This window comes from Aotus nancymaae, unplaced genomic scaffold (assembly GCF_030222135.1).
Source record: "Aotus nancymaae isolate 86718 unplaced genomic scaffold, 86718_ANA_hifiasm-v0.15.2.pri h1tg000004l, whole genome shotgun sequence".
Taxonomy (NCBI): Eukaryota; Metazoa; Chordata; class Mammalia; order Primates; family Aotidae; genus Aotus; species Aotus nancymaae.
Window position 1 is genome coordinate 64,914,927 of NW_026988415.1, and position 72,089 is coordinate 64,987,015.

General features: G+C 36.6%; 1 protein-coding gene across 3 annotated transcripts; it reads right to left on the reverse strand.

Annotated features, from left to right (window-relative positions):
- Positions 1-23,512: 23,512 nt before the first annotated feature.
- P2RY10 (P2Y receptor family member 10) lies at positions 23,513-44,894 on the reverse strand. 3 transcript variants are annotated; one of them, XM_012455742.3, is made up of 3 exons: positions 44,770-44,894; positions 44,483-44,547; positions 23,513-31,516 (listed from the first exon to the last, which is right to left on the reverse strand). In XM_012455742.3, exon 3 carries the CDS (start codon positions 31,501-31,503, stop codon positions 30,481-30,483), a length of 1,023 nt encoding a protein of 340 aa, XP_012311165.1. In that variant the 5' UTR covers positions 31,504-31,516; positions 44,483-44,547; positions 44,770-44,894; the 3' UTR covers positions 23,513-30,480. The 3 variants fall into 3 exon arrangements, with proteins under 3 accessions (XP_012311165.1, XP_012311164.1, XP_012311166.1); XM_012455741.3 differs by lacking the exon at positions 44,483-44,547; XM_012455743.3 differs by lacking the exons at positions 44,483-44,547; positions 44,770-44,894 and adding an exon at positions 40,670-41,672.
- Positions 44,895-72,089: the final 27,195 nt, after the last annotated feature.

Sequence of the window (72,089 nt, forward strand, 5' to 3'; positions counted from 1 at the left end):
ACAAAAGTTAGCTGGATGTGGTGGCAGATGCCAGTAATCCCAGCTACTCAGGAGGCTGAGGCAGAGAATTGCTTGAACCCAGGAGGCAAAGGTTGCAATGAGTTGAGATCATGCCACTGCACTCCAGCCTGAGAAACAGGGCAAGACTCTGTCTCAAAAAGAAAAAAAAAAAAATCATAGGACCAGTAAAAGAGCACTTAGCAAAAGAGCAAACATTTAGATAATAACACCTCTACCTAGTCAAATGCAAAGAAAATACTATTGCTTCCAACTCTGCCATTGCTAGCACAAAACAAGTGAGGATCCTAGATTTACTCCCATACCAGAGTAAAACAAGAAGCTTTAACTTTTATTTTCACATGCCCCCACTGGAATTGTTTAAGAGAAGGGTGGAGTCAAGACTTCTATCCCTACTGAGTGGAAATAAGCTTCTTCCCACGTGTAGTGTCAGTGGAAACCGTATGTGGAGCCCGGACTTCCACTAAGCCTTGATGGTAATAAGGCACTCTGACCCTTCTTGCTGGGGTGGAATCAGAAGGGGACTAGTGGAGAGATAGGATTTTCACTAATAGTAATGAGGATATCGTCCCTCATAGTGTCAATGGAGGCCACATGGAAGCAGGAACAAGGCGCTCATCATCTCCAAGTGTCAATGGTGGTAGACTGGGAAACCTAATCTTCCAGTGCATCTTTCATTACTAAGACAGTATTTCCCTCCTAATGCTAGAGCTACATTAGAGGAGGACTATTTTTAGAGTGCAGTTAGATATGATCCAGTGTCTCATAAGATAATTCATAAAGTGCTCATGTTTCAATTAAAAAGTATTCATTATATCCATAGCCAAATAAATTACAACAGGACTGGAAAAATAAACTACAAGAGAAATAAATATTGAGGTATATTATTGTTAAAATAATTTGGCAATGATTTTAAACTAGCCATCATAAAAATATCTCAATGAGTAATTATAAACACACTTGAAAAAAATAAAATGTATGAACAAAGAAATTGTTACAGAAAAAAAATACATACAAAGAATGTCAACATAAAAATAGTAGAATTAAAAATGCAACAACCAAAATACAAATCTCAATGAATGGCATCAACAGCAGAAACAGATGACAAAAAAAAATTAGTAAACATGAAGATAAAACAATAAAAAGTATACAACATAAAAAATCAAAAGAAAAAACTGAATAAACTAAACAGATACTCATGTACCTACAGTGAAATATATAACATTCATGTCTTTAGAATGTCATAAATAAATCAAAGTGGAATTTTAAAAGTGGTAAAATAACCCACAGAGAGATTGAAAAAAAAATAAAGAACAGAGGAAAACAACAGAAAACAAGAAGTGAAATGAAAGTATTAAGCCCTATCACATTAGCAAATTTGTTGACATAAATAATCTAAGTAATCAAATTAAAACACAAAGATTGGCTGGGTGTGGTAGCTCACACCTATAATCCCAGCACCTTGGGAGGCTGAGGTGGGTGGATCACAAAGTCAAGAGATTGAGACCATTTTGGCCAACATGTTGAAACCGCATCCCCCATCTCTACTAAAATTACAAAAATTACCTAGGTGTAGTGGCATGTGCTTATAGTTCCAGCTAATCAGGAGGCTAAGGAAGGAGAATCGCTTGAATGCAGGAGGTGGATGTTGCAGTGAGTTGAGACTGTGCCATTGCACTCCAGCCTGGTAACAGAGTGATACTCCATTAAAAAAAAAAAAAAAATTGGGCAAGGTATATTCTTTAAAGATGTGATTTAACTTAACTATATCTTGTATACAAAAAAACTCTCCTCTCTTCAAATGTAATGATACAGATTGGCTGAAAATAGTAAAAAAAAAAGCATGGAAAAAAGATATACTGTAAACATTAATGAAAAGAAAGAAAGAGAGATTGACTTTTGATATGGAATAAAGAGTGCACTGTAAATTCTCCTCAATAAAACAGCTATTTAACTGAAAAAAAAATCTAAATCTAAATGTTTACTTAAAGTATGTAGAAATTGCCTTAAGGCCACAGAGAATATACAGACTCATTCACTCAAGAAAATCTATTAAATCTTATAATTATATAAAATATAAACCATTTAAACAGCAAGCATAAAGGAACTAACTACTACTCTTAGTAATATCAGAAAATGTATACTTTAAGTCAAAACTTTTACTAAAGATGATGACAATTCATAATGATAAATGTGTAAATCTATCAGAAACATGTTACAATTATACACATATATGTATTTATGACCACAGCCTTAATCACATGAAACAATTTGGAAAACTAAAGAGAAAAATTCACAATCCACAGTCATATATGGAGACTTCAAGTCCCACCTTTCAATAATAGAGAGAATTAACAAGGATATGGAGGAGTTAGAGAACACGAAACTACAGTAGTTCTCCCTCATCTGCAATTCCACTTTCCACATTTTCAGCTACCTGTGGTCAACTGTGGGCTGAAAATACTATGTGAAAATTTTAAAAAAGAAACAATTCATAAATTTTAAATTGTATGCCATTCAAAGCAATGAGATAAAATCTCATACAAAGGAGCTCTGACCTTCCCAGGATGTGAATTCCTTTTTCCATCATATCCACACTGTATATGCTACCTACCTGTATTAGTTTCTTCTCACACTTCTATAAAATAAAATACCTGAGACTGGGTAATTTATGAAAAAAAGAAATTTAATTTATTCACAGTTCCACAGGCTGTACAGGTAGCATGGTGGAGAAGCCTCAGAAAACGTACAATCATGGCAGAAGCATAAAGGGGAAGCAAGCATGTCTTCACATGGTTGCACGAGAGAGCAAAAGGTAAAGTATTATACACTTTTAAACAACCAGATCTCATTAGAACTCACTCACTATTACAAGAAAGGCAAGGTGGAGATTTGACCCCATGATCTAATCACTTCCCACTAGATCCCTTCCCTTGTGGATAATGGTCTTCTTCTCACAAATATAGTAGGCAGTACCTCCATGAAGACTCTGTGTGAGGGCCCCAACCCCAGATTTTCCCTCTGCAATGCCCTAGCAGAGATTCTTCATGAGGGCTCTCCCCCTACAGCAGGCTACTGCCTGGACATCCAGGTGTTTTCATACATCCTCTAAAATATAAGTGGAGGCTTCCAAACCTCAACTTTTGCCTTTTGAACACCTGCAGGCCCAAATGTATGAAGAAGCCACCAAGGCTTCAGGTTTTGCACTCTCTGAAGCAACAGGCCAAGCTGTACCTAGGTCCCTTTTAGCTATGGCCGGTGCTGGAGTGGCTGGGATCCAGGGTGCCATATCTCAAGGTTGCAAAGAGCAACAAGGTTCTGGACCTTGCCCATGAAACCATTTTTCATTTCTCCTAGGCCCCCAGCCCTTTGATGAAAGGGGCTTCCAGGAAGGTCTCTGAAATGCCCTTGAGGCATTTTCCCCATTGTCTTGGATATTAACATTGAGCTCTTCTTTACTTATGCAAATTTCTGCAGCCTTAAACTTCTCCTCTCAATTTTTTTTTCTTTTATGCCCCATAGTCAGGCACACAATTTCCAAAGTTTTAAGTTATGCTTCCTTTCATTTATTTATGTATATATTTTAGAGAGTGCAGTGGTGCAATCCCAGCTCACTGCAACCTCTGCCTCCAGGGTTCAAGCAATTCTAGTGCCTCAGCCTACTGACTAGCTGGGATTACAGGTGTGCACCACCATTACCAGCTTTTATTTTATTTTATTTTATTTATTTATTTATTTATTTTAGTAGAGATGGGTTTTCACGATGTTGGCCAGGCTGGTCTCAAACTCTTGGCCTCAAGTGATCTGCCTGTCTTGACCTCCCAAAATGAGATTACAGGTGTGAGCCACTGTGGTTGGCCTCTGCTTTCATTTTAAACATAAGTTCTAGTTTCAGATTATTTCTTTGTTTGTGTAAATGATTTAGGCTTTTATAAGTAGCCAGGCCACATATGAATGCTTTATTGCTTAGATATGTCTTTCACCAGATAATCTAAATAATCTCTCTCAAGTCCAAAGTTCCACAGATCTCTAAAGCAGGAGCACAATGCCTCTAGTCTCTTTGTTAAAGAGCAGCAACTGTGATCTTTATACCACTTCCCAATTGGTTTCTTATCTCCATCTGAGACCTTCTTAGCCTGGACTTCAATCTCCAAATCACTATCAGCACTTTTGTCACAACCATTCAAGAAGTATCTAGGAAGTCCCAAACTTTTCTTCATTATCCACTCTTCATCTGAGCCCTCCAAACTGTTTCAACCTCTGCCCATTACCAAGTTCCAAAGTTGCTTCCACATTTTTATATATCTTAAGAGCAATACTGCTTTTATCTGGTACCAGTTTTCTGTATTAGTGCTTTCTCACACTGCTATAAAAAACTATGTAAGGCTGGATAACTTATTTTCTTGTTTTTTATTTTTTTTTAAAGACAGGGTTTCACCATGTTGGCCAGGCTGGTCTTGAACTCCTAACCTCAGGTGACCCACCCGCCTCGTCCTCCCAAAGTGCTGAGATTACAGGCATGAGCCACCACACCCGGCAGGGCTGGATAACTTATAAAGAAAAGAGGTTTAATTGACTCACAATTCCACAGGCTGTACAGGATGCATGGCTAAGGAGGCCTCAGGAACATGCAATCATGGAGGAAAGGTGAAGGGGAAGCAAGCATGTCCTCACATGGTGACAGGAGAGAGAGTGTGTATGCTACACACTTTTGAATAAGCATATCTCATAAGAACTAACTATCACCAAAACAGAAATGTAGAAATTTGCCTCCATGATCTAATCACCTGAAACCAAGTCTTTTCCCCGACATTGGATATTACAATTCAACATGAGATGTGGTTAGGGGGCAGAGCAAAATCGTGTCACTACCCATTAGTCATTGACATCACTTGCTCCTGACATCCAATCATTAACACCATTATGGCTAGATGACCCAGAGTCTCTAGAAGCACAAGATTCTCTTTTTGATATGCCATCAGAAGGTCAAGAGAAGCCTAGTGCTATGTCACAATGCCTACATCATTCACCTTGCTTCATCTTATCAAATTTTATCATTTCACATCATTATAAGAAAAATGTAAGTACATTATAGTGTTTAAAGAGAGAGACACCACATTTATGTAACTTTTAAACTACATTTTGTTGTTTTATTTTAATTTCTTATTGTGCCTAATGTATAAATTCAACTTTATTATAGGTATGTATATATAGAAAAAACAAAGCACATCTAGGGTTTGATATTAACAATGGTTTTAGGCATCCACTGATGACTTTAGAAAATACCTTTGTGGACAAAGTAGGAATGCTATGTAACTATAGGTACCTTGAGAACATTAGACACAATGAAAGCAAAATATACATTCTTCTTACATGCATATGAAACATACTCCAAGATAGAACATATGTTAAACAAGCCTGCAAACATATGAAAGTATTAATATAATACAAAGTCTCTTCTCATAAGAAAAGGGAATAAAATTTAAAAGCAAGAATAAGTCATGTGGGAAGTTCACAAATGTGGAAATTTTAAAAGATGCTCTTGAATTAATAATGAATCAAAAATAAATCTCAAAGGAAATTATAAAATACCTCAAGATAAATAAAAATATAAACAAAAGATATCAAAATTTGTTGGAGAAAATAAATGGAAAAAAATTATTTATGTAAATACCTATATTAAAAATAAAAAAAAATCTGAAATCAATGACCTAACTTTCCACCATTAGAAATTAATAAAAGGAAAAACAAACTAAATCAATAGTAAGAAGAAAAAAGGAAATAATAAAAAAATTAGACATAAATAAATGAAGTAGTAAATAGTACAGTCTACATTTCATTGTGATTTGCTATTTTGTGCTTTATGGTTCTCAAATTTTTTTACAAATTGAGGTTTTATGGCAATCCTGCATTAGACAAGTATATCAGCATAATTTTTCCAACAACATATGCTCACTTACAATCTTTATATCACATTTTGGTAATGTTCATGATATTTTAAACTTTTATTATTATTACTACTATTATTATATCTGTAATGGTAATCTCTGATCCATTTTCTTTGATGTCACTATTGTAATTGGTTTATAATGACACGAACTGCACCCATATAAGACTGCAAACTTAATCAATAAATGTTTTTGCTCTGACTGCTCCACCAGCCAACCATTCCCTTATAGGAAATCTCTCTCCTCTGACCTCCCTATTCCATGAGGCGTAACAATATTAAAATTAGGCCAATTAATAAACTTAAAATGGACTGTAGTTGTTCAGGAGAAAGAAAGAATCACACCTCTCTCACTTTAAATACAAAGCTAAGGATAATTAAGCTTAGTGAGAAAGCCATGTTCCAAAGTCAAGATAGGCTTGAAACCAAGTCTCTTGTGACAAACATTTAGCCAAGTTGTAGATGCAAAAGAAAACTTATTGAAGGAAATTAAACATACTATTCTAGTAAACACACAAATTATAAAAATGCAAAACAGACAGCCTTTGGCAATAAAAAAGAGTGAAATAATGTCATTCACAGCACCAAGCCTAGAATGAGAAGTCGTTATGTGAAATCAGCCAGACACAAAAAGACAAATACCTCAGGTTCTCACTCATATGTAAGAGCTAAAACAGTTGATCTTATAGGGGTAGAGGGTAGAATAGTAGATATCAGAGTCAGGGAATGGTGTGTTTGTAAGTGGGAGATGAAGAGAGGTTGGTTAACAGGTACAAACTTACAGTTAGATAAAAGAAAAAATTCTAATGTTCCATAGTACAGTAGGATGACTATATAGTATGACCAATATGTTGTTTATTTCAAAATAGCTACAAGAGAGGACTTGGAATTTTTCCAACACATAGAAATGTTAAGTACTTGAGGAAATGGATACCCCAGATGCCCTGACTTGATTATTGCATACTCTATAGTATGTAACAAAATAGCATTATGCATACCCCATGAATATGTACAAATATTATGTATCAATAAAAAATAACAGAACAAAACTCCAAGAAATAAAAAGCACGTAAAGTAAAAACAAAAAGTATTAGTCCAAAAATTTATGTAGATAATTTGTTGTAGCATTGCTTTAATTTAACAAATTAGAAATAACCAAGACATCAAAGAGAAAATAAATAGATTATGGCATACTAAAAATATCATACTAAGGAGCTATAAAAAATTAGAGACAGACTTTGAAAAATTTATATAATATATTGAAAGAAAATGCAAGTTTAGAGTTCATGTAATTACATATGTATAGGGCTATATGTATAGGCACACACATTTTCTGAAAAAATAAAATATCTGTATAAATATGTTTATTTGAACATAAGAAGTAGTCTGGAAAATACACCCCAACACATAAACAATAATTGTTCTTCAGATCTGGTGTTAGAGAGGAAAATTTTGTACTTCTTTAGACAACTTTTTCAAGAGGTACAATATTTTTTCAAAATCTTTTAAACTCGTGAAAAAGCTCACTCTCACTCATTATAAAAGCAATACAATTTTTAAAATATACTTTAAGTTCTGGGATACATGTGCAGAACATGCAGGTTTGTTACATAGGTATACGCATTCCATGGTGGTTTGCTGCACCCATCAACCCGTCATCTACATTAGGTATTTCTTCTAATGGTCTCCCTCCCCTAGCCCCCCACCCCCTGACAGGCCCCAGTGTGTGATGTTCCCTCCCTGTGTCTATATGTTCTTATTGTGCAACTCCCACTTATAAGTGAGAAGATGTGGTGTTTGGTTTTCTGTTCCTGTGTTAGTTTGCTGAGAATGATGTAGAGAAAGTTTTAGTTGTCTGGAGAGGAAAATCAAACCAGACATAACATTCCCTTAAGCCAAAGATTAATCAAGAGCAAGACCTAACTTTTCTGAATTCTATGAAGGCTGAGAAAAATGGGAAAACTTTAAGAGATAAGTCAGAATCTAGCAGAAGTTGGTTCACGAGGTTTAAGAAAGTAGTTGTCTTCATAACATATAAGTGCAAGGTAAAACAGCAAGTGCTGATGTAGAGGGTGCAGCAAATTATCCAGAAGATTCTGCTAAGACAATTGATGAAGGTTGCTAAACCGATTTTCAGTGGAGACAAAATAATCTTCTACTAGAAGAAGATGTCATCTAAGACTTTTATAGCTAAAGAGGAGAAGTCAATGTCTGGCTTTAAACCTTCACAGGACAGGCAGGCTCTTTGTTAGAAGCGAATACAATTTGTGACTTTAAGTTGAAGCCAGTGTGTACATTTGACATTTCAAACATCCCAGGGCCCTTAAAAAGTATGCTGTTTTTATTCCACTTATGCTCTATCAATGAAACAAACTCTGGAAAATAGCACATCTGTTTATAGCATGTTTTGCTGAATCTTTTAAGCCCACTGTTGTGACCTCCTGCACAGAAAAGAGAAAAAAAAAAACACACTCCTTTCAAAATATTACTGCTCATAGGCACCCAAGAGCTCTGTACAAGGAGATTAATATTTTTTCATGCCTATTAGCACAATATCCATTCTACAGTTTATAAATCAATGTGTAATTTCTATTCTAAAATTTTATTATTTAAGAAATACATTTTGTAAGGCTATAGCTGCAATAGACAGTGATTCCTTTGATACATTTGGGCAAAGAAAATTAATTTTTTCTAGAAAGAATTAACCATTTTAGATGTCATGAAGAACATTTGTGATTAATGGGCAGAGTTCAAAATGTCAACATTAAAAGGAGTTTGTGGCTGGGCATGGTGACTCATGCCTGTAATCCCAGAACTTTGGGAGGCTGAGGTAGGTGGATCACTTGAGGTCAGGAGTCTGAGACCAACCTGGTGAACATGATGAAACCCCATCTCTACTAAACATACAAAAAATATATAGCTAGGTGTAGTGGCACATGCCTGTAATCCCAGCTACTTAGTAGGCTGAGGCAAGAGAATCACTTGAACACGGGAAGTGGAGGTTGCAGTGAGCTGATATCATGCCATTGTGGTCCAGCCTAGGGGACAGAGTGAGACTTCATCTCAAAAAAAAAAAAAAAAGAAAGAAAAAGAAAAAAGATTTGAGAGAAGCTGGCTTCAATCCTTATGAAAGACTCTGATGGATTCAAGACTTCAATTGTGGTTGAATTAGCACCTTCAACTGAAACATCTAGGTTCTCACATTGGGAATAACTAGGCAAACAACTTGACTCACTAAAAATAAAGTGAGGGAGGGACAGCCCACTCAAAAGTGGCATGGAACCAAAGGAATCCCCATGCCCCAGCCAAGGGAAGTGAAGAGTGATTGTGCAGCCTTTCCTGGGAAACCATGCATCTCCCATGGATCTTTGCAACTGGTGGATTAGGAGTTCCTTTTGTGAGCCTATGACACGAGGGCCTTGGGTATGATGCACAGAGCTGTGTGGAATCTTAACAGATCACTGGCTTCGAATCCCAGCCATCCAATGACAGTGGCTTGGAGTGTGCCTGAAATGGGACCAAGTTCCCAGGGGAAGGAAGAGCCACCATCTCTGCAGTTTGGCACACTGAGTCGTTCCAGCCTGCCAGCTGTGTATATTACAAATGTTCTGGATGAGGAAAGATCCCCCAGAACACAGCACAGTTGCCTTGCCAGGTTGTGTCCAGACTGCTTCTTTAAGTGGGACCTCCCTGTAGGGGGTCCAGCCACTCCAGCAAGGGCTTTACAGACAGAACTCCAATCACTCCCTAAGACAGAGCTCCCGGGGGTAGAGGGGCAGGGGTGGCCACCATCTATGCAGTTTGATAGACTCAGCCATTCCAGCCTTCCAGTTGTGGAAAACACAGATAGTCTGGATGAGGAAGGGTCCCCCACAATGCAGCACAGCTGCCTTGCCAGGTTGTGGAGTTGTGGTCAGACTGCTTATTTAAGTGAGACCCCAATTCATTCCTCCTTACTGGGCAAGACATTCCTGCAAGGGCTTCAGCTGCTCCAGCCAAAAAGCTGCAGAGAGAGCTCTGATCTATCCCTAGGATAAAACTTTTCAGAAGAGGGGTGGCCACCACCTCTGCAGTTCAATTTACTCAGCTGCTTCAGCCTGCCAGCTTTAGAGAATACAGGCAGTTCGGATGAGGTAGCATCTTTCAATACAGCACACCTGTTCTACCAAAGAGCAGTCAGACTGCTTCTTTTGGTGGGTGTCTGATCCCATTCCTCCTGACTGTGTGAGATCTCTCAATGGGGGTGTTCAGCCACCTCCTACAGGTGAGTGTGCAGGTCAGCAACAGGTCAGCACCCCCCTGGGATAAAGCTTTCAAAGCAAAAAGCTGGCTGCCATCTTTGCTATTTTGCAGCTTTCTGGTGATACCTCCAAGTATGGGAGAAGCAGCTTTCTGGTGATACCTCCAAGTATGGGAGAAGCAGAGGCAACTGGGTTTTAGAGTGGACCCCTAACAAACCACAGCAGTCCTATGGTACAGTGACCTGACTTAAAAAGGAAAACAGAAAACAATAAAAACAATAGCAAAAACAAAAACAAGACCCCACAAAAACCTCCATTTAAAAGTCTTCATTCAGCAAACCCCCAAATCAAAGGTAGATAAGCCCACAAACATGACAGGAATCAATGCAAAAATGCTGAAAACTTAAAAAGCCAGAGTGCCTCTTCTCTTACAGGTAACTACAGCACCTCTCCAAGTAAGGCCTCAGAACTAGGCTGATGCTGAGATGGCTGAATTGACAGAATTAGGCTTCAAAAGTTGGGTAATAGCAAACTTTGCTGAACTAAAGCATGTTGTAACCCAATGCAAAGAAGTTAAAATTATAATAAAATAAGACTGGAGTTGATAGCTAGAATAGACAGTTTAGAGAGGAATATAACTAACAAGATGGAGCTAGAAAACATGACACAAGAACTTTATAGTGCAAACACAAGCATTAATAGTAGAATAGACCAAGTGAAGGAAAGAATATCAGAGCTTGAAGATTATCTTTCTAAAATAAGACAGACAAGTGTAGAGGAAAAAAAAGTAATGAACAAAACCTCCAAGAAATATGGTATTATGTAAAGAGACAGAACCTATGACTGATTGGGGTACCTGAAAGAGACAGGAGAATGACACCAAGTTAGAAAACATACTTCCGGATATCATCCAGAACTTCCCCCACCTAGCAAGACAATTAAACATTCAAATTCAGGAAATCCAGAGACTTCAGTAAGATACTCCTTGAGAAGAACAACCCCAAGACACAAAATCATCAGATCCTCCAAGGTCAAAATGAAAAAAAAAAATTAGTTAAAGGAAACCAGAGAGAAACGCCAGATCAACTACAAAGAGAAACCCATCAGACTGATGGTGGATCTCTCAGTGGAAACCACACAAGCCAGAAGAGATTGGGGGTCGATATTTAACATTCTTAAAGAAAATAACTTCCAATCCAGAATTTTATATCTGACCAAACTAAGATTTATAAGCAAAGGAGAAATAAGATCCTTTTCAGACAACCAAATGCTGAAGGAATTTGTCACCACCAGGTCTGCCTTGCAAGACCTTCTGAGGGAAGCATGAACTATGAAAAGGAACAATAATTACCAGCTACTACAAAAACACAGTGAAGAACACAGACTGGGACACTATGAAGCAACTACATAAAGAAGTCTGCAAAATAACCAGCTACCATTCACTTTTTTTTTATTGTACTTTAGGTTCTGAGATACATGTGCAGATCATGCAGGACTGTTGCAAAGGTACATACATGGCAAGGCTATTTGCTGCCTCCATCACCCCGTCACCTATATCTGGCATTTCTCCCTATGTTATCCCTCCCCAACCTCCCCACCCCTTGCTGTCCCTACCCTAGCCCCACAACAGTCCCCAGTGTGTGATGCTCCCCTCCCTGTGTCCATGTGTTCTCATTGTTCAATACATGCCTATAAGTGAGAACATGTGGTGTTTGATTTTCTGTTCTTGTGTCAGTTTGCTGAGAATTATGGTTTCCAGATTCATCCATGTCCCTACAAAGGACTCAAACTCATCATTTTTTAATGGCTGCATAGTATTCCATAGTGTATATGTGCCACATTTTCCTTGTCAAGTCTATCAATGATGGGCATTTGGGTTGGTTCCAGGTCTTTGATATTGTAAACAGTGCCACAATGAACATACATGTGCATGCGTCTTTAGAATAGAACAATTTATATTCCTTTGGGTTTATACCCAGTAATGGGATTGCTGGGTCAAATGGAATTTCTGTTTCTAGGTCGTTGAGGAATTGCCACACTGTCTTCCACAATGGTTGAACTAATTTACACTCCCATCAACAGTGGAAAAGTGTTCCTATTTCTCCACATCCTCTCCAGCATCTGTTGACTCCAGATTTTTTAATGATTGCCATTCTAACGGGCATGAGGCGATATCTCAATGTGGTTTTGATTTGCATTTCTCTAATGACCAGAGATGATGAGCATTTTTTCATGTGTTTGTTGGCCTCATATGTGTCTTCTTTTGAAAAGTGTCTGTTCATATCCTTTGCCCACTTTTCAAAGGGTTTGTTTCTTCTCTTCTTGTAAATCTGTAGATTCTGGATATTAGCCCTTTGTCAGATGGATTGATTGCAAAAATTTTTTCCCATTCTTTTGGTTGCCAGATCACTCTAATGACTGTTTCTTTTGCTGTACAGAAGCTCTGGAGTTTAATTAGGTCCCATTTGTCTATTTTTGCTTTTGTTGCCAAGGCTTTTGGTGTTTTAGTCATGAAGTCCTTGCCTATGCCTATGTCCTGAATGGTTTTGCCTAGGTTTTTGTCTAGGATTTCTATCGTGTTAGGTCTTATATTTAAGGCTTTAATCCATCTGGAGTTAATTTTAGTGTAAGGTGTCAGGAAGGGGTCCAGTTTCTGCTTTCTGCACATGGCTAGCCAGTTTTCCCAACACCATTTATTAAACAGGGAATTCTTTCCCTATTGCTTGTTTTTGTCAGGTTTGTCAAAGATCCAGTGGTTGTAGATGTTTGGTGTTGCCTCTGAGGCCTCTGTTCTGTTCCATTCATCAATATCTCTGTTTTGATACAAGTACCGTGCTGTTTTGATTACTGTGCCATGTGGTATAGTTTGAAGTCAGGTAGCATGATCCTCCAGCTTTGCTCGTTTTGCTTAGGAATGTCTTGGCTATGTGGGCTTTCTTTGGTTCCATATGTTTAATCAAAATTTTAGCCATTCAATGGCTTACTATTCCTCTTAAAATAAAACTGAAGCTTTTTAATCATAGCTGCAAGAAAATCCATAATCTAGCTCATACTTACCTCTCCAAATTTATGGTACACCACTTTTCTATACCTCACTATTATCGGTGATCATGTTCTTTTCATGTTACATGGACATGTCAGCTCAATTATCTCCTCAGAGTCTTTGTACATGCTGTCTCTTCTGCCAAACAGCTTTTGCCAAGTCTTTGCTGACTGGCATCATCACATTATTCAGCACTCAACATAAATGTCACTTCAACAAATCTCTCATTTACCACCTACTCTTAAGTTAGTTGCCTGTAAATATTTTATTTTGCATAGCTCCATTTATTTCCTTTATCACACTCTATATAATTAATAACTAGCTTTTTCTCTCCTGTTTTTATTTTATGAGGGGAGAAACTGTTTTGTCTTCATCACCTCTATATACCCAGTGTAAGGAAAGCACCTAGTAATAGTAAGTGTTCAATAGAGATCCATTTAATTAATAAGTAAATATTTAACTTTTAAAAAATATATATTTTATATTGTGAATTTATTGTATTTGTAAAGTAATTTTAATGGCTCTACAACATTATATCAGATAGATATGATATATTTTATGTATTAATTCTTTTGATATTTGTCATTTACACTGCTTACAATTGTTTGCACTAAAATAAACCTTTATTTGGAAGTCAGTTTTTTCAAATGTAACTTACTAACGTATTCCTCAAGGTGCAATTACTAAGTTAATGTGAGTGAACATCTTTAAAGTTCTTGATATATTTTCTAAATTGCTTTCCTGAAAAGGAGTTATCTTTTCTCCTTGCATTAACCTATTAATAATACTAGTCTTCAAGCATCGTCAGCACACAAAACCACTTCTACATATTATTCACAGAAGGCTGAACTTTGGGAAGGTGGGACATTCAGAATTCCCACTGCTAGTCATTCCTTTGTCACATAGTCTCCAAAAACTCTATTTTAAATGTATACATATCCTGAAGAGTAATCCGTGATGCCCTCAGGAGGCATGAACACATTAATAAAAATCATTTTATTATATTGAAGAGCTTGGATCCAAACCCTGATGGAATGAGGCATAAACTGGTTAAGTTTTGATAAGCACATATATAGGGTAGAATGTAGGATAGAAAATATATAGATCTTAATGAATTGCTTCAAAGGTGGAGATTGTCTTATTTCACATTATGCCCTCAGAGACCTAGAAAAGTGAATTTTATTCATTGCAAGTATAGAGTGAATAATGAAACAAATTAGAGCCCTTTCTTACTCATTATTTAATTTTCATGACAGTCTTGAGAGGAATATATTGGTAGCTTTTCTTAATATATGAGAAAACTGAGGCTCAGAAAGTCCCAGGGAAATAACGTAAAATAACTGGCTTGAGGTCAAACCACTGGTAAGTGTTAATAGCGGGACCTGAAGCCTGTCTGTTTGGCTTGAAAGTCAAGCATGTATTTCACTATCATGATTATTTGAGTGAGTGAAGAAAAGAATGACAGGACAGAGACTGTCATAACAGCAGAGGAAAGAAACAAAGCCTCTGTCCACTCATACTAGGGAAATAAAACAAACTCTAAAGCAGGTAGAAGCCAAGAAAAAGTAAGGGAAAACTAAGACTGGCTTCTTCCCATAGTCTCTCTCATTTTTTACATCACTTACAAACATATTCTTATTCTGACATGCCTTCCTTATGGTTTGTATGTGTTTTCAATCATAGGGAGAACTTGGTCACCCTCATTTGGTTTGTGGTTGGAAGGAATGTGTGTCCAGGACATCTTTAGATATATGTCAAAAATCCAAGTATAGCCACACTGGGTATCCAGAACTTGTGACTCATTGCTGTGGCAATGAGAAAGCAACTCAGTATTACTTATTTAAGTATGTTTGATTTTCCAAAGAAAAACATAGGCTAAACACACTTCATGTGTTTTGAATAGCAAGAAGAAATTTGCTTTCTAATGCAGTGAAATGAGGACCTGTATTTCTTGGTGACTCATTAATTATATGATGAAAGTCTTTAAAGCTATCTTTCTAAAAGACACAGATCTTAGTTTTAAAAATATACTAGATGTCCCCAAAATACAGCATTGACTCATGTTTTAAACTTTGTTTAAATTTCGTCTGTCTGTCTGTCTCTCTCTCTCTTTCTATATATATGTGTAAAACATATATATGCACATACACACCACACACATATGTGTATATATATGTATAAAACATATATATATGCACATATATGTTATATATATATCAGATACACACACATATATATATGTGTGTCTGATATATATATGTGTGTGTGTGTATATATATATATAAAAAACAGTTTTTTTGGCCTGGACAGAGACTGTCTATAGAGACTGTTAGCAAATATTTCTTCTTACTGAAATTTTGATGAGACTGATCATGTACTTTGAAAACTAAAAATTACCTTCTACGGGTCAAGTATACATAGGTTGCCAAGTGTCTGAAGACATTCTAAAGGTCATTTATTCTGGAACCTAATGGTAGAATCCATCTTTGGATTCCATTGCTGATAAAATGATGAAAATCATATGACACATTTGTGCTTTCTGTCCTCTTTGACCACTTGATAATAACTAGTAAGGGGCAGCCAGATAATTCTTGTTGCTTTATTAATCCATCTCTCACAGATTGACAAGTGTTTGGATTTTCCCCCTTAAAGTTAGTTTTATTTTCAATTTGGGAATGAGAAAAGAAGGATTGATATTGCAGGTTAATTTATATGTGAGAAAACATTATGTTGAGTAGTTTTTATGTTCTTAAATTTACACTAAAATCATGCTTCAATAGATTATGCTGCAAATTTACTGCTTACATATGGTAATATTAAGAAATTAATGCATTGCTGAATTAGGTTTGCCAGCATTTTATTTAGCATTTTTAACTCTATATTTATACATTGCATTATTTCTGGTGTTTTGCAATAAGAATAAAAGCTGCATTACAAAGTAAATTAAAAGTTTACTTTCATTTCTGGATTTAATTAGTAATGATATAGAATTGAAATTATGTGCTAATTGAATTTTTTAAATAATATATTAGGTTTAGTCTTTACTGGAAATTCATTTAATACTTTTTCAAAAATTTTCTTGTGCATGTTAATGACATTACAACAGAAAAAAAATAATTTCACATATCAATATTAACTTTGAACATAAACATCCTACACACCCCACTTAAAAGATAAACACTCCACTGAAAAGGCACATTTGCAACATGGAATACTATGCAGTCATAAAAAAAGGATGAGTTCATGTCCTTTGCAGGGACATGGATGAAGCTGTAATCCATCATTCTCAGCAAACTAACATGACAACAGAAAACCAAACACCACATGTTCTCACTCTTAAGTGGGAGTTGGACAATGAGAACACATGGAAACAGGGAGGGGAACATCACACACTGGGTTCTGTCAGGGAGTGAGGGGCTAGGGGAGGGACAGCATTAGGAGAAATACCTAATGTAGATTATCGGTTGATAGGTGTAGCAAACCATCATGACATGTGTATACCTATGTAACAAAACTTCACATTCTTCAGATGTATCCCAGAACTTAAAGTACTATATGTGTGTGTGTGTGTGTGTGTGTGTGTGTGTGTGTATTTCTAAAAGTCACAGAATGGCAAACTGGATAGAAAAATAAGACCCATATCTCTGCTGTCTTCAAGAAACCCATCTCACATGTAACAACACACATATACTCAAGATAAAGAGATGGATAAATATATATTCTTTATATATATATACACATATATATAACATATATATATACACATATATATAACATATATATACATGTATATATAACAGATTTTAAATCTGTACCAGTAAAATAGCACAAAGAAGGGAATTGCATAATAATAAAATGTTTAGTTCTACAAGAAGGTTTAACTATTCTAAATATATATGTACCCGATATTGCATCACACATATTTTTAAAACAATTACTACTAGAACTTAGAAAAGACATAGAAAGCCACACAATAATAGTGGGGTACTTTTTGACACCACACCAATAGTTTTGGACAGATTATGAAGGTAGAAATCTAACCAAAAAAATTCTAGACTTAAATATGAAACTTGACCAATTGAACCTAATAGACATCCACAGAACACTGCATCCAACAATCACAGTGAATACATTCCTCACATCTGCACATGAAAAAAACCTACAATTGGCCACATATTTGTCATACAATTCTCAAAAAATTCAACAAATTTAAAATCATACCAAGCATCTCCTCTGACCACAGTGAAAAAAAAAAACTAAAAATTGATACCAAGAGGAACTATCAAAACCATACAAACACATGGAAACTAAACAACTTTTTCCAGAATGATTTTGGGGTAAACAATAAAATTAAGGTAGAAATTTTGAAAAAAAAAATACAAATAGAGAAACAACATATGCAACGTTCTGGGATATAGCAAAAGTAATAATAAGAGGAATGTTTATAAGGTTAAACATTTACATCAAGAGGATAAAATGATCTCAAGTAAATAATCAAATGTTATGCCCAAAGGAACTATAAAAAAGGAAAGAAAAACTATACTCAAAGGTAGTTGAAGAAAAGAGATAACCAAAATTAGGGCAGAATCAAATAAAATTGAGACAACAAAAAACACACAAAGAATCAATTAAATCAAAAGTTTATTCTTTGAATAAATAAAGAAAATAGACCACTACGTATATTAACTGAGAACAAAAGTGAAGATCCAAGTAAGTACAATTAAATTCACACGAATGTTTATTGCAGCACAGTTTACAATAGCAAAGACCTGGAACCAACCCAAATGCCCATTGATGATAGACTGGACAGGGAAAATGTGGCACATATAAACCGTGGAATATTATGCAGCCATCAAAAACGATGAGTTCGCGTCCTTTGTAGGGACATGGATGAACCTGGAAACCATCATTCTCAGCAAACTGACACAAGAACACAAAATCAAACACCACATGTTCTCACTCATAGGCGGGTGTTGAATAATGAGAACACATGGACACAGGGAGGGGAGCACTATACACTGGGGTCTGTTTGGGGGAAATAGGGGAGGGACAGCGGGGGGTGGGGAGTTGGGGAGAGAGAGCATGGGGAGAAATGCCACATATAGGTGAAGGGGAGGAAGGCAGCAAATCACACTGCCACATATGCACCTATGCAACAATCTTGCATGTTCTTCACATGTACCCCAAAACCGAAAATGCAATAAAAAAAAATTAATAAAAAAAAAAGAAAAGGACCTTAAAGAAAACTAATAATTGGAGAGAGCTATGAGAAGACAAAAGAGATACCAAGTTTATATAATATTGTTGGGTGGTTACATATATACCAAAAGAGGAGTGGAAAAATTAGCAAACCCCTGGGAGAAGCAGTACATCCTCGTTGGTAAAGGAAATGCAACAAGAATGAACCTGGACATTGGCTGTGCCAGAAAATAAGGAAGCTCTCAAACGCTAAAAAAGGTCATATTACACACCCAGGAGCCAACCTGAAGGGATTCTTGCTAGTTTAAGATGAGAGAATCTTGCACATCTAAAAGAAAAATGACTGCAATTTAATTGCAACCCATCCAGTATGTAAGAATCAATGAGTTTATGAAAACACTGTAAAGCAATACAAATCTCATTGTTCATAGTTGGTGATTGCTTTGCCCCATCTCATACTCTGAAAATTGATTTTTAAAAGAGAGTAAGTTGAGAGATAAACATTTTATCTGGTCCTTTTCTTTAGGACTACCTTTCAGGGTAACCAGAATATTTGTAATGGCAGGTTTTTCATTATATAAGAATTATAGCATATATATGCACAAGGAATGGTAGAATTATAGAATTAGACAACCAATTTATAAAACCTAATGAAGTCACAAATCTAGGAAATGATCATCATTTACTGTTAAAACTTTTAGTTAAAGGTTTAAGAGAATGTTAGAATGAAAGGACTGGGCTGACAGCACCTGAAGCCATTGTTCAGTTTAGCTAACTGAAATGTACTATAGGAAGTATACAGGCAGGCATTCTTTTTGGAAAACTGTAGTTAAGTCTCTGGGATAAAAGAACCAGCTAACAGTGGCCAGGTGCAGTGGCTCACATCTGTAATCCCAGCACTTTGGGAGGCCAAGGCGGGTGAAGCACTAGGTCAGGAGTTCTAGACCAGCCTGGCCAACATGGTGAAACCCCATCTCTACTAAAAATACAAAAAAATTAGCTAGGCGTGGTAACGGGTACCTATAATCCCAGCTACTCGGGAGGGTGAGGTAGGGGAATTGCTTGAACCCGGGAGGCAGAGGTTGCAGCGAGCCGAGATCTAGCCACTGTACTCCAGCCCTGGCAACAGTGTGAGACTCGGTCTCAAAAAAAAACAAAAAAAGAACCAGATAAGAGGAAGTAAATAAAGAACTTAAACACCACAAGAAAACAATTAGCCATATCACTTTTAACCCTTCATAATTCATTAGTTTGGAGTATATCTCTTATAAGTAGTATGTCACTTTATTTTGAAACTCAATTTTAGTATCCTTTTTTCTATTAGTAGGTTTACTTGTCATCTTACTTTATTGTTTATATTATTCTTTACTTTTTTCTCTCTAGATTTATTGTACTTACTAATTCTGAATATAGGTGTCTTGCTTTTATTTTTCCATTGGGGTAAAATATTTGTAACATATTTTTTAAAGTATTTTCAAGGGACATTTTGTAGTATGTTTTAGTAAACTGAAATACAGATGCCTGACAATTTCAAAAAAAAATGATAAATGTAATAACTACAAGTGATTCCACAAAAATGAAAAAGAACCCCAGAGACTACTATGAACACCTCTGTGCAAACTAAAAAATCTATAGGAAATAAAACAGTTTCTGTAAACACACAATTTCCTATCATTGAACCAGGAAGGAATTGTAACCCTAAATAGACCAGTAAAAACTTGAAAAATGAAATTAATAATAATAATAAAAATAAAACCTGACAACCAAAATAATCCCTGGACTAGACATATTCAAGTTTAAATCTACCAGATGTACAAAGACCTGGTACCAATCTTACTGAAACTATTCTAAAAGCTAAAGGAGGAAGAATTCATCCCCAACTCATTCTATAAACAAGTATCATCCTGGTATCAAAACCTGGCAAGAATCCACACACATAAAAATAAAACTACAAACCAATATTTCTGATAAACATAGACACAAAAATCCTAAAAAAAAATACTAGCAAACCAAATCCAGAAGTGCAATAAACAGCTAATTGATATGGTTTGAATCTGTGTCCCCATACAAATTTCACACTGAATGGTAATCCACAATGTTGAAAGTGGGGCCTGGTGGGAGCAGATTATATCATGGGGGCAGATATTTCACGAATGGTTTCTCATCATCGCTTTTGTGCCATCCTTGCATTAGTGAGTAAATTCTCACTAGGTCTGATTATTAAAAAATATGTGGAACTCTGCCTGTCTCTTGCTCATGTTTTTGCTATGTGATGTGCCTGCTCCTACTTCACTTTCCACCATAAGTAAAAGCTCCCTGAGGCCTCCCTAGAAGCCAAATTATGTTGGTGCCATGCTTGTACATCATGAAGAACCATGAGCCAATTTTACTTCTTTTAATTATAAATTACCAAGTCTCAGATATTTCTTTGTAGCAATGAAAGAATGGGCTATTACAGAAATGTGGTACTAGGAATAAAATATTGCTATATTGCTACAAATATATCTGAAAATGTGTAAACAGCTTTGGAATTTGGTAACAGACAGAGGTCAAAAGAGTGTAGATAGCTCAGAAGAAGACAGGAGGATGAGGGAAAGCTTAGAACATCTGCAATACGGGGTAAAGTGTTGTGACCAAAATACTAATAGTGATATGGACAAAAAAGTCCAGATTGCAAAAGTCTCAAATAAAAATGGAAAACTTATTGGAAACTGGAAAAAATGTCACTTTTGTCATTCTTTAGTAAAGAATTTGGCTGCATTGTACCTCTACCCTAGGGAACTATAAAACTTTGAGATTGAGAATGATAATTTATTGTATCTGGTGGAAGAAATATCTGAGCAGCAAAGCATTCGAGAGTTAGCCTGGCTGCTTCTAACAGTCTATGCTCATATGCAGGAACAAATAAATGACTTAAATTTGGTCTTACATTTAAAAAGAAAGAAAAGCATAAGAATTTGAATAATTTGTACTTTGGCCATGTGATAGAGAAGGAAAATGCTTTCTTGGGAAAGAAATTCAAGCAGGCTGTGGAGCTAGCTCTCCACATTTATTTTATTTATCCAATAGAGAAATTTGCATAACAAAAAGGAAGCCAAGTGCTAATATCCAAGACAATGGGGAAAAGGACTTGAAGGCATATCAGAGACCTTTGCAGCAGCCTTTCCCATCACATGCCCTGAGGTCCAAGAGGAAAGATTGCCTTCATAGGCAACACTCAGGGTCTGGCTGCCCTGCACAGTGTCAAGACACTGTTCTTCACATCCCAACCATTCTGGCTCCAGCATCAGCTAGATGGGGCCCAGATACACTTTGGGCTGTAGCTCCAGGGGACAAAGACTGACATAAGCATTGGAGGTTACCATGTGATGTTAAACCTGTTGATGAATAGAGTGCAAGAGTGGATGAGTCTTGGGAATCTAAGTCTTGGCAATCTACTGGCAGCTTGCAACTTCAGCATGGAAAAGTTGCAGTGATTCAACAATTGTGTGAGCAGCCTCCAGGGTTGAACCCTGGAAAGCCACAGGTACAGAGATGCCCAAGGCCTTATAAGCCCACTGCTTGCATCAATGTGTCCTTAATGTGGGAAATGAAGTCAAAATGAGATTATTTTGGAGCTTTAATATTTAATGAGTGCTCTGCTGGATTTAGGACTTGCCTGGGGCATTTAGCCCCTTTCTTTTGACATTTTTCCTTTTAGAAGGGGAGTATTTTTTCAATATCTGTACCCTATCTTGCCTTGGAAGTAACTAATTTGTTTTTGATATTACGGGTTCATAGGTGGAAGAGACTGGCCTTGTCTCAGATGAGACATTGGATTTTGAACTTTCGAGCTAATGCTAGAATGACTAAGACTTTGGGAAACTATTGAAAAGGCATGATTATATTTTGCAATGTGAAAATAACTTGATATTTAGAGGGGCAGGGATGGAATTATATGATTTGTATTTGCATCTCCACACAATTTCATTTTGAATTGCAATCCTCAGTGTTGAAGGTGAGGCCTGGTGGGAGGTGATTGAATCATGGGGGTAATTTCTCATGGTTTGACACCATTGCCTTTGGTGTTGTTCTCACAATAGTGAGTGAGTTTTAGTGAGACCTGATCATTTAAAAGTGTGTGGTACCTGCCCCCTTCCCCTCTCTTGCTCCTGCTCTGGCCATGTGATGTGCCTGCTTCCTCTTTGCCTTCTGCCATGATTATAAGTTTTCTGAGGCCTTCCCAGAAGTTGAGAAGATGCCAGCATCACGATTCCTCTGTGACCTGCAGACCTGTGAGCAAAGTAAACCTCTTTTCCTTATAAATTACCTGGTCTCAGGTATTTCTTTATATTAATAGCAATGCAAAAATGGTTTAATATAGTAATTTACCACGAGCAAGAAGGCTTTATTCCTGGATGCAAGGATGGTTCCACATAGGCAGGTCAATAATTGTGAATCATCACATAAACAGAATTAAAAACAAAAGCTGTAAAATCTTTTCAATAGATACAGAAAAACATTTAATAAAATCTATAATCCTTTATGTTAAAAACATTTTAAAAACTAAACATCAAAGGAAGATACCTCAAAAGAATAAGAGCCATCTATGACAAACCCACAACCAACATCATAGTGAATGGGCAAAGTTGGAAGCATTGTTTCAAGGAAATGAAATAAGACAAGGCTGTCCATTCTCACCACTCTTATTGAATATAGTACTGGAATTCCTACTGAGAGAAATCAGCCAAAAAGAAGAAATAAAAGGCATCCAAATTGGAAAAGAGGAAGTCAAATTACTTCTCTTCACTAATGATATGATTCTATGCCCAGAAAATCCTAATAATTTTGCCAAAAGTCTCTTAGACCTGATAAATGACTTCAGTAAAGTTTTGAGGTTAATAAACCAACGTACAAAAATCATTATCATTTTTATTCACTAATACCTTTGAAGCTGAGAAGCAAATCAAGAAGGTAAACCCATTTGTAATTGCCAAATAATAATAAAATAGCTAGGAATACATTTAACCAAGAAGGTGAATGATCATTACAAAGACAACTACAAAACACTACTGAAAGAAATCATAAAGGACACAAACAAATGAAAAAACATTTAATGCTCATTAATTGGAAAAATTAATATCACTAAAATATCCTAAAGCAATCTGTACAGTCAATACTATTCCTAGCAAATTACAGGCATCATTTTTTACGCAATTAGAAAAAAAATCTAAGGTTAATATGTAAACAATCAAGAACCCACGTAGCCAAACAGTCCTAGGCAAAAAGAACAAAACCAGAGGCATCACATTTCCCAATTTTAAACTACTCTACAAGGTGACAGAAAACAAAACAGCATGGTATTGGTACAAAAAAAGACACATAGACTGATGAAACCAAATAGAGAACCCAGCATTAAATACACACACCTACACCAACTGATCTTTGGCAAAGTTGACACAAACAAACACTAGTGAAACAATACCCTATTTAATAAATAGTGCAGAAGAATGAAACTAGACCTCTATTTCTTACCATATACAAAAATTAACTCAAGATAGATTAAAGAATTTAATTTAAGGCCTCAAGCTATAAAAATGATAGAAGAAAAAGTAGAAAATACTCTTTTGAACATTGTCCCAGGCAAATAATTTATGACCAATCCTCAAAAAGCAAATGAAGAAAAAACGAAAAAAGAAATGACAATTGAGACCTAATCAAATTAAAAAGCTCTACACAGCAAAAGAAGCAAACAAAAAACAACAACAAAAAAAGAACTATAAGCAGAGTAAACGTATAATCTACAGAATGGGAGAAGATATTTGCAAGTATGCATTTAACAAAGGACTAATATCCAGAATCTACAAGAAACTTGAATAAATCAACAAGAAAACTATGGATAACCTAATTAAAACGTAGGCAAAATATCTAAACAGACACTTCTCAAAATAAGGCATATGAGCCACCAACACACACATGAAAAAATGCTCAACAGCACTAATCATCACATTACTGTAAATCAAAATTATAAGATTTCATCTCACAAAAGTCAGAATGGTTATAATTAAAAGTTGAAAAACAATATATGCTGGCATGGAATTTGTAAAAAAGGAACACATAAACTGTGGGAGGAAAAGAAAATTATTACAACCACTATAGAAAACAATATCTAGATTTCTCAAAGAGCTAAACATAGAATTACCATTCAACCCAGCAATCCCATGACTGGGTATGTACCCACAGGAAAATACATCATTTTAATAAAAAGAAACCTGCACTCACATGTTTATTGCAGCACTATTAACAATAGCAAAGACATAGAATTAAACTAAGTGGTTATCAATAGTCGATTGGATAAAGAAACTGTATATGGACTACTACAGAGCCACAAAAAAATAGCATGTCCTCCTCGGCAACGGGGATGTGCTGGAGGCTATTAACTTAAGTGAATTTATGCAGAAACAGAAAACCAAATACTTTATATTCTCACTTATAAATGGGAACTAATCATTGAGTACACATGGACATAAAGATTAGGTCAGCTGATACCAGAGACTTGAAAAGGGAGGAGAGAGAGAGTAGGGCAATGGTTGAAAGATTACCTACTGAATACTATGTTCACTGTTTGGGTGATAAGATGAACAGAAGCTCAAACTTCAGCATCATGAAATATACCCATGGGACAAACCAGCACGTGCACTTCTGACTCTCTTGAATCTAAAATTCAAAATGAAATTAAAATTATAAAAAATAAATTCTAGAGCAGACTTTGTAACTCAAAAGAAAAATTCTTATGCAGTCAGTTATTCAAATTTTCTATTCTTGCTTTATTTTGATAATTCTTTGACACAGAAAATCATCCATTTCAATAAGATTTTCAAACTTATTGACATTAGATTTACCATAGTATTTTTAAAATTTTATCTCATGTTGTAATCAATATGTGTCCTTTTTAATTTTCTAATATTTACATTTTTGGTAACTCTAATTTTGTGTAATGTCATATGCATAATTCCTCCTATTTGCATCTGAGCCTTTATTACCTAGCATATAATCAATGTTTACAAACATTTCATGGATGTTGCAAAACATACACTGCCATTTTATATAATTTAATATCTACCAAACATCTCTTTTGCCTTATTGTATTTTTAAGTTTATCCGAAAACCTTTGTTTGTTCTGAAGCAATTGTATTTTTTCTTTATTTGTCTAATTGTCTACTCATGCTTTATAATATTTATCATTTTCTGATTAAAAATAGTATGCTTACCAAAAATGTTCTGAAAAAGCAGAAAAATTTAAAGTAGAAAATAATAATTATCTATAATCAGATCTCTCGAATGTTGCAAATTTTAACATTTCAATGTATTTTTCCAGTTTTTACAAATAAAAATATGTGTACTTATGGCTGAGGCCATCCATACTGTATTTATTCACATTTATCCCTAACTTTGCAATCATACAAGCGACTAGAATAAGCATTTATAAAGAGGAATGTAATAAAATGAGGGTTTAAAATTTTTAGTTTATTTTTTAAAAATTGTATTGTAAATTGACAAGTTATAGTTGTGCACAAAGGTTTAGAATGTTGGAAAATATAAAAAAATACAACACAAGTATCACAAGTATCATAACTATACATTTTAATTGTATAGTTATGTTGGATACTAGGGAAGAGCATTTTTAAAGTATGAACATTTCCCATGAAATTTATTGTATTATAGTAATATGTAGGCCACTAATACCATGTTAAGTACATGAGTTCTGGATTCCGATTTTCAGAGTTAAAAATCCTGACATTATCATTTATTAGTTGTGTGTTCTTGAAAAAGTTACTTAAACTATCTGTATATGTTTTACATCTGAAAAGTGGGATTAATTATAGTATCTACCTCATGGGATTGTGAAAATTAAATATGATGCCCTGGCTGAGTGTGGTGGCTTATGCCTGTAATCCTATCACTTTGGGAGGCTGAGGTGGGCAGGTCACCTGAGGTCAGGAGTTCAAGACAAGCCTGGTCAACATATTGAAACCCCATCTCTGCTAAAAACTTAAAAAATTAGCCATGTGTGGTGATGCTCACAAGTAGTCCCAACTACTCGGGAGGCTGAGGCAGAATTGCTTGAGCCTGGGAGATGGAGGTTGTAGTGAGCTGAGATCACTCCACTGCACTCCAACCTCCAGCCTGGGTGACAGAGCAAGACTCTGTCAAAAAAAAAAAAAGAAAAAAGAAACAAATAAAAATTAAATACGATGATCCATGTAAAGCCCCTCAAATAGTTGGATTCAATAAATGACAGCTATTCCTGCTGTATGTTTCTTATAATTCATGTGTATGTCTGTGAAATTACCTAGATAATCCAAATCTCAAAATGAACGAGTAAACAATAGTGTTTACTTGCCAGCAGGCTTTTGCCCGTGTTAGTATGCCATATCATTGTTTCTCAAGATCTGTATAAGCTTTTTTATCGCCACAATTTTTATGATCCATCTTGCCTCACCTCACCACACAAAAGTACAAATTACATACCTGACATTTAAGGCCCTTCATATTCTAAACTTCTAACTTTTACAGCCTTGTTAGTTACTGCTCCTTTCTATATTTCTAGCCAAGCTATGGTATTCGGTACTAGGCACTCCTTAGCTTTTTTCTCTTTCCACCCCTAACACAGAAGGGTTTCCAACAAGAAGGCTTACTCTTCCTCTGTATTTAGTGCTGATATTGTTCAAATGTTTCATCCTCTCTAAAATTCGTGCTGAAATGTGACCTCTAATGGTGGAGGTGGGCCTACGGAGAGGTGTTTGGTTCACGGGAGCAGATCCCTCATGAATGACTTGGTTCTGTCTTCAAGATAATAAGTGGGTTCTCACTCTATGATTTCATGCAAGCTGTTTGTTTAAAAGAGTGTAGCATCTTTTTCTTCACTCTCTCTTGCTCCCTCTCTTACCATGTGACATGCCTGCTCTCCATTCACCTTCCATCATAATTATAAGCTTCCTGAGGGTCTTGCAAGAAGCAGAAGCTGGCACTATAATTCTTGTACAGTCTTCAGAATACCTACTTTATAATGGTAATTCATTTGATAAGTGGCAAATGTTATGCCTATAATCTGTGGTAGTATTTAAAGCTTTTGTATTTTTATTTTTGTGGGTGCATAGTAGGTGTATATGTTTATGGGGTACATGAGATCTTTTGATACAAACATGCAGTATGAAATAAGCTCAGCATAGAGAATGAGGCATCCATCCCTTCAAGCATTTGTCCTTTGAGTTACAAAAAATCCAATAACACTTATTTTCTTTGAGATGGAGTCTTGCTGTGTCACCCAGGTTGTAGTGCAGTGGTACAATCTCAGCTCACTGCAACCTCCATCTCCCGGGTTCAAGTGATTCTCCTACCTCAACCTCCCAAGTAGCTGGGACTACAGTTGCACACCACCATGCCTGGCTAACCGATAAGACTCTTTAAGTTATTTTAAAATGTAAAGAGAAACAGCATATCTGATTATGCATAAATGGCATTTAAGGTCACATAAATTGTTACAAAGGTTATATTTCTCCCATTTTTACTGAATTCTTTCCCATTTTTACCAAAACTATCAGAAGTTTAAACAGTCTTTCGTCAGTATTATGAGATTCTGAATGGATTCCGTGTGGATTTTGCTAAGTGCCTTGCAGAGATTTTGGGGGCAATGTTTAGCTTTAGTTTTGACTTTTTGAAAAACTAATTAAAGGATATATGTTTTGATGTTTTGTTTGGCTCAAATTATCTCATTGTGACAAGCATAGGAATAACTTTTAAAATTGTTGTTTATTGTAATACCTTAAAGAAATTTCACTGATTTCTTGCACTGCTATATCATCAGTTGAAGCACTGTCACCTTTTCTTTTGGCATTATGTAAGATATCCCCTTTAAAATAAAAGAACTGATTGTCAATTGCTCAAATGGTTTTATGTTTTTCTCTCTTACCACATTGTGATTCACATGTCAGAATAAGCTCAAAGATTCCACTTAAATGGTAGTCAAAATAAAAAGCATGTTCTTTAATTGGCTCACTATTCCATAAATCTTGTGCTTCAAGCACTACCTTTTGTCAACCACTTGAAAGCAAGGAATATTAAGTGTGACTCTTAAGAACTGGAGTTCCATTTCTCCACAGACATAACAGGATGTGGAGTTCCAAATCGGTTATCTCCAAAGTCATCTCCTTAGAATAGGACTGTCTATGTAGTCATTATGATAATGTTGCCATTAACTACAAAAACATCTGGAAACCCTCCTAAGGAAGTGTCATTAGAAACAGATTAATAAAGTACAAGGAAAATCAGTTTAATTACTTTATAATTGCATAACTCTTTCTTTTCCCAGTGAGATATCTTTAAAAAAAGTCTCTTTTTTTTTTGTTATTCATTCTTCCACAGCCACTCTATTCAAATGAATATTCTCAGAACTACTATTTCCTTTTTCCTCCCTGCATAACTTTCAACCTGATAAGCTGAGGGATTGTTCGTATTCAAATTCTTTAAAATGATGCTGAAACAACACCCATAACATTTGAAAAAAATAAGATAAAAATATTGCCAGAAAGAGGATATACACTTTTCTTGTATTTATGATGTAATAATAATTTTGGCTTCTAATGGAGATATTGTCAGTTATGCTCACAGAAATCTTCCTAAAAGTTTCTTAAAAACAAATTTGTGTACAATACTATATAGTATTATTTAGGAAAAGTGAGCTTAGGTGAACTCCAAACACATTTCAACATTTTATAGAATATTTATCACTCTATTTTGTAGGGTTTTTTTAAATCTACTTATGGGGTTTGTATGACCTGTATCATGCCTTAAAATACACATTTTCTTTTTAGAAATAATGAATTATTTGAGTTTTCTATACTCCTTATCATCAGGATTCTGTACCTTGGAACAGTATTAGGACAACACATCTATTTACCACTTAAGACCCTGCAGCCTGAAGCTTGACATGCCAAAGCCATAACATACAGATTTTTTAGAGAATTCCAGGCAAATCATGTTGAAATGGCCTTGATCTTAATTGGCTTAGCTTTAGTCTGTGTCTTCGTCATTGAGGATTAATTTATTATAGACCTAATAAATATAACAACAAAAACAAGGGAATAACATAAGCATTTGTGGTGTATTATACTTGACCAGTTTTGGCTAACCACTGTTGATCCTGAGACAAATTGCTTAACCTCTCTGAGACTCCATTTATTCATTTGTATTGGCAACTTACACAGGTTTATGAGGAGGGCCGGATGAGATGTTATGTGTGGAAGAGTGGGAGGGTGCAAGGGATTGAAGACTAAAAATATGGTGCAGTGTACATTGCTCTGGTGATGGGTGCACCAAAATCTCACAAATCACCATTATATAACTTACTCATGAAATCAAATACCACCTGTACCCCAACAGCATATAAAAAAAAAAAAACCGAAGTACCTAACAAAGTGACAACCCAGAGCACAACAGGCATACAACACATTTTCAAGGAATGAATGTATTTCCATGCCTTTTCTTTAGTAACAGTTTTGTGGTTCTGAAATTTATGCACATACTGCTTCAATTCTTCACAGTCTTTCCTGTTAGAAAAATTTACCTGTTAGAAAGACTAGACATTTTTACTTTCACTCAGAAATAAAGGCGTTTATATGAAAGTTATTTTTTTACATGCTAGGAAAAATTCACATATTTACTGTGCATTATTAACAATAACTTATTGAAAAAAAATTAAGGGAAACTATTCAACTTTTATTTATATCTGTAAAAACTTGATCTAGGTTTCTTAAATAAGAAAGTGTCTTCAATTTCAAAGAGGAAGCAGGTAAACCTATTTTCTCTTCCTCTCTCAGATTTTTCACACTCTGCCTTCATCATCACACCCCTGTGACTATGAATATCACAAACAAACACTTATTTCTACTGTTTACAAGCTTCATATAAAGAAATTGGTTGGCAATTCTGGCCTTTGAAAGAAGACAAAGAACGTAGGTAAACAAAGTTATAATTAAAGAGACGTTTTAATTTTAACCAATCATTGAAGAACCACTCTCTCTGCTCATGAGGCGGGAGCGGGTCACAGAACTGCTATGGCGGGATAGCTGGTCACGAAACTCTGAAGCCATAAAATAATAAAGAATTGGATCCAAAAGGCAGCAGACACTTGCAAGACACAGGCAAAAAGGGTGGAAATACAATGCAATTCGGACAATGGGACAATTGCGAATGATGGTTTCCTTTACCATGGTGTAAAAAATAAAGTTAATATGATAGGGAGTGAAGCAAATGAAGAAGACTGCAGCACACATGAACACCATCCGCACAGCTTTTTGCCTCTCACTGATCCCTTGGAAAGCCACTGGTGGCTGTCTCAAGGATATAGTAGTTTTCCAGGTACACCATGCGATGATGATGACTGGGATCACAAATCCTGCAAGCTCAGCAACTGTAATCATCCCGACCAATGCAACTGCATTCATTTGCTTGTATCCAAGATCAGCAAAGCAGGACTTGTTGTTGTTCTCTAAGTCTGTGCTTCTCAGGATGGGAAATGGCAAACAGGCAGTCCCCACAATGATCCAGATGGCAGCACTGATGCCCACATCGTACCTACGCTTCCAGTCTCTGGCCCTGAAGGGCTTGAGGAGAAAAAAGCACCTCTGAAGACTGATGCACGTCAGGAAACAAATGCTGGCATACATGTTGAGATACTTTAGGTAGAAGCAGAGCAGGCAAAGGGCTCTCTGGAAAGGCCAGTGGTGGCTGATGTAATAGTAAATCCGGAGAGGTAAAGATAATACGTGAGCAAGGTCAGCCACAGAGAGGTTGATCATGAAAATTATGGCTTTATTTTTGTTGCTGATGAAGCGGCATAGAACCCACAAGGCTGCACTGTTAGCCAGAAGACCAGGAATGAAAATGAGGATATAGGTGGTTGCATAGAGGGAGTATTGAAATTTCACATTAGTGACATTACAGTAAGTCTCAGCAGTGCTGGTACTGTTGCTACTCATCTTGAATGTTTCAGTATATTCGTCAAAGTAAGCCATGGATTTACAGTTCCTGTCCAAAGTGAAACAAAATAGAGTATAATGGTTAGTTAGTTCTTTAGCTAACACCTATATCTCTTTTATACTTACGGAGGCACAGAGTATTAGAATTAGAAGAGACCTGTTTACATATAAACAATTAGAGGCTCAAGGAAGATACAGTATTGATCCAAAGTCACCTTATGTAATAGTTAAGGAACCATAAAATTGCCCCACAACTGCCCTCCCAGATTCTCTAAGTTGTATTTTGCAGGCAAAAATGTCTTGAAATATTAAATCTTTTATTCTCACCACAGCAAAAACAGTATAGCATTCGAGTATATTTATTCTGCCTCCAAATTCATCTTGTCCAAAGCTCTGGTTAGAATTAATACTACTCCTAATTGCAATGGTGGAAATTCAGGCTCACCTTTTATGTTCCCTTGCCTGTCCTTTGTCTGCCATTTTGCCCATTGGGTCCTGGATTCTTCTTCTTCTTCTTTTTTTTTTTTTTGAGACAGAGTCTTGCTCTGTCGCCCATGCTGGAGTGCAGTGGTGCGATCTTGGCTCACTGCAACCTCCGCCTCCGGGGTTCAAGCAATTCTCCTGCCTCAGCCTCCTGACTAGCTGGGACTACAGCTGTGTGTGACCACATCTGGTTATTTTTTTGTGTTTTTACTAGAGACAGGGTTTCACCATGTTAGGCAAGATAGTCTCGATCTCCTGACCTCATGATCCGTCCGCCTCAGCCTCCCAAAGTGCTGGGATTACAGGCATGAGCCACCATTCCCTGCCCCTGGCTTCTTATCTTGGAACCCCAGCACTTGGAAAATGGTCCTACCTCCAAAAGTCTGCATTGTCAGTGTCCTGGCTGATTTTCAAAACCTGAGAATGTGGCCTCATTATTCTATCATAATAGCTTGTGACTCTGAGGTTATCCTGCAGTTTGTCTATCTCCCTAGGCTTGGATATCCAAATTTACATAAAAAAGCTTTAATAATATATGAATTTATAAGCCGAAATAAAGTATTTTCCTTCTTGAAAATCTTGAAGGGGAAAAGACCAATTCTACCTCTATGAAGAATCCTGCACTGCTGTGGCAACACTGACATGGCAAGTTATTCAACAGTCACAATGAACACTGCTTTGGGCTCTAGCAAAACAGGATCACTAAAACCACTTTTTGAAGAAAGTTTAAAATGTAATGCTTTCTTTATTCATTAATCATTATGAAGAGATTCCTTCTTTTTGGACTTTCTTAATCATATTTTATGATTTAGTATTATTTTTATGTGTTATATTAAGGTATATACAGAGTAGCATAATATTTAGAGATTATCAGAGGCTGGTCATGGAATTATGCTGATTGCCTGCAGATAAGAATGGTAATGAGAGCAACAGATTCCTCATTTTGCTTTAACTATCTTGTAGAATTTCAGACTGGGAAGGACCTTTGGAAATCATTAAATTCAGCCTCCACATAATAGAGAGAGAAGCAAGGCCCAGAGAGAGGAGATTATAATGGCCACACAGGTATTAATGGAAGATCTGAGACTTGAAATGGGAGGACAAGGGGCCTTGCCTTCATGTATACCCTTCTCCTCGTCTTTGTTTTTCTCCCCAAGACAAAGTTCACAAACACAACTTCTGTGCATGTTGCAGGAATGTTTATTGTATTTCAAGCTAGAAGTGGAAAAAAATAATATACTGAGCTTGTTTCTCAGATGGGGAAGTGTTTTTGTTGCTTATTGTTTTTAAAAACAGAGCCTCAAGTGATGAATTTACAGATAAAAGAGTGTGGATGTTATGAGCTGCTATTACTGTAAATTAATACTTTTACTTTCCCCCCTCTTCTATTCCATCTCCCTATTTGCCCTCTTATTTGTTATATGTCTTAAATAGGCAGTCATTTTGCTTATATATGTGTTACTTAGAATGGAGGGTGGAAGGGGCACTCACAGGTAGAAAGACAGGAAATAATTATCATGCTGTGACCATCAAGGATGTATCCCAGAATCTGTAATGGAAGTTTTCAAGCATATTATTTTTTATTTTATTTTTATTTTTTTGACCTTGTATCCAATCTGTAAGTTATTTTTTGATTTTCTTTTTTTTTATTTTATTGCATTTTAGGTTTTGAGGTACATGTGAAAAACATGCAAGATTGTTGCATAGGTACACAAATGGCAGTGTGATTTGCTGCCTTCCTCCCCATCACCTATATCTGGCATTTCTCCCCATGTTCAAGCATATTATTTAATTCAATTTTCACAACCATTCTAAGATGTAGGAACTGTTATCACCCTATCATCTAGATGAAAAAACTGAGCTTCAGAGACATTCAGTAAATTGTCTTAAATAGCAAAGCAAAAAATGGTAAAGATAAGATTTACTATCATTCCTGGCTTGCTCTAAAGCCTGTGGTATTTCCACTATGCCACTTTCCTCTCCCTGACTAGGAGGGACTACTTAGTAGAATAAGGCTGTTTTAACTATCACTCCATATGCCTTTGCATGCTCATAGCTTAGCTCCCACTTATAAGTGAGAACACCTGGTTTTTGGCTTTCCACTCCTGTGTTACTTCACTTAGAATAATGGCCTCCAGCTCCATCCGTGTTGCTACAAAAAACATTATTTCAATTTCACTGTGACATGTGAAGAGCGCATTGTGGTAGAACCATTCTAATCCCATAGTAGGAACTTATAATCACATAGCACTAGAATTCCTCTAGTTAGTCAGTCAGAGTAGAACTAAGCACCTGTCCCTACTTATGCAACACAGTTCCCATCCCAACACCTACTTTGATTGCAGTATTGGCACTGCTTCTACTATCATCTATTGTCCACACACAGGCTGTGAAACAGCAAAGAAAGAGCATCAGTGCATTACAATTTCAAGAACTGAGAATTGTTCATAACCCTACCCTCGTCCAGTCACACTTCCACTTTTGCACTTAAAAGAAATGGCGACTTGTTTTAGCTTCACTGGTGTAGAAAGTTTCAGTTACTAAAGGGGAATGTTCTGTTAATACCTACTTGTTAAAAAATGGAGCCCAATTATGTGAGAACAGCAAGCTAGTGGTCAAGTTCATACCTTTGTTTTTTCCCCCCCTGTGGGTTCTTATGCCCCTGCAATTCACAGTTCATTGTGAGCTTAGAGATTTGCATGGCTTCCTTCCAAAAACCTCTTTTCTGCTTCAGTCTGAAGAGAATGTAAGAAGTCCCCCCCGCCAAATCTTCTTAGTGACCATTAAATGTAAAATCCCCATGATGAGAAGAGGCAGACGTATTTATTTAGAGGTGAGCAGAAATGTAGACTCTCAGAGAGGGAACATTTAGCTTGCTGTGGACAATTGTGTCATTTCTGAAATATAAGAAAAGAGAAGCTAAGAAGCCACCAACAAGAAAATGCTGGATGGAAGGACTAAAATCAGAGTATTCTCCTTCTCTCTGTTCCCTCACTCCATCTCTTTCTCTCTCTCTGTCTCTCTTTCTCTCTCTCTCTGTCCCTGTCTCTTTCCCTTCATCTCTCTGTCTCTCTATGACTCTGGCTCTATTGTTACCTATTTGTGGGCAGTTTGCTCCCTTTGTGTTGCCAATTTCTCTCCCCTTCAATCTAGACATATTTGTGGTTCCTGTCTCACAGGGATGTGAGATTAGTGATTCATTCCTGAGTCTGTGCTTCCCTTTTCAGTCAGTGCCTTGACTTCTCTCCCAAACACTCAAGCTGAAAATTAGGGAGTAATTCTGACCCTTGCCACTACGTTTCCTCCCATGGACAATAAAAGTCCAGGTGATCCTTCCTTCCATGTGAAATGCTCTCTAATCTATCTCCACCTCTACTGTCACCATCCTAATCCAGGCTACTATCATCAACCCTATTGACTATTGCAACAGTTCCCTTACTGAACTGTTCGCATTCCAGTCCTCCCCATACCATGTCTAATATTAACATTAAATATGACTACCACTTATTTAGGGGTGCCATTTATTTACAGGCTAAACACTTTATTCTTTATCTCATTCATCCTCACAGGAATTCTATAATTATTTCCCATTGCAGATGAGAAAATTATGGCTCAAAGAGGTTAAATAAGATGTGCAGAAGTCACAAAATTCAAGTCTTGTTCCTTTTTAATCTCAGTCTGTGGGTCTGAGAGACCTTAACCACCAACTCAATCGAGATAATCCTATACATCATTACACGCTCTCACATTCTCTATTCTTTCTCTTTGTAGCATCAACATTTGTAATTTGGCTTTTTTTTATTCGTTTATTGGTTATTACTCTCACTATGCTGGTAAGTCTGTCAGTGCCACAAAAAGATCTCCTTTGTTCATCACTATATAGCCAGGACCTAGCCTAGTAAGCATTCAAAGAATATATAAAAAGTATAATTGGACTGAATTGCTTAAATAATAGTTCAAAGTTTCTGTTTAGAAGGATTAAGCACAAATTAAAAAAAACCTTGATATATTAATAAATACATTTCTGATGCCTACCATTTCCCTAAAAGATTGTCTTCTGACATGGGCTGCACCTATCAATATTCCCTACACCTATCCTTTTCACCTCAGAAAAGCCATACCTGCAGAGGCCTGAGAAAAGAGAAAATGAATTAATTTAGAAATCACAGGTGGTGAGACATATCCTATGGATAGAAACTGGGTAGCCATAATAGATTTAAAACATTCCATGAAAGTGGTAACAACGACATTTCTGTGGGAGCAGAAATAACACCTGCATAGAACAGAAAGATTGGAAGTCAATTTTTTAATAAGCAGGTTTGGGAGTGGGCAGGATCATGAAAGATTTTTAATGCATTTCATAAGGAATCATCAAAGCATTCTGCGAAGATATGTGATATCATCATACTTGTATTTTAGACAGGTCAGGCTGGTGGCCAGGTACAGTGGCTCACACGTGTAATCCCACCATTTTGGGATGTCCAGGTGGGCAGATCATTTGAGCTCAGGAGTTTGAGACCAGCCTGGGTAACACGGCAAAATCTCATCTCTACAAAAAAATATGAAAATTAGCTTGGTGCAGTTGTGTGCGTATGTGGTCCCAGCCACTCGGGAGGCTGAGGTGGGAGGATCGCTTGAGCAGGGGGGGCAGATGTTGCAGTGAGCCAAGATTGCACCACTCCACTCCAGCCTGGGTGACAGAGCGAGACACTGTCTCAAAAATAAGTAATGAAATAATATTTTTAAAATAAAAAATAGAAAGGTCATGCTGGCAACCCTGTGGAAGATGAATTTTAAAACATGGGACACAGGGAATCCAAATCACTTTGGGAGTATATAGGAAGACCAACAGTTCAGGTTTGTCTGTGACTGAGGGTTTTTTTGGACATAGTATTTTCAGTGCTAAAACTGTGACAGTCCAAGGCAAAGGGAATAGTTGATCACCTTATTATATTAAAATTTAAAGTAAAAGTCAGATATCGAATTGAGCAATTTTGAAGACTGCTTGAGGAGTCAAAGATAATTTCATTTATAAAATGTGAAATGTTATAAAAAAGGTATCACAGTTTTGCATTTTTCCAGAGCAACTTGATATGCAGCAACTAATAACATCCACTTTTGCTGACAATCTGAATCAATTCACCTCTTTCTTATTTCAGTAGTTTTCAGTGTTGTACTATCCGCCAACCCTCATCAATTCCTAACTCTTCAAATGGTTTTCTTTCTCTAACATAATGACTGAGCTTCACTACAAATTGCACTATACTAACTTGCATCATACATTTCCAGAAATCTTCAATATCTAAATGTCTCCATTTCTACTAGCCTCACATAGCATCCTCCTTCATCTTATTTCCTCCTGTGTCTAACCCAGAATAAATAGTTGGCTAAATTAGTAACTCTTACACAAGAATACACAATTTCTTTGTTCTTCATTCTTCTGCTGCACCAGCCTGGCAAGGCCCTAATCCCAGGTTAAGTCCATAATCCATATTGTTTCTTACTATCCAAATGGCTAAATTTTCCTGTTAAAATACCAGTGTGCTTTTTAAATGGTGCAAGTAGAAATTAATGATCTCCAATCTAAGATTTTTTTCCTCTAGTTTCTTTTTGCATGAGCCTAATTAGTATCTTCTTCTATTCCCACAGTGGCTAATCAGCCCCTTTACTATTCTACTAAAGCTTCTTTCTCTCTCTCCTGTTCTCCATCCCCTACTTTTTTCAGAATATTATTTGTTTTACCCCTTAGCTCAAAGAGTAAATTAAGATTATTAGCTGAGAAGAAATCAACTTCATCTATTGTCCTTTCCCAACACACACAATGTTACTTATAGCTGTGCTCTTCTTACTTCCCAGCACAGCTGTCCTTCCTGTTGCTCCAGATGAATTATCACACTCTTTTTACCTCCCTCAGGATACTCTTTCTTGATTGCTTCCTTTCACTACTAGAAAATCATGGTTTCCTACACCCTCAGCTAGATCTTTGTCATCAAATCTCTCCAGCTCCCAAGGTAATTTTCTTGTCTATGCACTTTATTCTAGCTCTTTGTTGCCTTCCTGCCCTTCTATTAATAGATTTTAAAACCAATTTTTTCTTTTCTTCACTTTTTATCCATTCTTTAATGCACTTCAAGGTAGCATACATGTCCCCACAACCTCACTTCAGTCAGTACTTCTGTGTCTGTGAATTACTTAGACAGAGGTGAGAATAGAATTCCCATTACCTCCAATACCAGCCTTACAGAAGTAATTACTCTTGGTATCTCTAGTTGGAAATGCTCTCTACAGAGTACATACTTCCTATTCCAAAGATCAGGACCATTGATAGAGATGTCTTTTCACTTGAAAGAAGGGTCTGTTGATGAGTGCCAAATCCTGAAGGGAATGACCAGCATAGAGTTTTAATCTAACAAGAAAAGCAGAAAAATCAGCCACCATCTCTGAAATAACAGGATTCACTTACAAACTGTGACTCTAAATACTATACAGCAATACAAAGAATGAGATAATTTCCTTTGCAAGGACATGGACAGAGTTGGAAGTTGTTATCTTCAGCAATCTAATGCAGTAAGGAAAAACCAAGCACCACATGTTCTCACTTAAAAGTGGGAGCTGAATGATGAGAACACATGGACACATAGTGAGAAATAACAAGCACTGGAGTCTGTTGGGGGCTGTGGGGTGAAAGAGAGCATCAGGAAAAATAGCTAATGGATGCTGGGCTTAATACCTAGGTTATCTGTGCAGCAAACAACTATAACACACATTCACCTATGTAACAACCCTGCACATCCTGCACATGTACCCATAAACTTAAAATAAAAGTTGAAGAAAAAAATAGGGAAAAAACAAAAAGAAAAATCAAAGTGTGGCTCTAAGGATGTTCCCGATAATAAGAATGTCACAAAGTTATGACTAAAACACCATCAAATTCTTCTTAACCTCGAGCCCTTTTCATAGGTCCGTATTTTACTTCTGTCTCAATATCACATCTCAACTTCCATTTTATCCTCACATTGGGCAGCTCTACTCTCACTCTTCTCTTCTTTGAACTCCTACTGAGTTTATAGGCTTAACTGTGAGAATGTAATCTCGCTGAGGGAAGATTCTACATCTTAGACTTTCCTATCATTCACTTTGTCTAGCATAGGGTTAGGCATGCAATAGGGGTTAAGTTCAAATGCATTGGTTTATAAAGGTAAGACTATGGAGTATAGGCACATATTAGCAGAGCCTTAGGCATTTTTACTTCTAAAGTCTCTCCCATGAACCACTCTCCCAAGTGACAGCCATATTTTTTCCCCTTTCTGCTACTGAAGAAAATGTGGTCAAAGCAAGAATAATAAGATTTTGGTCTAAGAAATCTGGACACCTGAGAGCTCCAAGCAGGCAGTCCAGCTTTCTATTTGAAACCCAACAGAAATCCCATAAGTTTAATTAGGAATTGGATCACTGAAAACTTTATTTTGTGGAAATAACTAAATATTTTCTCAGAATACAAAGGTATGGCAGGTCTTTAAATATGATTCATAGGAGCTCAGTCTAAAATCTTAGTAGGTACCAATATCATCTACCTAACAGCAGCTGCTCTTCCCAACCAACTAGCTCAACGTTGTGGTTTTCACAAAGGTTCAGCCAAAGTGAGCTTATGTTATTATGGCATCAGAATTTATACCAGGTTCCTAAAGTCCCAGTGAAGAAATTTCCACATCCTGTCTGTCACTAGCTAAGTGCTATTCGTATGTTACCTTTAATCTTTGTAGGAATTCTGAGTTAATTATTATTATACACTTCTACAGATTAGAAAATGGAGTCTCAGCAGGTCAGAGTTGTTATGATTTCAGCTGTAATAAGGCTTTTCATAAGCCCAGAAAGCTAAAATAACTTTTAACTGAATAACTTGCTATATGAACAGAAACATACTTTAAAGTGGTGTTTCTATGTGTAAGACTGTTCCTCAAAGGTGGAAAAAAAAAAGCTATTGTTCTCAGTTCTAGTTCTAGCAATTTTATGCATATGCACTATGCATATATGGCATATTGCTGCACACCAGGTGTCAGGATAGAATTATATAAAAACTAACGTTTTTTATGGAGTTGTGTTTATGAATTCAAATCATAATAAATCTGTAGATAGAAGTACTGGAACAACTTATTTACAACAGAAGTGATCTGAATAGGACAAGGCTTGTTGTGGGACAGAGAAGACTTAAAAGTAGTAGAATATATTGAAAAGAGTACTGGATTTGGAGCTAAGATACTTAGATTTCAGTAATATTTACTCTCTGTGCTGCTCTGATATGCTCTTTCCCTTCTCTGAGTTTCATTTCCTCATTATTAAAATAATAAGATTTGAATGACATGAACTTTAACTTCCTTCTAGCTCCCATTTGGCATAATTTTACGAGAATTCCCCCTCTAGACCCTGCCCCTAACCAATACCATCACCACTGCCACTGCTGCCACTTATGCAGCTGGTACCAACTCTATAAATCTTCACTCTCAATCTTCCCTGTCACTGGCACCACTAAATAAACATGTTTATCAAATTTACTTCTTCATTTTATTTAATGCTGAGGCCCGTCTATGGGCTTGTCATCCTGGGAGGAGAATTAAAAGTTAAACAGAGAAAGAAAGTTGCTGACGGGGGCCCCTCCCACTCTCTAGAGGACAACTTTTACATGTCATCTGGGAACCTAACTTGTTTTGCCTCATCTTACCTTTTTCTTTTAATTTTTAGCCACTGAATTTCACATGAATTATCCAAGCCAATCTGATCTCCGTGACTCCGGTGTTACTGATTCAAGAGCTCACAACCAGAACCAAAAAGTAGCAGTTAGAATTGGGAACTCTGCTGTTTCCTGAATAAATCTACATCAACTCCAAATAAGCCTATATGATATCAGAAACACACAGATTTGGACACATCCTGCAAGTATAGACATTTTCGTTTTAGAGGAATTGAAAATTATTTTTAACCTTAAAATGAATTAAAGCAATTACAACATTAACAAAACAACAACTTAAAGCTTGAATTTGAACATTCAGTTATGAATCTTTATTGAATTTTCAATCATTTAGGAAGGTGGCCTAATAAAATATCATTTTTGCCATTGTGGCAGCATTTTATGGGTGGAAATAATCATTCTCTTTGGGAAGTCCTGGTATCATATCATGTCTCAGTTGTTGGCTTTCTGGCCTGAAACAATTTACTTCATATCCCCAGGCTTCAGTTTCCTCTTTTGTAAAATTACAATAGTTCCTGCCACATAAATTGTTTTGAATATTAAAGAAAAATGTGTGTGAAAATAATAATCAGAGTAAACAGACAACCCACACAGTGGGAGAAAATATTTGCAGACTACGCATCTGACAGAGGACTAGAAACTAGAATCTACAAGGAACTCAAACAAGTCAGCAATAGAAAAACAAATAATCCCGTTAAAAAGTGGGCAAAGGACATAAACAGATATTCCTTAAAAGAAGATAAACAAATGGCCAACAAACATGAAAAAAATGCTCGACATGACTAATCATCAGAGAAAACCAGAGTGAAATAGCAACTTACTGCAAGAATGGCCATTATTAAAAAGTCAAAAAACAGTAGATGCTGGTGTGCATGTGGATAAAAGAGAATGCTTCTATGTTGCTAGTGGGAATGTAATTTAGTACAACTTGTATGGAAAACAGTATGGAGATTCCTTAAAGAGCTACAAGTAAATCTACCATTTGATACAGCAATCCTACTAATCACAATTGCAAAGATGTGAAATGAATCTATGTGCCTATTGACTAACGAATGGATAAAGAAAATGTGGTGTATGTATACCATGGAATGCTCCTTAGCCATAAAACGGATTGAAATGTATTTTGCAGTAACTTCGGTGGAGCTTGAGTCCACTATTCTAACTAAAGTAACACAGGAGTGAAAAACCAAAATCCAGATGTTCTCACTTATAAGTGACAGGTAAGCTATGGTTATGCAACGGTGTACAGAGTGATAAATGGATTATAGAGACTCAGAAGGGGGAGGTTGAGACAGGCTTGGCGCAAAAATATTACAGATTAGGTACAATGTATACTACTCATGTGGTGGGTACACTAAAAATCTCAGAATTTACTGCTATGTAATTCATCCATGTAACAAAAAAAAGCACTTGTAGTTCAAAAGCTATTAAAATGCAAATTTAAAAATAAGTATGTGAATGTATCTATTTTCACATCTGATACACAGTAAGCATTAAATAAAGGCAAGTTTATTTTTCCTTTATTTGTACACAGAGTCATCTCCAAGGGCCTTTGTTTGGATCCTGTACATTTCCAGGTTTGGAACATCTCCTAAGAAGTGTAATTGTAACAGAGGACTAGAAGATCTAGAGCAGTAATTTTTAAAGTGAGAGGTAGAAAATAAGTACTACTTGAAAAAACATATTCTTTATCATAAAAAAATTTGAATAAAATAAATAATGTTATTGTTTCTATAATAAAAACTGTAAAAGTACAGATCTACAAAATCTTCTTGGCTGTTTGACACTTAGTCCTTGAGAAATGTCAGTGTGATGGAGCAGATTTTCCTACAAGTCCAGGGTCTGGTTTCTAGGAAGTCAAGTTCACAATAACCTTGTGGTGAAATATTTCTGTTTCTCAAAGGGAACCTTGGCTTTAAAAGATTGAGAAATGCTGTTTGAGCGTCATTGTCATTGTGGAAATAAGACTTCAGCAAGTTTTATCTTTTTTCTTGCATTCTATCATTTTTAAAAAAGGGAAGTTACTTACAAAGCATTTGCTTATGGTCTAAAAGTTGAAGCTCTCATGAATTCCTGAAATAAATATAATGGCCATTGGGAAAGGATACTTGGTTCTCTTGGAGATCTGAACTACATTTCTTGAGTGTCCTGTCTAGATAGATTTCCCTAGTATGGCCCTATTATTCACCACTTCATGACATTTAACTCTTCTTAGGTATCTAACAGTCTATATCAAATCATTTTATTGCTAGGAAGGAAATTAGAAACCATCTATTCCAAGCCCTATCCCATTATAATAGATAAGATTATTGAGACCCACAGAAATGAAATAACTCACCAAAGACCACACAAGTCATTGGCAGAACTTGAACTACAACACAGACCTCTGACTCCTTGTGTATTGATCTATCTACTTCATCACTCTACCTGTGATATATATGAACTGATACTAGGTAAAAACTTTCCCGCAAAATATACAGATCTGAAGTATAAGTAAACCTTTTGGACAAAAGCTTTTAAAATAAATCATAGACCCCCAGGAAGCCATTGTCCCGATTGTTAGAACTTGTAGAAAGTCTCATTTTACTACAGCTCTGTTCTCTTTGCTTGAGCCACGACAGAGATGTAGGAGAGATAGGCTGGCCTGTCTTTTAAGATCCCAACTCACTTACTTCAAACCAATACCACCCAGAAAAGTGTGTACTCATTTGGTGTCTTTGGATTTGAGTAGTCTGTACAACTTGAACTCTACAACTTTCCCAGTTGAGCCCAGAAATAAACTGCACTTGTCCAAAGAATCTGTGTTCAACAGGAACCATCGCAAAAACATTTGCCCCAAATGTGTGGTCTGATTCTGAGAATACTTTACACCATTTTCTTTCTCTGTATACCTGTATATCATCTGCTTTCATAAGTGATTAATTTTACTGTGTTGCAATTGCTAAGAGACAGATTCTCCAATTAATAGACATTATAATGACTCCACACATCCATTTGAACAACTGAAATAAAAATATTCTCAATTGCAGGATTCTTGGAACTGAGCCTATTTCCCCGGAAAGCACAGCAAAATCTGATGTCACTCTATCCAGACTAATCTTGGTTCCAGTTGATTTGGCACAGTCTCCCTTCAGGAATTCCCTAGCTGAAAGTCTCCTTTCAATGTAGTCATCTTAGCTCAGAAGGAGAGAGGTGCTAGCATTCAGAGTAATAACTGAATAACTGAAGCAATAATAACTGAAAAAATGAGTGCCTCACTCATGGGCTCTCCTATCCAGTAAGGCTGAATTTCAGTCAAAAAGTAGCTTTCAAAGCATCAAGGAACCACTCCAAGCAGACTCTGAAGTCATCTTGGATATTTTCTCCTTTCCTAACCTAAAAAATGACAAAGTCACAAATAGGTTTACAGTATTCTCTGGGAGATGCAAACTGCTGTAGGGGAAAGGGAACATGAGTTTAAAGACACAGGTCCTCGTTCCACCTATACCACTAACAAGCTGAGTGAACATAAGTGTCTTTATTTCACTGCCTCTCAGTTTCCCTGACTGTATTGTGAGGAATTTGGACCTCTAAGAGCCCTTACAGCCCCCAGAATATATTTTCTTACTTTCTACTATTTGTCTCAGTATCTCTGAAAGTTAAATTTTCCAAAGCAAGACTTTTACACCTAAAAATCTTTTTTCATTATGTAGCTAGATAAATTATACTCCATAAAAAATCAGATTGCCTCTTATTGGCTGAATATGTCAAGTTGTCGCAGTGAGTCTCACTGTGCACTTTTCTTACCACTTTGTGCCATCTTCCTTGGTCCCAGTCTATAAAGAGTGAGCTGCATCACAGACTCCATGCTCCTGGCATAATGAAGAGGACTGATGGCATTAACCTTAACTTTGGACTCTGGTCAAACTTAACGGTAATTAACTTTGCTCCTGTTGTAAGAGGTCTGAGATGAGAAACCAGGGACAATTTAAATACAGACACTGGCCCCACATCCACCTCTGTTCTGATCTTTATGATCACACCAGTCTTCCCACATGAAACCACCAATCCCCAGGTGCTAGGCATTAACTTACCCTGGAGCTTAGCTGGGATAAGCACTCTTGTTTCTTTGCAGGGAGCAAAGGGTAAAAAGCTTTACTCTGGCAGCATGGATCCTGCTAACAACTGACACATTTGTTGTTGAAAGAGGAAGTTGAGTTTATCTGGTGTCTCACCACAGAAACTTCATTTTCACAGATGAAAGGTAAGTCCCTTGAGCAAATGACGTTACTCAAGTTTCATTTTTTTTTTTTATTTAATTGGTGAAGAGAAATTCAAATAGCAGGGAGTCAGAAGCTATACATACTCACACAATGGCTATATAGCAGCCTTCCTCACCTTATCTCTATCCTTGACAACTGACATACCTAGACTCTCACTAGATTCCAGTAGGTTCCATGGTAAGATGAAATTTTCAGGCAAATCTAAAGAGTGTTTACTTAGTAACAGGAAAGCTGCAACTTGTGCAAGCCTGAGGGGCAAAGGCTGAGGAAACCTAAAAAATACAAGTTAAAACTAGAAACAGTAGAAGTACCTCTGCTTAAGATGTTCCCTCCATCTGGAGTGCCTTTCTCCCAACCCCTTCATCTCGAGGTTCACAATGTAATACATAGTTTGGGTTATTTTTGTATATTTATTAGCCCTTTACTAGACTACACATTGCTTGAGGGAAAAGATCATGTCTGACTCATAGCTGTATTCCCAACTTGTCCAGCACAAGACATTTTCATGAATTGTTATTAAATAAATACATATGAGAATTAATGAATAAACAAATGCTCAAAGAATGCATGAATAAATAAATGAATATTATTGATTACAGAGTCTCCCTTCAGTGTACTAAAATTCTTGTATTTATGTACAGTGTATATGGGGCCTTCAAAACAATGTGAATACAGAAAGATCACACGCTTGAGGACTATAGTGTCAACTAAGTCTGAGAGTAGTTTTGAGAAACAAGGTTTAAAATGCAGCACAAACCTCTGTGGATATGTAAGCAAACCACATTCAAAACCCAGGACCAGTAGCTGCAAAGAGCTTTCTGAGTAACAATCTTAGCAAAGGAGACAAAATAATTACTGTAGGATGGGTCAAACTGGAGAATTTTGACTCATGGATAAGACTGATTAAAGAAAAAAGTGGATGACAACATTCTTACAGGAGGGCAACCTGGATAAGGAACAAGCTCTTTTTATAGCACTGGAACCACTAGCGAACTAAGTAGAACCACACCCAACACTCAAAGATGTCCAATACAAATCACAAGAGTGTCAGGAGATGGAAAAGAGAAGCTGTCAGCGTTGGAAACTAAGAGCTTGGAAACGTCATAACTTATGAAGACTGGCAAAGGGAGACGGTACTCATCCTGGCTGATGTATGTCAAATGAAACAAGTTTAATGTTGCAATCCCCTTCTTAATTTTGATTTCAAATATTTATTCAGCTCTTATCTGTTGTTAATTTAGTTTTCTGACTTGGCATCCCTAATGAAAAGAGAATACACTGACAGGCCAATCCACATCTCAGTCCATTTGGCAGTTCTTTTCTTCACTATGGCTAGTATGAGCTAGTTTTCTTAGGGTAAGATTCTTCTCTGAACAAACAAACAAAAAAGTTCCAGACCTGTAAAACCCTGGGATAGAGAAAGAAAATAAATCCTTTTCTTACAATTGGCTATCATCACCACATGCCAACTTTATTTCATAGACAAAACATTCACATCGTGAGAAGGAAGCCTGCCAGTTTACTTCATTTCTGTCTTGCACGCAAGTATGTTCTTCTATCACTAAACCTAAAAAGGGAAGTAAAAGAAAACCAGAAGTCAGTGTCTCAATTCAAATGTAGAAAAATTTTAACTCAAGTAAATTTTGAGTGTTAATTATTGATGTGGTTTGCCTCTGTGTCCCCTCCCAAATCTCATCTTGAATTGTGCTCCATAAATTCCCACGTGTTGTGGGAGGGACCTGGTGGGAGATCATTTGAATCATGGGAACAGTTTCCTCCATACTGTTCTCATGGTAGTTAATAAGTCTCATGAGATGTGATGTTTTCATAAGGGGTTTCTGCTTTTGCATTTTTCTCATTTTCTCTTGCTGCCATCATGTAAGAAGTGCCTTTTGCCTCCTACCATGACTCTGAGGCTTCCCCAGCCATGTGGGACTGTAAGTTCAATTAAACCTCTTTTGCTTTCCAGTCTCAGGTATGTATTTATCAGCAGCAAGAAAATGAACTATTACAATTATAATAAACAAATCTGTGGAGAAACAAAGTAAGCTAATAACCTAACAATCATCTCCAATTAGCTTTTAGAAGAAAGTGTTTTTGTTACTAGTTGTGACTTATGGTCCACAAATCATTATAAACTGAAACCAAGTAATAAGTACCCTGATTATAAGAGTCTTAAAAGTAGTGCAGTTGTATTATTTTACCAATATTTCTAAATTCTTCCCTTATTCTTATGTATGTCATCAAAGTTTACTTTAATTGATAAATTATGTCTCCCATAGGCTGGGGAAAATTCATGATTTGGTGCTACAAAGTCTTTTAATTTTAACTGTATCAATAAATGAAGAGTGATAGCTATTGTTCAGGATGTTATTCATTACCATGTATTGTGTTTCCCAGGTTATCCCAGAGCTCTATGTGATTTAGTATTAGGAGAAGCTAGATTTTTTTCCTAAGCGAATGGTTAGATTTTATTTTTTATGAACACTGACTTTATAATTGGTCATGTGTCTCTTTTACAAAGTCTGAAATCTTGAACCAACTTAGAGTCTACTGGTAGCAAGTGTGGAGATAGTTTATGGTGTGCTTTGTGGGATTCGTTTTTATCATATCTCAATTTTTATGTCTTTGCCAATTTTATTATTATTATTATTTAACCTACTCTTAACTTATATTACCTTCTTATAACATTCTTCCTTTGAAACAATTTCCAGTCCTTTCTGGAACATTAGTGGAATCAAAAAATGAAAAATAAAGGACAGAGTGAACTGCAAACCTCAATTCTTTTTTAATTAGAGCTAGTGAAACTAAATTACTTCAGATAAACTACCATCAAGAGTTTTCCATGTCTGATTATATATCTGCAGAGTATTCCTATGCATTTTTAGAAACTAATCATTTAACAAATACTTAATGAACTACAACAATGAGAAATTTCTCCAAAGCTGTGTGGGAAGGCTGGATTTTGGAAGCAAAAACTGTGTTTCCTATCCTCCAAGATTCCACAGTATAAGTGACAAGTTAATTACTCATAAAATAATTAGAAAATATAGCATAGTATATGATTTACTGTTAATTTGTGTGAAAATTAAGAAGACAAATTAACCATAGGCTGAATCTGTTGGAGGTGATTTTCTGGTCCTTTCTTGATGGGCAAGTTTTGCTTAAAGCAGTGTCTCCCAAAATATTAAAATATGTCCTTGGAGACATACCAAGGTTGTTGTATTTTAGATGGTATGAAGAAAAGCTTAAAAATTAAAGCTATATATTCATTAAATCTTTCAAATATAATAAAATTAGCCATACAAATAGTTTATTTCTTAGAAAATATATCTTAAGAAGAGGCTAAAGTGGGTAACTAAATTTTAAATCCTGTGATTATTTAAAAAAAAAACTACAAAAGAAACTCCACAAAACTATAGAGGATATAAAAATAATAAAATCTGCAGAGGAACACTTGAGTGTCTGAAGTTCAGAAAATTTAAAGAGAGTACAGGAGGCAAGGGATTCCAAGAGAGAGAAGGAATATTGCCAAGTACATGAATGGAGAAAAAACTTGTACTGTTTGGGTAAAAGCGAGGACAAAATTTTGTCTGACCCATAAAGCATGGTAGGAAACAGAAGGAAAGAGCTTTGAGGATGGAGTTCTACAAAAATGTCTTAGAGTATACAAGTCCTGGGATACAGGAAATAATTGATAGGATATAAATAGAGTTGGAGAAGGAAAAATAAAATTATTATTGGGTACTTTCCATGTCCTATAACCATTCTAGGCAGCTTGCACACATCATCTAATTTAATTCATCAATCCTATGGAATAGGGACTAATATTATCTCCCATTTTAACCAGTAATGAATTGAAGCACAGAGAAATTAGTTAACTTCTCAAAGATTATAAACAAGGAAGTGGGAGAGGCAAGACTCACATCTCTCTAGAGCCTGCTTTCTTTCTACTATTCTCTGAATGATCACTGAGACAATAGTGCACAGAATGGATTGCAGGAGGGGGCAAAAGAAGAGGTGAAGACCTCTTTTAGAGGATAGATCATTATGTCTGAGGTAATTAGAGCCTGAATTGGAACAATAACAATAATTAAGATAAAGGGTAGTTCAAAAAATATTTTTCTCAAATAACTCTTAAAACTGTAATCAGCAAAATGAAAGAGGAAATGAATTTTCATGAATAAGAATAAATACATCTTTGAAAGGGTTCAATATTTGCATATTTTCCATTAAGACATTTTTAGAGTCATATGAGGAAGTATAACTTCTTTCAGGGAAAAATACATACTTTGTAGCTGGAAGAGAGGTTCTTTTTTTCTGAAACTCAAAGGCTTGTTTTGGAGACAGGTTTAGCACATGGCCAGTTCTTGAGGACCCCTGTGAGGAATCTGTAGTCTTGACAAGGAAAACGATTCACATAAAATGAATTTTTAATAAATTGTGTTTCAGAAAATGTTCATAAGAAGAGATTTTATTCAGTCAAATTACTGGCCATTTGGGTCAATGTGCTGTGAATTAACCAGAAAAATGAGATTTCAATAAATTGTGAGTGATCTCTTTGGTACCCATTTAGTCAAAGCCGTAAACAATGAGCAAGAGGCCAAGGAATGAGGCAAAGAATGGCATCTCTTGTCTCAGTTTTATACTTCAGACATTTTGCTATGAGACTTATTAAGTTTCATATGTGTTACCAGGATTGACTATTGGGAAAATAGTGGAATAGGTGAAGACTATATTTGCACCCTATTTCCCCTACTAGCCTTTTTGTTCAGCATTCTTCTCAAGAATATGGTATGTTTCCAGACACTCTGGATTTCTATTCTTACAAAATAATGTGGTCTGAATAGGCCCTTCATATTAAAACAGAAAAAAGTATTTAGGAAGAGAGCACTACAAACACAGAATAATAGGTTCTAACTGTCTGCAATTTTAGGCACTGACAAGCAATGGAAGACTTTCCAAATCAACATTCCTCAAATAAGTAATACCTTTTTTCAAAATAAAGTGTTGAATGAATACTTCACATATTCATTAAAATAATAAATTTGTTACATATTAATAAAAATAACACATTTTTATAAAATATAACTACTTTAACAAAATAGAAGAAGAGTGACAGTGTTTTACATTTTTGCAAACTTTTAAATCTCTGGCTTAACAGAAGATAGTTGGATTCTCATATCTTGTTTTACATTCAATCTGTTGTAATATGTTGTTTTAGTTTCAACATTGGGAAAAATCTGGCCTCACATGTGTATGTAGATAAAAAAAGGGAGAAGTGTTTTAATAGCCTTTTCAGAAAAATGTACAAATTTTTTCTTTCATACCATACCAAAACTAGATAAGCAGCAGCTTTTTACAAGATAATTTCAGTGTGGATTCTGAAAACATACTGATGAACATTTTCTATTCTATTTCAATATAATTCATTGGTCTATCTTATACTTTTAATGATTCTTTTAAGTGTGCATTATTGATAACAACTTGCTTTGGTCTTTTGGAAAATATTGGTTCACTGATTTAGGCAAATGTTGACATAGTTTACCATACAGTATCACAAATACATCACATTTGTTACTATCACTACTAGTCTCATCAGAAAACTAATTAATAAAAAGCTGTGAAGTTCATGTTGAGGGGTGCAGATTTTTCAAAGTTCTAATTTTAACTTGAAAATTCAATTTTTATCATTGGCAACAAATACTTGTCAATATTTGTTTATCTGGGAACGTCTTTTCATCTTCATTTCTGAAAAATAGCTTTACTTTATATAGAATGATTGGCTGTTTTTTCTAGTCAATTCACTATACAAGAGATACTAAAGGAATACAGATACTAAAGTAATAAAAACCCACATGAAAAACCCAAAAGTGCCAGTAAATGTAAGTAAACATAAAAAAGATAACATAATAGCATATACCTTCTTCTTCCTTCTCTTAACTTAAAAAATAGTGCATAAAGTCAAATGAAAATAATCATATTATTCGGCTGTAACATATATAAAAGAAATATTTCACAATAATAGCACTAGGAAGGTGAATGGGAGCTCAGATATATTAGAGTAGGAAAATGACCCCTGATAGTAATTTTGAAACACAGGAGAAAGTAAAGATAACCAGAAATTTCAAATGAGAAGAATTTTATTTAAAAATGTATGAATATATAAATGTTCTTGTCTCTCATCTCTTTCAAAAGACATAAAAACACAACACAATAATGACAACAATGTAATGCTGGATTTATCACATACATATACCTAATGGATATAATAATAACACAAAAGAGGAGAAAACACAACAATATAATAGTAACATTCTATATCTCATGGAAATTAATTTTGTATAAGTCTAAGTGGAATCTGAAAAAGTTAGAATATATATGTGTGTGTGTATGTGTGTGTGTATATATATATATACACAGAGAGAAACAACAAAAAGCCTCAAATATATATATATATATGTATACATATATATATAGTGAAAACTAATTAAAATGATTAAAAAATTACAATAAAAAGTTCCTCACTTACTGCAAAAAAAAAAAAAAAAAAAAAAAATGTAAAGAAGGAGGTGTCTGGCAAGATGACCAAATAGTAACAGCTCGAGTCTATAGCTCACAGCAGGATCAACACAGAAGGTGAGTGATTTTTGCATTTTCAACTGAGGTACCAGGCTCATCTCACTGGGACTGGTTAGACAGTGGGTACAGCCCATGGAGGGCAAGCCAAAGCAGGGTGGGGTATTGCCTCACCCAGGAAGTGCAAGACATTGGAGAACTCCCTCTCCTAGCCAAGGGAAGCCCTGAGGGACCTTGCCGTGAGGAGCAGTGCATTCCAACCCTGATATTATGCTTTTCTCATGGTCTTCACAAACTGTAGACCATGAGATTTCCTCTGATGCCTGCACAACCAGGGCCCTGGGTTTCAAGTAACAAAACTGGGTGGACATTTGGGCAGAAAATGAGGGAGCTGCAGGAGTTTTGTTTTCTTACCCCAGTGGCACCTCAAACGTCAGCAAGACAGAACTCTTCACTCCCCTGGAAACAAGGTTGAACCTAGGGGGCCAAGTGGTCTAGCTCAGTGGATCCCACCCAGATGGAGCCCAGCAAGTTAAGATCCACCAGTAAGAAATTCTCTCTGGCAACACAGCAGTCTGAAGTCCACCTGGGATAATCAAGCTTGGTGGGGGTAAGGACATCTGCCATTACTGAGGCTTGAGTAGGTGGTTTTCTCCTAACAGTGTAAACAAAGCTGCCAGGAAGTTCGAACTGGGCAGAGCCCACCTCAGCTCAGCAAAGCTGTTGTAGCCGGACTGCCTCTTTAGAATCCTCCTCTCTGGGCAGAGCATCTCTTAAAGAAAGGCAGAATTCCGATTCAATGGCTTATAGATAAAACTTTCATCTTCCTGAGACAGAGCACTTGGCAGAAGGAGCAGCTGTGGGTGCAGCTTCAACAGACATAAACATTCTTGCCTGCTGGCTCTGAAGAGAGCAGTGGGTCTCCCAGTAAAGTGCTTGAGCACTGCTAAAGGACAAGCTGCCTCCTCAATTGGGTCCCTGAATCCAGTGCCTCCTGATGGGGAGACATCTCCCAATAAAGGTTGACAGACACCTCACAGGAGAGCTACGGCTGGCATCTGGTGGGTGGCCTCTGGGATGAAGCTTCCAGAGGAAGAAACAGGCAGCAATCTTTGGTCTGGAGTGGACCTCCAACAAACTCCAGCAGCCCTGCAGCAGAGGGGCCTGACTGTTAGAAGGAAAACTAACAAACATAACGGAATAGCATCAACATCAACAAAAAGGGCATCCACACAGAAACCCCATCTGAAGATCATCAGCATCAAAAACCAATGGTAGATAAATCCACAAAGATGAAAAAAAAAAAGCACAAAAAGACTGAAAATTCCAAAAAACAGGAATTCTCTTCTCCCCCAAAGAATCAAAACTTCTCACCAGCAAGGGAACAAAACTGGACAGAGAATGAGTTTGACAAATTGATAGACGAAGGCTTCAGAAGGTGGGTAATAATAAACTCCTCTGAGCTAAGAGAGCATGTTCTAACCCAGTATAAGGAAGTTAAAAACCATGTAGAAAGGTTAGAGGGAATACTAAGTAGAATAACCAGTTTAGAGAAGAACATAAATGACCTGATGGAGCTGAAAAACACAACACAAGAACTTTATGAAGAATACACAATTATCAATAGCCAAATTGATCAAGTGGGAGAAAGGATATCAGAGACTGAAGATCAACTTAATGAAATAAAGTATGAAGACAAGATTAGAGAAAAAAGAATGAAAAGGAACAAACAAGGCCTCAAAGAAATATGGGACTATCTGAACAGAACAAACCTATGTTTAATTGTTGTACCTGAAAGTGATGGGGTGAATGAAACCAAGTCGGAAAACACTCTTTAGGACATTATCCAGGAGAACTTATAGCACTAAATGCCCACAGAAGAAAGGGGGAAAGAACTGAAATTGACACCCTAACATCATGGTTAAAAAAATTAGAGAAGCAAACAAATTCAAAAGCTAGCAGAAGACAAGAAATAACTAAGATTGAAGTAGAACTGAAGGAGACAGAGACATGAAAAATCCTTCAACAAATCAATGAATCCCTGAGCTGTTTTTTCTTAAAGATCAGCAAAATACACTGCTAGCCAGATTAATAAAGAAGAAATAGAGAAAAATCAAATAGACCTAACAAAAATGATAATGGGGATATCACCACTGATCCTACAAAAATAAACTGCCATCAGAGAATACTATAAACACTTCTATGCAAATAAACTAGAAAGTGTAAAAGAAATGGATAATTCCTGGAAACATATACCCTCCCAAGACTAAACCAGGAAGAAGTAGAATCCATTAATAGACCAATAACAAGCTATGAAATTGAGGCAGTAATTAATAGCCTAACAACCAAAAAAAAAGCCCATGACCAGGAGGATTCACAGCAGAATTCTACCATAGGTACAAAGAGGAGCTGGTAGCATTTCTTCTGAAACTATTCCAAACAATACACAAAGAAGGACTCCTCCCTAACTCATTTTATGGGGTCAGCATCATCCTGATACCAAAACCTGGCAGAAACACACCAAAAAATAAAAATTTATGCTAATATCCCTGATGAACATAGATGCAAAAATTCTCAATAAAATACTGGCAAACCAAATCCAGCAGCATATCAAAAAGCTTATCCACCACTATCAAGTTGGCTTCATCCCTAGGATGCAAGGCTGCTTCAACATACACAAATTAATAAATGTAATCCATCACATAAACAGAACCAGTGACAAAAAACACAAGATTATCTCAATAGATGCAGAAAAAGCCTTCAATAAAATTCAACACTGCTTCGTGCTAAAATCTCTCAAGAAACTAGGTATTGATGGAGTGTATCTCAAAATAATAAGAGCTATTTATGGCAAACTGGCAGCCAATATCATACTAACTGGGCAAAAGCTGGAAGCATTCCTCTTGAAAACCTTCACAAGACAAGGATGCCCTCTCTCACCACTCCTATTCAACATACTATTGGAAGCTCCAGCCAGGGCACTCAGGCAAGAGAAAGAAATAGAGGGTATTCAAATAGGAAGTCATATTGTCACTGGTTATATATTTAGAAAACCCCATCATCTCATCCAAAATCTCCTTAAGTTGATAAGTAACTTAAGTAAAGTCTCAGGATACAAAAGCAATGTGCAAAAGTCACATGCATTCCTATACACCAATAATAGATCAATAGCAAAGACTTGGAACTAACCCAAATGTCCATCAATAATAGACTGCATAAAGAAAATGTGGCACATATACACCATGGAATACTATGCAGCCATAAAAAAGGATGAGTTCATGTCCTTTGCAGGGATATGGATGAAGCTGGAAGCCCTCATTCTCAAACTAACACAGAAACCAAAATCCAAACACCACATGTTCTCACTCATAAGTGGGAATTGAACAATGAGAACACATAGACACACAGAGGGGAACATCAGACACCCAGGCCTATTGAAGGGTGGGGGAATAGAGGAGGGATAGCATTAGGAGAAATACCTAATGTAGATGATGGGTTGATGGGTGCAGTAAAGCACCATGGCACATGTATACCTATGTAACAAACTTGCATATTCTGCACATGTATCCCAGAACTTAAAGTATAATTTAAAAGAGGAAAATAAAAAAGGTAAAGAGAAACATAAAGAGAAAATGGGACATATTTCATACTATCCAAAGCAATCTACAGATTCAATGCAATCCCTATGAAAACACCAATGACATTCTTTACAGAAATAGAAAAAAAAAATCCTAAAATTCATATGAAACCTCAAAAGACCCCAAAGAGTTAAAATAAAATAATTCTAGGCAAAAAGAGGAAAGCTGAAGGCATTACACTCTCTGTCTGCACAATATATTACAAAGCTATAATAATCAAAATAGCATGGCAGTGGTATAAAAGAGAAACACAGATAAATAAAACAAAATAGAGAATCCAGAAATAAATCCATGCATTTAGAGTTAACTCAGTTTTGACAAAGGTGCCAATAACATACATTGAGGAAACAATAGTCTATTCAATGCATTCATTGAATAGACTATTCTATTCATACTAGGAAAACAGGATATCCATATGCAGAAGAATGACACTAGACCCTCTATCTTGCCATATACAAAAATCAAATCAAAATAGACAACCAAATTAAATCTAAGACCTGAAACTATTAAACTACTAGAAAAAAAGATGGAAAAACTCTCCAAAAAACTTTATAGGACAATGATCTGAGCAAAGATTTCTTGAGTAAGACCTAAAAAGCACAGGCAACCAAAGCAAAAATGCATAAATGGGATTATATCAAGCTAAAAAGCTTCTGCTCAGCAATGGAAACAATCAACAAAGTGAAGAGATGATACAGAGAATCAGAGAAAGTATTTACCAACTACCTATCTAACAATAAAAATATATAAGAAGCTCAAACAACTCAATAGGAGAAAAAACACACAAATAATCAGATTTTTTAAATGGGCTAAAGACTTGAGTAGACATTTTTCAAAAGAAGACATACACATGGTAAACAGGTATATGAGAAAGTGGTCAACATCACTAATTGTCAGAGAAATGCAAATCAAAACTACACTATCATCTCATCCCACTTAAAATTAACTTTATCCAAAGGATAGCCAAATAAAATGCTGTCCAGGATGTGGAGAAAGAGGAATGTTCATACTCTGTTGGTGGGAATGTAAATTATTACAACCACAATGGAAAACAGTAGGAGGTCCTACGAAAACTAAAAATAGAACTATCACTTTATCCAACAATCCCACTGCTGGGTATATATCTAAAAGAAAGGAAACAAGTATATGAAAGATATGTGCACTCCCATGTTTATAGCAGCACTATTCATAATAGCCAAGATATGGAATCAACCTAAATGTCCATCAACAGATGAATGGGAGGGGAGGGCAAGGTGGCCAACCAGACACAACCAGATGGAACTGATCCCACAGAGGGACCCAGACAACTGGCATGTTGCTAACAGATCTTCAGAGAGAAGGCACTGAGAGTGGATATATGGAAGATACAGAAGTTGGGTTGAAGGGAGAGAAAGTTGGGAAGTCTACACAGGGCAACAGTACATCTAGACTCATAGCTGCCCACCCTGCCAGGACTCCAAGAGAACCAATGAGTTGAACTGGAAAGAAGCAACCCGCTCTAGCCACAAGCTTCTAGAACCCCTCACCGTGGACACTCTAGTTGGCAGGGAGAGCTGCTTAGAGAAGTGGTGGAGCAGCAAGCCAGCTGATGTGCAGCAGCACAGAAGGTTTAGTGTGGGAGCATCTATAGCTGAGTACAGCCAGGAATGACCATCCCCCTAAGCTCAAGTTGCTCCCATAGGAGACTTTAGCTCTTTGAGAACTGTCATCCTAAATTCTGAAGAGCAGTCTTGTCAGTCTGGCTGGGCCAGTCCGACCTGAGCACCCATTGGTCTGCTGGCCTCTCTCAAGGCCCCAGCCTACCCACCTGCTTGCAGGGCAGCCTGGGGTGCCCTGGGGACAACACCATAGCTCCTGCAATGGCAGACCATGACTGAAAGGTGGAGAGTCTCTAAGGCCAAGCACCAGACCAAATGCTCTCTCTCCATACTGCAGCCTTCTCTGGACCCACTGGCAACTCCCCATATAACTTGCTGGTGCGTGTCTGTTGGGGGAGGTTTTGCTTTTCTTGTCCTGCCAGCTCATAGGAGTTCAGTCTTTCCCCACTCCCCCTCTGACTGCCACAGCTAAAGGAGCCTTGGTGGGCACAGAGTCTGCTAGCCCTGCCCCTACCAGTGCCTCATTCTTGTAATGACAGTGGGCAGAGAAAAGCAGATCCTCCCCTGCTGTGGGACTACTCCTGCTTGCGGGGCACAGAGAAAGCACCCAGATGTGTCCCTGCCACTGCTCCACCCTAGAGAAAACACCACTTCCAGTCCAGTCACCTGCACACAGTTGCCTGCAGGTCACACCCTGACCCCCTCCTGCAGCTCCTTACTCTGTCCCCTATTTGTTTCCAGCTGCATTGCTTCTGCCACTGTGTTGAACACCAGCAGAGAGGCAGGCACCCTGACACTCACTGGCACTAGTTAGCATTCTGCCACAGTTGCCACTACTGCTGCTGCTGGCATTTGAGAATGAGGAGGGATCTTGCTGTCACCAGATAGAAATGCTTTGGCTGACACCACCTATTAGAATGTAGTGACCAGCATTCTAGCAGCATCTCAGCTCTGACAGCATACTGGATTCCTAACCTTGAGCAGCCAGAGAACAAAGTCAGAACCCAACACAAGTCCCCAAATATTAGAGCATGCAGTCCAGGAATTAGGAGCTGAGTGTTAGCCCCCATAACATCTTCTAGAAATGAAGCCAGTTGGCTGAATCCACTTATACCACAACCAAACCCTCAAGGTCATCATATAAGATAGAATAAGAAAAAAAAATCGGAAGGTAAGTGATCTCCAAGATCAAAGGAAGATAAGACCACAAAGATTGGTCATTAGAGAAATAAAAATCAAAATCACAATGAGATACCATCCCAGGCCAGTTAAATTGGCTGTTGCTAAAAAGTCAAAATAACAGACGCTGGGGAAATTGTGGAGAAAAAGGAATGCTTATACACTATTGGTGGGAGTTTAAAGCAGCTCAACTATTGTAGAAGACAGTGTGATTCCTCAAAGATCTAAAAGCAGAAACACCATTCAACCTAGCAATCTCATTACTGGGTATATACCCAAAGGAATATAAAATATTCTATTATAAAGACACATGCGCACACGTGTTCATTGCAGCAGGTTCACAATGGCAAAGATATGGACTCAACCTAAATACTCGTCAATGATAGACTGGATTAAAAAAAATGTGGTACATATACAGTGTGGAATACTACAAAACCATAAAAAAGAATGATATCATGTCATTTGCAGAACATGGATGGAGCTGAAGGCTGTTATCCTTAGCAAATTAATGCAGGAACAGAAAACTAAATACTGCATTTTCTCACATATGAGTGGAGCTAAATAATGAGAATACATGGACCCATAGAAGGAAACAACACACACTGGGGCCTACTGGAGGATGAAGGCTGGGAGGAGGGAGAGTATCAGGAAAAAATAACTAATGGTTACTAGGCTTAATATTTGAGTGACAAAATAATCTGTGAAAAAAAATGACACAAGTTTACCTGTATAACAAACCTGTGCATGTACACTTTACTGAAAAGTTAAATATAAAAAAGATAGAAAGAAGAAATAATACCAAAATAAATAAAATTAGTCCCTTTAAAAAGGGCCAAATAGCAAATATTTTCAGCTTTGTAAATCACAGTCTGTCACAACTCCTCAGCTCTGTCATTGTAGCATCAAAGTAGCCGTAGACAGTATCTAAATATATGCATGTGGCTATGTTCCAAAATTATTTATGGACACTGAAATTTGCATTTCATATCATTTTCATTATTTAGCTTAGCTACTGAAACATTCTCCCAATCGTTTACATTGCCATATATATGCCTTACCCAGAGCTATGAGCTTCATTTACTTCAAGTTCAGCTTAATCATGTCCTTTTCCCTGATCAGAAGTCTTCAATAATTCACCACTGTGCACCAGTTCTTTGTTAAACACTTTTATTTGGATTTAAAAGCCCTATGGTTTTACTCTACTTTTCTTTTTTTAAATTTTTTAATTTTTATTTTGATTTTTTTTATTATGCTTTAAGTTATGGAGTACATGTGCAGATCATGCACGATTGTTACATGGGTAAACATGTCATGGTGGTTTGCTGTGTCTATCGCCCCATCATCTACATTAGGTATTTCACCTAATGGTATCCCTCCCCAATCCCCCCACCCCCTACTGTCCCTTCCCCTAGCTCCCCCACCCCCAACAGGCCCTGGGGTGTGATGTTCCCCTCCCTGTGTCCATGTGTTGTATTTTCTATCCTAATTCTGTACATATTACTAGTGGTACCTTGTATCTCAAGCAAACTAGATTATCACTATTTCATAAACACATTAGACTTTATTTCCAAGCTTTAGTATGAGTTATCTTCCTGGAGTCTTCTGTCAGTTAAAATTCTACCCATCTTTTTGTCAAGACTCTGTCAAAACTACCCCTCTTACACAACACTCTCTCTATTCCCTTTTATTTACCTTACTGGATAGGAAATTTCCATTTTCTGAACCTCCAGAATATTTAGACATTTATACTCTATTTGGCATTTTAGTTCTATGTGTATTTGTTTTATCTATTATGCTCCCTCCCCTCCCCCAGACAGCAAGTTCCTGTCATATATATGACAGGTGCTCAGTAATTTTATTGAATGGATCAAATTTAGTAGCTATCAAGTTAGAATCAATATATGTATGGCATGGGGAATCTTCTCTTTTTATTTCATGATTAGTGATGAAGATGCAAATATAAAATGTCCGTGAGTCTTTGCCTATAATAAGAGTATTTTACTTCTAAAGGTAAAGTAAAATGCTGATGTGTATTTTTATAATGACTCCAAATTTAAAGAATACTTTTGGTGTGAACTCAATTAAAAAGGTAAATGTTTTGAGCCCCTAAAGTATTTTCAAATTCTATTATATTTTCTTGTCTGTTTTTTACACTTATAAGGCAATTGCAATGCCTCTATTCACCAGAGCTTCCCTCTCTCTGTCTACGGGAAAGCACAGAAGATAAATGAGCTAGCTTCCGGTTCCAACTCTGCTGTAAAAATACAAATAATAACCCTTGCCTCAGAAGACTTCTGCAAGAATCAAGTGCAAAAGTACATGTGAAATAAGTGGCTTTGAAAGAGAACAAAACAACATACTGAAGTCAGTATAGCTAGATGCTTCATTGATCTTCAATAAAACTATTACATCATTATAACTTATTTAAAACCGTACTTACATTGTCATGTAAAACTCTTCTTTTTTTCTCGGTTAAAGAAAAATGTGTAGATTACAGAACAGTTGATATGATAAAGTCATCTTAGCAAACAAAAGATGAACAAGAATGAACGATTCAAATGCTAAATGATTAACCTGCCAAAAAAATCATCTGGCTTGTAAACCTGGATCCAGCTTTATTCCAAGTGTTTTCCCTAGCTCTTTGCATTTCAGACTAATTATATTTTAGAGTATACAGAAATAGGAAGCCAGTAATGCTTTTGCTGAGGTCATCCTTCGTCCTTCTTCTTGATCAGATCTCTTGCAGCTGTGGAGTAACTTATGCCAGATTCTCATGGGGGGAAACTACTTACTGATTCAAGAAGTTACCCTGGAGTCTGGCAGCTTTACCTTTTTTTTTTTTTTTTTTTTTTCAAAAATTAAATAAGTTATCTCATCACACTGATTTGAAATAAGTTTGATGCACAAAATGTGGAAAATTTCAAATTTATTCAGAATCCCTGAAAGTCTCTGAGACCACAAAAATGCTACCACTTCAGATTGGTTGTATGCATGAGTTTTGTCAAGGTACCAAAATGTTATTCAAGGTTGCCAATGTTTCAAAGAAAACATTTCAAATATATGTTGTCTAGATTCCAGAATGAAAGTTTATCTAGTCATGTTCTTAATAAAGGATCATCACTGCTTGCTGTCATCTGAAGTCTTCTACTGTCAGGGTCACCCCACACTGGGTGCCACTGTGGGGGTCACCACTTGAAGGGTTCTGTCCTGCAGACCCTGACTCAGTGAAAGAAATAAAGTACACTGACACACAGATATTATGCTTTGTCAGTTCAACTGTATGTCCCTGGCCACTTATAAACTTTCTGAAGAGTGCTGAAAACAGTTGTGACCACTGGCCCCCACAAGCTGGCCTCCCTGGCCTTTATTGAACACACATTAAATGACAAAAACTCTGAGTCAACACCACTAGAGGTTAAGATTAAAGGATAGGTTCTGAAGTCTAAAGCAAATACCGTTATTAGGTAGTATCCCTTGTTGACCTCCCCCCATAGAGGGCCATCCAGAATGATCAAAGGTTAATTTTATAGGATCACATGAGTAAACAAGCTAGCTAGGTAAACTACTCACATTCCTGTGTATTTGCACCCTAATCTCTCTGGCTTCTGCAAAGAGACTCTGGCTGCCTTCAGCCAAGAACTATAGAAAAAACTTTTAGGCCTTCCAAAAGGGTTTGAGACTATATTCTATAATTTCATCTAATATTTTTCCTTTAATATTTTTGCCATCACCCTGACTGAACTTCCACATTCTATAAAATTCTATTTTCACTCCAAGAAAAATTGGTGAATTTAATGAAAATTTTTTAAAATAAGCAAAATATCAGATTACCAAAGATTATATTTTGAATATACAACATTGATAAGAATGTGAGGAATCAGCTAGTCTCAGACAATGTTTTGAAGGACAATTTGGCAAGTTCTAGAAATATTTTAAATGTATATGCACATTGATCCAACAATTTTACTTTTATAAAAGTTTCACTCAAGTCTTTATGAATTCAGGAATAAGCAGATACTCAACAAGATAGTCTTTCATTGTTATAAAACTATTCTGATAGACTTACTGCCACCTTAAATTATGGCAGTATGTAAATTAATAAAACTCTAATTCACTAAAACTATTGATAAAGCACTAGCAACTATTTGGAGTCCTTTATACTTATTGAAATCTAGGAACAATCTAATTCTATGTAAAGAATAGTTAGAAATCGCCTCACTTTTTCTTTTATTTATTTTGTTTTACTAATGATGAAATGGATACCCATGAAGTTGTAACTTGTCCAAGATCACGTAGTGAACGTCATGAAAGACATAGGTACTACTAGAGGAGGGAGAAAAGGAGGAGGGCAGAGGTTGAACAATTATTGGGTACTATGATATTACCTGGGAGATAGGACCATTTGTGCTCCAAACCTCAGCATTATACAATCTACTCATGTAACAAACTTGTGCATCCACCCACATAATCTAAAATAAAAGTTGAAATTATTTAAATAAGAAATCTAGAGTTGATCTGCTTTTAGAATTGGTAGGAAAAAAACCCTCTCACATACACATGTGCAACCAAAATGTGTATAAATTAATTGCTGTGCACAATAACTCTTGTTATTTGGGTGAGAAAAGAGAAATATTCATACAGAAGACTCACATGGAAATAAGTAATAAGACTTTACGGTTATATAAGCCTTAGAGAAGAAAAACAGGCCATGAACAATACACCATGGAATTTGGCTTAGAATTTTCTGTTTCCTGTAGTAGGTGTTGTATCCTCATGTGATGATATGGTTGGCTGTGTCCCCACCTAAACCTCATCTTTATAGAAACTCCCACAATTTCAATATGTCATAGGAGGGACCCAGTGGAAGGTGATTTAATCATGGGGGTAAGTCTTTCTCATGCTTTTCTTGTGATAATGAATAAATCTCATGAGCTTTGATGGTTTTATAAAGAGGAGTTCCCCTGCACATGCTCTCCCTGTGCCTGCTGCTATCCATGTAAGACATGACTTTCTGCTCCTTGCCTTCCACGATGATTATGAAGCCTCCTCAGCCACGTGGAACTGTAAGTCTAATAAATCTCTTTCTTTTGTAAATTGCCAAGTCTCAAATATGTCTTTATCATCAGTATTAAAACAGATGAATGCAGCAAATTGGTACCAGTAGAGTAGAGTGCTGCTGTAGATACCTGAAAATGTAGAAACAACTTTGGAACTGGGTACAGGCAGGGGTTGGATCAGTTTGGAAGGCTCAAAAGAAGACAGGAAAACGTGGAAGTGATTTGAACTTCCTAGAGACTTGTTGAATGGCTTTGCCCAAAATGCTGATAGTGACAAGGACAATAAATCCCAAGCTGAGGTGGTCTCAGATGGAGATGAGGAACTTGCTGGGAACTGGAGCAAAGGTGACCCTTGTTATGTTTTAGCAAAGAGACTGGTGGCATTTTGCCACTCCCTAGAGATTTGTGGAATTTTAAACTTGAAAGAGATGATTTAGGGTATCTGGTAAAAGAAATTACTAAGCAGCAATGCATTCAAAAGATAAATTGGGTGCTTTGAAAGCTATTCAGTTTTATAAGGAAAGCAGAGCATAAAAGTTTGGAAAATTTGCAGCCTGGAAATGCTGTAGAAAAGAAAATTTTATTTTCTGAGGAGAAATTCAATCCCACTGCAGAAATTTGCATAAGTAACGAGGAGTTGAATGTTAATCTCCAAGACAATGGGGAAAATGTCACTGGGGCATGTCAGAGGTCTTCACAGCAGGCCCTCCCATCACAGGCCTGGAGGCCTAGAAGGAAAAAGTACTTTAGTGGGCTGGGCCTCATGTCCTCATGCTGTGTGCAGCCTATGTACTTGGTGCCCTGCATCCCAGCCCCTCCAGCCATGGGTGAAAGGGGCCGACATGGAACTCAGCCTGTGGATTCAGAAGGTGTAAACCCTAAGCTTTGACAGTTTCCAAATGTTGTTGAGCCTGTAGATGCACAGAAGTCAAGAACTGAGGTTTGTGAACCTCTGCCTAGATTTCAGAATATGTATGGAAACACCTAGATACCCAGGCAAAAGTCTGCTGCAAGGGTGGGGCCTTCATGGAGAACCTCTACTAGGGCAGTCCCAAAGGGAAATGTGGGGTCAGAGCCCTCACACAGAGTCCCTACTGGGGCACCACCTAGTGGAGCCGTAAGAAGAGGGCAACCATCCTCCAGACCCAGAATCATAGATCAACTGGCAGCTTTCACCATGCGTCTGGAAAAGCCACAGACACTCAATGTTAGCCCATGAAATCAGCCAGGATGGAGGCTGTACTCTGCAAAGTCACAGGGATGGAGCTGCCCAAGGGTGTGGTAGTCTACCTCTTGCATCAGTGTGACCTGAATGTGAGACATGGAATCAAAGGAGATCATTTTGGAGCTTTAAGATTTAAATGCACCACTGGACTTTGAACTTGCATGGGGCCTGTAGCCCCTTTGTTTTGGCCAATTTTGCACATTTGGAATGGCTGTATTTACCCAATGCCTGTACCCATATTTTATCTAGGAGGTAACTAACTTGCTTTTTATTTTACAGGCTCATAGGCAGAAAGGATTTTCCTCGTCTTGTATGAAACTTTGGACTTTGGACTTTTGAATGAATGCTGAAATTAGTTAAGACTTTGGGGGACTGTTGGGAAGGCACTGTTGGTTTTGAAATGTGAGGACATGAGATTTGGGAGGGGCCAGGGATGGAATGATATGGTTTGGCTATGTCACCACCCAAATCTCATCTTGATAGTAACTCCCACAATTTCCATGTGTTGTGGGGGGGGTCCAAGTGGGAGGTGATTTAATCATGGGGGCAAGTCTTTCTCATACTAGTCTCATGATAGTGAATAAGTCTCAGGAGATGTAATTATTTTATAAAGAGGAGTTTTCTTGCACATGCTCTCTCTTTTTGCCTGCTTCCATCTTTGTAAGATATGACTTGATTCTCCTTGCTTTCCACCATAATTGTGAAGCCTCTTCAGCATTGTGGAACTGTAAGTTCAATAAACCTCTTTTTTTTTTGTAAGTTGCCCAGTCTCAGATACATCTTAATCAGCAGCAAGAAAATGAATTAATTCACATTATTTATGGTAGGCTTTGGTGATGATGCCTATATTCACATGCATGGGGTAGTCCCAAGTAGGTAACTCATGGTGTTTGTAGTATGGATTAAATGGGACAATAATTTCTTATATATTATCTGGATCTTCCCATTACAAATAACATTCCTGTTATTTCTATGGAGACCCAACTCAACTCTGCCAGGCTGTGGAGACTCACCTTAAGAAAACAGTAATATTCTGAAATCATTGCATTTTTCTCTTTTAAAATTTTTCCAGCTTTATTAGAGTATAATTTGCAATTAAAACTTATATATGTTTAAGTTGTATTCCTTGATAATTTGATATATCTATGAATTGTGAAATAATCACCAGTTTTTGAATTTAACATGTATAGATTCATGTAACCACCACCATAATCAGGATACAGAACAGTTCTATAACTTCCCAAAACTCCCACATGGTATGTGTTTATACTCACCTCCCTATGACAATCACTGATCTGTTCTCTAATACTATAGTTTTGGATTTTCAAGAATATAATATAGATAAAACCATAGAGAAGAAAATTTTTTGATAGTGGCTTCTTTCACTTAGCATAAGTTTTTGAGATTTATACAAGTTGTTGCATGAAGTTCAAGTAGCTTGTTTCTTTTTATATTTTTACTTTTTCTTCCAATTTTTATTTTTTATTTTTTATTTTTTTTTATTTCCATAGGTTATAGGGGTACAGGTGGTGTTTGTTTACATTGCTAAATACTTTAGTGGTAATTTGTGAGATTTTGGTACACCCATCACCTAAGTAGTATACACTGCACCCTATTTGTAGTCTTTTATATATCACCCCCTTCCCAACCTTTCCTCCAGAGTCCCCAGAGACCACTGTGGTCATTTTTACATGAACCTCATAGCTTAGCTCCAACTCATGAGAAAGAACATAAAAAGTTTGATTTTCTATTCTTGAGTTACTTCACTTAGAATAATAGTCTCCAATCTTATCCAGGTTGTTGTGAATGTCATTGATTCATTCCTTTTTATGGCTGAGTAGTACTCCATCACATACATATAGATATATAGATATATATATGATATCCATATCACAGTTTGTTCATCCACTCATTGATTGATGGGCATGTGATTTGGTTTCACGTTTTTGTAATCACAAATTGTGCTGCTACAAACATGTGTGTACAAGTATCTTTTTTGTATAATAACTTATTTTCCTCTGGGTAGATAACCAGTAGTAGGATGGCTGGATCAAACTCTACTTCTACTTTTAGTTCTTTAAAGAATCGTCACACTGTCTTCCATAGTGGTTGTACTAGTTTACACTACCAATAGCAATGTAGAAGTGTTCCCTGTTTACCACATCCATGCCAATATCTACTATTTTTTGATGTATTGATTATGAATATTCTTGCAGGAGTAAGGTGGTATTGTGTTGTGGCCTTGATTTGCATTTCCATGATCATTAGTGATAGTGAGCATTTTTTAATATTTGTTGGACATTTGTATAAATTTTTTTTGAGAATTGACTATTCATGCCCTTATCCCACTTTTTGATGGGATTGTTAATAATTTTCTGGCTGATTTGTTTGAGTTCATTGTAGATTCTGGATATTAGTCCTTTATCAGATGTATAGACTGTGAAGACTTTCTCCCACTCCATGGGTTGTCTGTTTACTCTGCTGACTCCTCCTTTTGCTGTTCAAAAGCTCTTTAGTTTAATTAAATCCCAGCTATTTATCTTTGTTTTTAGTGCATTTGATTTTGTGTCCTTGGTCATGAAATCTGTGCTGGGGCCAATGTCTAGAAGGGTTTTACCAATGTTATCTTCTAGATTTTTTTTTTAAACTATACTTTAAGTTGTGGGGTACATGTGTAGATCAAGCAGGATTGTTACATAGCTATACGCATGCCATGGTGATTTGCTGCATCCATCCCCCCATCACCTACGTTAGGTATTTATCCTAATGTTATACCTCCCCAATCCTCCCACCCCCTGTTACCCCTCCTCTAGCACCCCAAGCCCCCACAAGGCCTCAGTGTGTGATGTTCCCCCCTCCATTTCCATGTGTTCTCATTGTTCAACACCCACTTATGAGTGAGAACATGTGGTATTTGGTTTTCTGTTCTTGTGTCAGTTTGCTGAGATTGACGGTTTACAGCTTCATCCATGTCTCTGCAAAAAACATGAGCTCATCCTTTTTTGTACCTGCATAGTCTTCCATGGTGTACATGTGCTACATTTTCTTTATCCGGTCTATAATTGATGGGCATTTGGGTTGGTTCCAGGTCTTTGCTATTGTAAACAGTATCGCAATGAACATACATGTGCATGTGTCTTTATAACAGAACAATTTATAATCCTTTGTGTATATACTCAGTAATGGGATTGCTAGGTCAAATGGTATTTCTATTTCCAGATCCTTGAGGAATTGCCACACTGTCTTCCACAATGGTTGAACTAATTTGTTCTCCCACCAACAATGTAAAAGCGTTTCTATTTCTCCACATCCTCTCCAGCATCTGTTGTCTCCTGATATTTTAATGATCGCCATTCTAACTGGCATGAGATGGTATCTCAATGTGGTTTTAATTTGCATTTCTCTAATGACCAGTGATGATGAGCATTTTTTCATATGTTTGTTGGCATCATATATGTCTTCTTTTGAAAAGTGTCTGTTCATATCCTTTGCCCACTTTTGAATGGGATTTTTTTTTCTTGTAAATCTGCTTTAGTTCTTTGTAGGTTCTGGATATTAGCCCTTTGTCAGATGGATAGATTGCAAAAATTTTTTCCCATTCTGTTTGTTGCTGGGTCACTCTAATGATTGATTCTTTTGCTGTACAAAAGCTCTGGAGTTTAATTAGATCCCATTTGTCTATTGCCATTGCTTACAAGCATTCCTATGCGCAAATAACAGACAAACAGAGAGCCAAAGCATGAGAGAACTCCCATTCACAATTGTTACAAAGAGAATAAAATACCTAGGAATACAACTAACAAGGGACATGAAGGACCTCTTCAAGGAGAACTACAAATGAGTGCTCAAGGAAATATGAGATGACACAAACAGATGGAAAAAGATTCCATGCTAATGGTTAGGAAGAATTAATATGGTGAAAATGGCCATATTGCCCAAAGTAATTTTTAGATTCAATGCTATCCCCATCAAGCTACCATTGACCTTCCTCACAGAACTGGAAAAAAACACCTTAAACTTTATATGGAACCAAAAAAGAGCCCGAATACCCAAGACAATCCTAAGCCAAAAAAAAAAAAAAAAAAGCTGGAGACATCACGCTACCTGACTTCAAACTAATAGTACAAGTCTACAGTAATCAAAACAGCATGGTACTGGTACCAAAACACAGATATAGACCAATGGAACAGAACACAGGCCTCAGAAGCAATGCCACACATTTACAACCATCTGATCTTTGACAAATCAGACAAAAACAGGAAATGGGGACACGATTCCCTGTTTAATAAATGATGTGGGGAAAACTGGCTAGCCATGTGCAGAAAGCTGAAACTAGATCCCTTCCTTACACCTTATAAAAAATTTAACTCCATATGGATTAAAAATTTAAACACAAGACCTAACACCATAAAAACCATAGAAGAAAACCTAGGTAATATCGTTGAGGACATCGGCATAGGCAAGGACTTCATCTTCTAGAATTTTTATGATTTCAATTCTTAGATTTAAGTCCTTAATCCATCTTGAGTTGGTTTTTTTATAAGATGAAACATGAAGGTTTAGTTTCATTCTCCTACATATGGCTAGCCAATTATTCCAGTACCATTTGATAAAAAGAGTGTCCTTTCTTCATTTTATGTTTTTATTTGCTTTATCAAAAATCAGTTGGCTGTAAGTACGTGGGTTTACTTCTGGATTCTCTATTTTGTTCCTTTGGTCTATGTACTTATTTTTATACCAGTATCATGCTGTTTTGGTGAACTATGGCCTTAGAGTATAGTTTGAAATCAGGTAATGTGATGCCTTCAAATTTGGTCTTTTTGCTTATTCTTGCTTTGGATTTGTGGGATAGTTTTCAGTTCTATATGCATTTTAGAATTGATTTTTTCTAATGATGAGATGGTGGTACTTTGACCTAAATCATTCTATGAAGCCAATATCACCCTAATATCAAACCAAGAAAGAGCCTAACCAAAGAATAAAACTACAGACCAATACCCCTGATGAACATAGATGCTAAAATCCTTAACAAAATACTAACTAACTGAATCCAACAACTTATCAAAAAGATAATTTAGCATGATCAAGTGGGTTTCCTACCAGGGATGCAGGGATAGTTTAACATAAGCAAGTCAACAAATGTGATACAGAAACTAAACAGAATTAAAAACAAAAATCACATCATCATCTCAATAGATGCAGAAAATCATTAAAGAAAATCCAGCATTTATTTATGAGTAAAACTCTAAGCAAAATCAGCATACAATGGATATATCTCAATGTAATAAAATCCATCTATGACAAACCCACAGCTAACATAATACTGAATGGGGAAAAGTTGAAAGCATTCCCTCTGAAAACTGGAACAAGACAAGGACGCCCACTTTCACCACTCCTCTTCAACATAGTACTGGAAGTCCAAGGCAGAGCAATGAGACAAGAGAAAGAAATAAAGGAATACAAGTCAGTAAAGAGGAAGTAAAATTGTTGCTGTTTGCTGATGATATAATCGTTTATGTAGAAAACCCTAAATATTCCCCCAGAAAGCTCCTAGAACTGATAAAAGAATTCAGCAAAATTACCAGATAGAACTGATAAAAAAAAATCAGCAACATTTCTGGATACAAAATTTATGTACACAAATCAATAGCTCTTCTATAAACTAAAAGCAACCTAGCTGGCGAACAAATCAGTAACTCAATCCCTTTTAAAATAGCTGCAAAAAATAGTAAAATACTTAGGAATATACCTAATGAACAAGGTTAAAGAACTCTACAAGGAAAACAACAAAACACTGCTGAAATAAATCATAGGCAGTACAAACAAGTGGAAACACATCTCATGTTCATGGCTGGGTAGCATCAATACTGTGAAAATGACTATACTGCCAAAAGCATCTTTTTATTTTCATTTACTAAAATTCCATTCCCTTCTTTCTTTGTGACACTGGTTATGAGCTGGGCTACTAGCCTCTGGGACCATGCTGAGAGAAAGCACAAGCTGAAGAGCAAACAATGCTGTGTCACTATGAATCACTACCTGAGAAATGGAAAGGCATTTCACTGCAAAATCAAGGAAGAGTTTACAGATTTTCTCACAGTATTGAACTTTAAGATCATCTCCCAGAGCTATGTCTTTAGGTGCTTTCCAAAGTGTAAATTAAAGCTCAGACTAGTGTGGGGAATTTCCTCATCATGGTGTCAAGACACAAATGACTACCTAATGAAAGTAAGGTGCTGGGCTGAACAGTGAGTTGAATCCGCTTTCCAGGAGAATCAATGTTATGTGGCCAGTCCAAAGCTAACATGAATTGGAGGGAGTCAGAAGGAGGTCAGTGGTAACAAAATTCTCATGAAGAAGCAAAGTAGGCAAGGAAAAGAGATCTCAGGGAACAGTGTTACTGAGTCAGTACTGTACAATATCAGCTTATGAGATGGACTTTGCTTTAAGGCTGGGGGATTGATTAACTTTCTTCAGAAAACTATGAGAAATGAGAAGTTTTGTTGTTGTTGTGGTTGTTGTTTGGATGCCCTCTTTTTTTTCTTTTACCTTAAAATCATTATTTTATTTAAAAAATAATTGTTGGTTAGAGTTAATGGTCCTCATTCATATTTCTTAACTGAGTTTATTTTATTTTTTATTTTTTGGTTAATTTTTATTTAATTTTTTTGAGATAGGGTCTCACTCTGTTGCTCAGACTGGAGTGCTGTGGCATGATCATGGCTCACTGCAATCTTGACCTCCTGGGCTCAGGTGATCTTCCCATCTCAGTCTCCCAGGTAGCTGGGGCTTACATGCATGTGCCATCACATCTAATTTTTTTGTGTGTTTTCTGTAGAGACAGGGTTTTGCCATGTTGTCAAGGCTAGTCTTGAATTTTTGGGCTCAAGTGATTTGCCTGCCTTGGCCTTCCAAAGTGCTGGGATTACAGGTGTGAGCCACTATGCCACGCTGGTTTTTGTTAATTTTGTTTTATTTTTATTTTTTTAATTGTATTTTAGGTTTTGGGGTACATGTGAAGAACATGCAAGATTGTTGCATAGGTGCATACGTGGCAGTGTGACTTTGCTCCCTAATCTCAGTCACCAAACTATACTTGGCTTTGGTAAGCTATAAATAGAAAAAGGTATCAGTTGCTTCAAAACAGCTTTAGTGTTTCACAAACCAATTTCTCACTTCTCCCATTAGAAACATTAGAGTTTTATGTTTTCTAGTCTATGCTGAGAGAAAATTTTCTCCATATTTGAATTTTTGTTTTACATATATTTATTTTCTCAAAAAACCAAAAATTACTTCTAAACCCCATATCAACCAAATTGTTGAGTAATCCACTCCCTTTTTATGTTTTCTCATTTGCTGAACTAAAAGCAGCATTTGTAATGTCATTAAGATCCCATGAAATTTTTTTCCCCATTGAAATTGATTTATGTGTAAGAGGAAAGAGGTGAGTAGAGTCACTGAACTCACCCATTGCCTAAATGAGCCTTGAGCTTTGGCATTCTGGCACAAAATGAAGTTGAGCTGACCCATCTCTGAGGTTAGGGCTTCCTGGCTATTGTGTTCAAGAGGTTATAAATTATCAGTGACAATTTGCTGAAGAATATGTTAGGGGATTCTGTGCTGATAGAGAAGACTGCATAAACTTTGAAAAAATATGTACTTGATAAACATAAAGGAAATGAGAAGAGTGGAAGAGATAAATGGATTTACAAATAATACTAGTAATGGTAATTGAAATAATGACAAGAAGAGGGGGATGGTAAAGAAGTGAAAGGTGAAAAGTTAAAGGAGGTATCTTTCTGCTTATCTGTGCCTTACTTGGCTTTCTGATGTTGGGACCAGTTGTTTTCTGTGT

Excerpts from the sequence above, each read along its gene's own strand:
- P2RY10 (XM_012455741.3), bottom strand. The coding sequence starts at position 31,503 with ATGGCTTACTTTGACGAATATACTGAAACATTCAAGATGAGTAGCAAC.